At 41.4% G+C, this 72089-nt stretch overlaps 3 protein-coding genes and 1 pseudogene across 3 annotated transcripts in view; 2 read left to right on the top strand and 2 right to left on the bottom strand.

The window, feature by feature from the left end:
* The window catches only part of LOC106612801 (carbonic anhydrase 4), a 17008-nt gene extending 7063 nt beyond the window's left edge, over positions 1-9945 (top strand). The window contains exons 2-8 of the mRNA XM_014214317.2: positions 4443-4487; positions 4582-4746; positions 7249-7394; positions 7959-8051; positions 8167-8233; positions 8587-8750; positions 8947-9945. Coding sequence (XP_014069792.1) covers positions 4443-4487; positions 4582-4746; positions 7249-7394; positions 7959-8051; positions 8167-8233; positions 8587-8750; positions 8947-9126 — 860 coding nt within the window. The 3' untranslated portion in view covers positions 9127-9945. The remainder of the gene's footprint in view (positions 1-4442; positions 4488-4581; positions 4747-7248; positions 7395-7958; positions 8052-8166; positions 8234-8586; positions 8751-8946) is intronic.
* Positions 9946-19565: 9620 nt separating this feature from the next.
* LOC106612802 (14-3-3 protein gamma-2) lies at positions 19566-29689 on the top strand. The gene is made up of 2 exons (XM_014214318.2): positions 19566-19840; positions 25404-29689. Exons 1-2 carry the CDS (start codon positions 19754-19756, stop codon positions 26061-26063), a joined length of 747 nt encoding a protein of 248 aa, XP_014069793.1. The 5' UTR covers positions 19566-19753; the 3' UTR covers positions 26064-29689.
* Positions 29690-34873: 5184 nt separating this feature from the next.
* Positions 34874-35615, bottom strand: LOC123724094 (heat shock protein beta-1-like; annotated as a pseudogene).
* A 3462-nt stretch (positions 35616-39077) lies between these two features.
* Positions 39078-62135, bottom strand: LOC106612916 (calcium/calmodulin-dependent protein kinase kinase 1). The gene is made up of 17 exons (XM_014214578.2): positions 62002-62135; positions 61093-61376; positions 60797-60844; positions 60619-60672; positions 60430-60481; positions 60205-60338; positions 60067-60103; positions 59857-59878; positions 59343-59431; positions 58741-58940; positions 58504-58557; positions 57948-58021; positions 57625-57712; positions 57351-57479; positions 56882-56985; positions 48368-48412; positions 39078-39624 (listed from the first exon to the last, which is right to left on the bottom strand). The coding sequence occupies exons 2-17, from the start codon at positions 61354-61356 to the stop codon at positions 39531-39533; spliced, it is 1488 nt and encodes a 495-aa protein (XP_014070053.1). The 5' UTR covers positions 61357-61376; positions 62002-62135; the 3' UTR covers positions 39078-39530.
* Positions 62136-72089: the final 9954 nt, after the last annotated feature.

The following is a 72089-nucleotide window of genomic DNA, read 5'->3' as shown; positions in this document are numbered from 1 at the left end:
TCTGGAACCAACTCATAAGCCCTAAGGATAGCTGCTTTAACAGTGTCATAATCTGAACTCTGATCAAGAGATAAAGCAGCATACAGATTCTGAGCTTTTCTCACAAGAACACTTCGGAGGAGCAGTGACCAGATACTGTGCGGCCACGTTAGGGATGTGGCAATCTTCTCAAACAGAGTAAAATATACAGTACCAGTCAAAAGTTTGGACACACCTACTCATTCAAGGGGTTTTCTTTATTTGTACTATTTTCTACATTGTAGAAAAATAGTGAACACATCAAAACCATGAAATAACACATATGGAATCATGTAGTAAGCAAAAAAGTGTTGGCATTCTCTCAACCAGCTTCACCTGGAATAATTTTCCAATAGTCTTGAAGGAGTTCCCACATATGCTGAGCACTTGTTGGCTGCTTTTCCTTCACTCTGTGGTCCCACTAATCCCAAACCATCTCAATTGGGTTGAGGTCGGGTGATTGTGGAGGCCAGGTCATCTGATGCAGCACTCCATCACTCTCCTTCTTGGACAAATAGCCCTTACACAGTCTGGAGGTGTGTTGGGTCATTGTCTTGTTGAAAAACAAATGATAGTCCCACTAAGCACAGACCAGATGGGATGGCATATCGCTGCAGAATGCTGTGGTAGCCATGCTGGTTAAGTGTGCCTTGAATTCAAAATAAATCACTGACTGTGTTATCAGCAAAGCACCCCCATACTATCACACCTCCTCCTCCATGCTTCAAGGTTGAAACCACACATGCAGAGAATCTGTTCAACTACTCTGCATCTCACAACGACACGGTGGTTGGAACCATAAATCTCAAATTTGGACTCTTCTGAACAAAGGACAGATTTCCACTGTTTTAATGTCCACTGCTTTTGTTTATTGGCCAAAGCAAGTCTCTTCTTCTTATTGGTGTCCTCTAGTGGTGTTTTTTTGCAGCAATTCGACCATGAAGGACTGATGCACACATAAAGGCATAAATCAAGCGACACGTCAACAAACCTTTTGCCTCTTCAATGCATTTTCATGACAAATTGGACAAAATTATTGTATATTGCCATGCATAATGTCAGAATTGCCTCATCAAATCAAGCATTTTTGCCAAGCTGGATAACCAGAGCTAGTGCAGACCAGATTTAGCCAGTTGCTAGCTATGCCCTGGACTAGAGCTAGTTAGTGCAGACCAGAGCTAGACCAGAGCTAACGCAGACCAGGGATAGCTAGCTAGCTACTAGCTATGCCATGGACCAGAGCTGTACCAGAGCAAGTACGGACCAGAGCTGGCTAGCTAGCTACTAGCTACGCCCTGGACCAGAGCTGAACCAGAGCTAGCAACTAGGAACGCCCTGGACAATAGCTAGTTGGTGTGGGCTAGACAAATGCTAGTGTGGACCAGATCTAACTAGCTACTAGCTACACTCTGGACCAAAGCTAGTTAGTGCGGATCAGAGCTAGACCACAGCTAGTGCAGACCAGAGCTAGCTAGCTACTATCAACACCCTGGAACAGAGCTAGTTAGAGCACACCAAAGCTAGACCGAGCTAGTGCGGACCAGAGATTGCTAGCCACGTCCAGGATCAGAGCTGAAATAGAGCTAGTGCGGTGGTCAGTAGTTGTGGTCAGTAGTTGTGTGGTTGTGGTCTGTAGTTGTGCTCAGTAGTTGTGTGGTTGTGGTCTGTAGTTGTGGTAAGTAGTTGTTGGGGTCAGTAGTTGTGTGGTTGTTGTCAATATTTCTGGTCAGTGCTTGTGTGGTTGTGTTGCAGGCTTTTGGGCCCTACAGTATGCACATTGTCAGTAGTTGTGGTTGTTGTTGTTGTAGTAGTGTGAAACATATAAGAGTATCAAAACTTTTTACAAGCAACCTGTGGACAGGTCAGCCTGCACTTTTTAAAGTTGTTTTGGACTTGGTAACTTTTACAGTTTTGGCCCTACAGGTGGCAGCGGAAGGCAAACAATAATAATAATAAGAAAAAGTAGAAGGATACTACAGTAAGCAGTGCTTAATTTGAGCCGGTACCTCTCGCAGCCTGATTTATGAATTGTTTCACTGTTCGCACTGTAAACATTCTAATAAAAGCGGAGAGCGTTAAATCAAGTTGTCTCCTTGTTCTTTCTCCCGCCCCCAGAAAGACCATCATGTAAAAGCGCAATCATCCTTCTGTGTAATCATCCTATCCTTCCACACTGATTCCAGACCTATCTTATTTGTACATAGAAGTTATGGGGCGGGCCGGTGGGGTAAGTAACTGATCTTGACACAGGTCTTGGTAGTGGTGGTTAGCTAGTGAAGAGGTCCCTACGTACATTACTATAGCTTAGGCTACATCACGTAGCCTAAGCTGGTCATCTCCCAACTGAATTTGAATCGTGGGAAAGCCAAATAAAAAATGGATAAGAAAAGGCAATTGAGTTTGATGACATTTTTTAAGTAAAGAAATTCAGAGAAAATGGTGAATCGAACCCAGAACAAGCCAGAGAACTGTCAGTGCTGGAGGAGAGGAGTGAGGGGCAAACTGTTCCTGATAGCGATGCCTTAGCTAGCAGCGTTGCTATTAATCCCACCAGTTCAGCATCATCACCGGCACATCCACTAGCTAGATGCCGTACTAGCGAGTCAGACTCAGCTGGAGAGGGAGACAGGGAGCTGGGGGCGAGGGGGGCAGTGCATCCACCAATGTGCTCGAAGTGCTTGGAGCAGGTGCAATTTGCAGTTTAAGAACAAGAAAATGTATAACCCCTGATTTATAACACATAATTCAAAGTTGGGCTGTAGAACATGCAAAAAGGTATGGAACTTGGGTCTAGAAACGACTGGAGGGATTACACTAGCAAAAGAGTGGGTAGAATGTGCATTAAGTTAACATCCCATGTCTCAGATGCATTTGGTGGCAGCAAGCCTTGTAGACATTGTTAAAGAGGACACCTAGGTTATAGTTAACACTCAAAATGAAAAAAAGTGCAGGCCAGGGGAAGCTCGGGCGGGTTGCTGGAAATCAGGTGCTGAGGCTGAAGCGAGAAGTGTGGGGATAGGGTAAGCAGGTCCAGAGGGGAATCCAAGGGAGCATAGAGTGGGGAATCCAGGACAGAGTAGCAGGACTGACGAGAAGTCGGACTGGAGAAAGGGACCAGAGTCAAAGTGGGCAGAACTGTAGCGGAGAGGAAAACAGCATCAGGCAAGGGAAAACAGGAACAAACGGCTAGAAACATAGACTGACTGGGCAGAGATTACAATCTGGCAGTGTGGAAGTGGCAGGACTGAGAATTTGTAGAGGTCTTGATTATGGAACAGGTTGCAGCTGGTGGGGATCTGCTCTGACTCCAGCACACCTGTCTCCACCCACACAATCACACACACACAAAGAGAGGGAGAGGGAGAGAGCACTGGGGGAGTGGCGGCAGGTCAAGGATACACCGGATGAGCACTAGAGGGTGTGGCAGGAGCAGATTTAAATGGAGCACCCTTGCCCGGAAATTCGTCACTCGTGCTGTAATCGTATGTTTTGTGTCCCCCACAACTACATACACGGGGGACACGCCTGACGCTACAACCCAGCAGGCCTGTCGTAGAGCAAGAGACAGTCCAGCAAGCAGCAACGACAACCAAATCTGCCATTGATGACCAAACCAGCCATCGACTAATGAACCCTGTTCGGGTAGAGCTGAACGAACGAACCCTGCTCGGAAAGAGCCAGACAAACAAACATTGGCCACTGCTCCATGAGTGAATCAACTGTTGTGTTAGTTTGCGCCGGTGCTCATAGCCCTAAGTCCTAGCCCTTTGTACGTTTCTAATCGGACCGTAGTGATACTGTGTATTGTCACTGTTGTAAAAGCTGGATTTATAATCAAGAACTTTTGATTGTACTTTGGCCTGCCTCTGTGGTTGTTTGCCTTGGGGTAATGGTCTCTGTCAAAAGCCACTAAAATTGTGTTCCTTTACAACAGTCTTTATCTGATTGACAAAGGGGACCATAACATAACAAATACACCATGACAGCGCAACACAAGGGGTGGAACAGTGGCAATGGTACCCTCAGGACAAACAGAATAATATTAGTCTGAGGAGAGATTCAATAGCATTAATACAACAAAAATTCAAACACTCCTTTTAAACACTCCTCTTATGTCATTTATTTTGAATTTAGGTAGTGAAATACTCAAACAGCATTTATTTATGCCATTGGATGATTCATGATGTCCCAACATGATATCATAGGAAAACGTCATCCTGTCACGTTTTTTCAAAAAGGAATACTTCACAATATATGACATTGTCAATACATTGCATTCAATGGGAAAAGGTGTGTCCCATTGACATTTTTGTTAATAGATTGCATTTAATGGGTAAAAATGTGCGTCACATGCTTGACATTTTTGTCAGTACATTGCATTCAATGGGAAAAAATGGTTAATGTCCAAAAACTCCCTTCTCCAGATTGGTGCTACCAGTCCCAGGTTACATGTGGTGGCAACTGCATAGGTAAACCATATACATTCAGTACATATGCTAAAATACCCATTGGAATCAAAGTTCTTAAACATAACCAATGTTCTGTCTCGTTACTCATGTGAAGGACCTGATGGTTGGACAACGGTTGCTGGGGCATGTGGCGGAAAAGCCCAGTCCCCCATTAACATTGTGACAAGAAGAACTCTACCAGATGGACGCCTTACACCATTCACATTCACTGGGTACCAAGAGGCCTTCCACAGTTTCATCACAAACAATGGTCGCACTGGTGAGTTTCTATGTAAATCGGCCTCCCGAGTGGCGTAGCGGTCTAAGGCACTGCAGTGCTTGAGGTATCACTACAGATCTGGGTTCGATCCTGGGCTGTGTCGCAGCCGGCCGCAACTGGGAGACCCATGAGGCGACGCACAATTGGCCCAGCGTCGTTAGGGGAGGCTTTGGCCGGCCGGGATGTCCTTGTCCCATCGCGCTCGAGCGACTCCTGTGGCGGGCCAGGAGCATGCACGCTGACACGGTTGCCAGTTGGACTGTGTTTCCACTGACACTGGCCAGGCACTGGTGTGCCTGGCTTCCGGGTTAATCGAGCAGTGTGTCAAGAAGCATGGCTCTCGACCTTCGCATCTCCCGAGTCTGTATGGGAGTTGCAGCGATGGGACAAGACTGTAACTACCAATTGGATACTACAAAATTGGGGAGAAAAATGGGTGAAAAAAACAATAATAATAATAATGTCTATATAAATCAGTGGTTCCCAAACAAGGGATCGCCTAATATGAAAATGCGGTCGCAGGAGAATTGACCAAATCCTGAAGAAAAATAAATATTATAATATCTTTGTATCTCAAAAGCTTTGTAATGTGGTTAACCTTAAATATCTACATGAGAATTATTCAAATATTAAAGACAAAATTCAACCAGAGAGCTATTGCACACTATTGCAGAGACTTTGGTATTACCGGCCGCAATTGATATGGTGTAAAAAACTGTGTGGACAGGCAGAAGCACATGAACTCATATCAATACCTTTGTCAGATAACACTGTTTAACAAAGAATTTATGCTATTGCTGGCAATCAACAGGAAACTCTGACTGAACGACTCAAACTCCCCAGCTTATGCTCTCCAAATGGATGTTAGCTGTCAGGGCCGAGATGCCCATGTATTGAATTTTGTTTGCTATACATATCCCGGGATGCTATTCACGAGGACATATCTCCCGAGCATGAAACGGCACAGGGGATGTTCAGTGTGCTATGTGGCTATATTCTTGAAAAACAGATTCCATGGGATCGAATGGTTGGCTTTTGCACAGATGGGACACCATCTATGGCAGGACAAAGGGAAGGCCTCTGCACTCTAGTTATGAATGTGTCTCCCTCTGCCATATGGACACATTGTATGATACACCGAGAGCAACTGGCGGCAAAAAAGTTGGGCACAGAACTCTGAGATATACTGCAGCAGGTAACTTCGATTGTAATCTGCATCAAACCACATCCATTGCGCGCATGCCTGTTCACAACACAATGTGGACATATAGGATCAGAGCAAGACAATGTTTTATTTCACACTAGGCTTGGTGGTTACCAAGGGGGAGTGTTGGAAAGATTTATTTTATTGAGATAGGAACTGTTGTCATTCACAATGGAGGTAAAACAAACAGACTTGGTTGACTTTCTGTTTAATGAAAAGAAAATGTGTCTCCTTGCCTATGTAACAGACATAGTTGGGATACTGAACACACACAAGCATGCAGGGGAAATGCAAAAACATTCTACAGATGAGTGAGTGACTGACTCAGTGGATTCAGAGGAAATAATTATTATTGTAGAGAGTCAAAAGCGAACCATGCCCCCTTCCCTTGGCTGTGCATGTTTCTAACAGACAACAGCATCAGTAAGTGTCCCACACGAGTGATGACTGCTCACCTCCAACGCTTGGAAGAGCACCTTGGGACCTACTTCCCAATCCATTTGACTGTGTGATCCTGTCTCTGTTGACATGTCGGTAACTGAAATTGAACAGCTGATCGAGATGTCATGTGACCGATTGCTGCAGACAACACACTCACGGGTCACTACGAAGGAATACCCTGTCGCCTCCCTCTGAGCATTAAAACTCATGGTACCCTTTGCCAGCTCATATGTGTGAAGCTGGATTTATTGCTCTCGTCTGCATTAAAACCAAATATCGATCCAGGTTGGATGTGACAGCAGAGATGAGGTGTGTACTGTCAACCACGCCCCCTGCACGACATGCATCAAGCCACACCCATCTCATTAGTGGTGGTGAGATAAGCAACATTATGTCAGACTAATTTGCAATTGACTGTCATAGCCCCACGTTAAAAGTATGGGATGGTAAGTTGAGAAGACAATCAAATACTGTTACAATGTTTTTCAATTGACTGCCATAGCCCCAAATAAAAAGTAAACATTGACTGTTATTTACATAATTTTTTTCACATGGTTAGGGTGGAGAGAATTTTCAGATTTCAAAATGGGGTCGTGGGCCCCTGATATAGATGCTGCATTTACATTTACAGTACAGAACCCCCTGCATATGTTACAGTATTATCAGCATGGTGTATTGTAGTTGTATTGAACACGAATAGCAAGGCTTATTCAGTCAATGCCTTGATATTTCACAGATCTGATCTAAGCTCAAAGCTCCATAACATTAGCTTAACAGTACAATGGTACAGTACATGCAACGTTTATGGACTCCAGATATTTCCTTTTACATGGACTAAAGCTTTCATCTCTCTGCAGTTCAGGTGGACCTGCCTGCCACAGCAAAAGTACAGGGTGGAGATCTGGCTGTGCCGTACAAGGCAGTACAGCTCCACCTGCACTTGGGCAAAGATGGAGGCCCTGGATCAGAACACACCATCGATGGAGAACGATATCCCATGGAGGTTTGATGACCAAAAGAAAGGAAACATTCCCATAATACACCATAATGTATTTTCAAACTCCTGATATTTATTTATGATTATCACATAGTTTTAGGTCTTTTAGATACAGTTCAATCGAGTACAGGCTTAACTGAATGGACAACAGAGACAGAATGCAATATTGAATTTTGAATAGTTTGGGGTATGGCCTTGTCTCGGAGGAATGTTCCCCATAGCCAGATGCTGATGACAGCAGCTGTCATCGAACCCCGCACGCGGCCTTAAGGTTATTATTATTCCACACATGGCTAATAGAAAAGAAAAGAAGAAGCAAGACGTTATGCTGATGATGATAAGTTTGTGTTCATTCGCACTATGCCTGTAGAATAGGAAACAAAGTGAATTGTGTACTACTTACTTGATGAATTTAAATGAGCATTCAGATCAGCCATTCTGATTTAACTTTTGTAAACTACGTTAAGTGTACAGTAATTATACATCAATCACATTAACGTACACTTTTGCAAATTCACATTTATTGCAATCTTTGACATATTTGTCAGTGATATCTCTTGACGTCCTCAGCTGCATATAGTAAACATAAAAGAGGAGTACAACTCTTTGGATGAAGCTCTGAAAGACCTTGCAGGGGTTGGAGTTCTAGGATTCTTTTATGAGGTATTATTTCAGCTTAATCTTATAAAATGTTCTACAACATGAAAAAATGGGGTTCATATGACATTTGATAGATGATACTCTCTGATAATCCTGATAATATCTCTTATATTTTCAGCAATCAGGAAGCTCCAACAAAAAATACGACTCCATCATAAATGCTCTGAACACAAGCAATATACCCAGTAAGTCAGCTTATAGACAACAACTATTGTTATGTATCTTTAATAGCATGGATCCAGGTACTAAATGATGCATGTTCCGGATCATACAGGGATAGGCCTATGTGATAGTGTGCTGACAGTTTAGATACAAAGTAATAAAACCCTTGTTTTTTAACCACAGTGTCTTCGATAAAGCTATTAGCAATCACTAGTAGTATGAACAGTAGCCTATTTTGTAGACCAGTTACAGCTCTCATCATAAACTGTATTGGGCAACACTTTACCTTAAATTATTACTGTGTAGTTCCATAGGGGCATCTTAAGATAGTTTTACCCTGTATTTGTTCCATTGTCTTTATTGTGTCCACCTCTAGACTCCAACACTACCCTGAGTGATGTGTCCCTGGACATGTTCATCCCCTCTCAGAGTAATATGACCAGCTACTTCCGCTACCAGGGCTCTCTCACCACACCTCCCTGTAAAGAAGCTGTAGTTTGGACCGTGTTCAGAAATACCATTCCTCTCAGCAGGCAACAGGTGTATACAGCTTGACATTACACCTCACCTTACCTAGGTCACTTTTATACCTGACATTATACCTATACCTGCTGTCAGTGAATGTATAGTAAATGCATTGCAAAATAAAGTCCATAAAGTTATTTGTATGTCTTTATTGAGTTGTATTTTTTTACTGTATGTCTAACATGTTTTTTCTTATCTTTGTGTCATACAGCTTGCTGCATTTTCTCGGCTTCAGTTTGCTGATGGAAAGCCTATGGTGGGAACCTATCGCCCAGTCCAGCCGTTGAATGGTCGCCTGGTGTATCGCTCTGGAAGTCAAGTTATCTTAGTCAGCACTCTGCTACTCATCACCTCTGTGATATCAGCCATTGTACTCCCACTGCCCAAATAAATACTAGCATCTTTGGATATGTGTATCAGTGAATTAGAGAGTGCCCAATATTATCATAATCTCAAATGCAACACTCTAAAAAATGCTGGGTTAAAAACAACTCAATTTGGGTTTTTTGGTTACCCAGCACTGGGTAAATATTGGACAGAACACAAGCTGGTTTATTTTGACCCAGCCAGTGGGGTTGCGTGAATAACCCAACATGTTGGGTGGTTGGGATTACCCAAACATGGTTTTATTTAACCTTCAGTTTGGTATTTTTTTACTTTCGTGCTGGGTTGACCTATCAGCTGGGTCTTTTTGAATGTAATCCTTAGGTTATTTTCAGGAGGCGTGGCCTATTAGGGGAATGGCTTTCAGATAGATCTTATTGGACACCCGTGAGAGTAAATGTCATTCTTGTTCATCATGTTAAGTTTACATACTGCACATTTAATCTTAATGTTTTGTATTTTACACATTCTTCTAGAATATTAATTTATTATTTATTAGATATAATAAGGTGGTATCCATCCCAAAATTGGGATTTGCAGAGGCTTTTAAGGAACTCATACACTTCTGTAAGCCTCAATGAAGCTACGCAAATGTGAATGTTCAACCTTAACATGTGATAACTACACAACAGAACAGATGAACAGGAAAGATATTTACTCTCACGGGTGTCTAAAAATAACTATCTGAAAGCCACTCTCTTACTAAACTATGCCTTCAGTCTCAATTACCCAGAACTAATAACCCAGCATCAACAACCCAAACAACACAGAATATGTTTGTGTATGACGGCAATGCAGTTGTTTTCAATAAAGTTCACTTCACTTTCCAAATTATAGTTGTTATAGTTTATTCAACAATTAAGGAGACAGCATTAATGATGCACATAGAGATTTCATTTTATCTTATTTTATGTATTCAAATAATACTTGAGGGCATTACATATTGTTATATAATAATTATAGTTGTTACCCTCTTATTAAACCTCCTAATCCTTAAAAAAATTGTTTAATTCACATCAACTTCCCATTGCTGTTATTGAACAATCTGTGTCATTATTTGACCTGTGCTTTTCCACAGAACCAACAACACAACTGGTGAGAATCAGTATCAAACGCTGGAACTCTGATCTATATTGTCCGGAAACAAAGCACATCCATGTCATTTTTATATTAGGTGTACCCAATCAGTTATAGCTGTAAACATATCGTTTTTACTTCACTTTATTCACACTAACTAAGCACAGGGCAGCACAAAGGCTATATGTGATTTAATCTTCTATGTAATTTCTTCTACAATCCAGCAAGTGTCAGTAATGGGGAACAGCACACACTCCGTTCCTTTCTTCATCCTTTTTGACCAACTTCACACTGCACAAAGCAGGGAAAATTTGGTCATATAACCACGTGTTTTGACTGAAAATATCATTTCCACTCTGTGGACTTTATACTTCCCATATCCAGGTCAGGTTACTCAGGATACCCCACGCCTAACAATTTCATACTTGTCTAATCATAATTCAATCAATCCCTTGTCAACAACCTGTGGATAATAGCCACTCATTTCATTTAGGTACAGGTAGGCTACACTATCCATTTCACCTTAAGTAGTCCCATGTTACACAGAAATAGCACCTCAGTGCGTTGAGCCACGGGAATAATCTCCTAGCTGCAAAGTCATGTTTGGCTATTGCTATAGGACTCCTCCAAGGAGGCTAAAGCCACACACAACGCCCTGAACCAGAGCTACTCAAGGACCATAACTTTACCATGTGTCTGTAATATCTATGCTATTACATGGTAGTTACATAGGCAAGTAAAGTGTAATTACAGTGTAGGGAGGTTGGAAAACTAGTAAAGATGCCCATTGAAATCATTCAATGTGAGAGAACTGGTAGGTCTTCAACTGTCTTCAACCAAACAAAGAAAAGGTAGAGTGTAGGTTTGGAACATAGTAGGTTCGTGTTGTCAACGTTTCACAAAAATATATTGCACAGTTGCACACACAGTTTCCACCCATCACCCACTTCCTCCTCTCTCACTTGACTTGACTCTGAGGTTTAGGTTGTCTTGACAACATAGTGCATATCTCACTTAAACGTCATCTCACGTGTTTCAGTTGTGCCTATTGCATATAGCACTTCTTCTGTTGCTGTAAACTGGGTAGAGGTATGGGTTCCTGTCTGTTAGCAAAGTGCATTAGAAGACAAGAGAACAAGCAACAATGTAACCTATCCTATCAAATCTTTTAATGCAATGAAAAGCTGATATCTGCACAAAACAGGTTGTGAATCAATTAGTTATAGCATGTCTGAGAAATCCTCATAAGACTGTTCTTTTACCTATACTTCACTCCTTTAATAGTGGATATATTCTATTATAAGCCTAAAACATTGATCTCTCCTCTAGACTATAGTCAACATGGACACCACGTAAGTACATTAAATCAATTTGAAAAGGGATCAATAAAATATGTGTCAATTTCACGATATTTAAGTAGCTCATTTTTAATAGTTGATGTTATCGTCTGTTTGCATGTCCTTAAAAGGGGGGACCACTGTCTCTGCCTGTATCCCAAATGGTACCCTATTCCCTATATAGTGACCTACTTTTGGCCAGAGCATGGTATCTGTTCAAAAGTATTGCACTATAAAGGGAAAAGGGTGACATTTGGGAGACATTCTCTGTCAGTAGTGAAGATGTCTGTCTATGTGGGCAGTATGGGCGTAGATTGGTTGGTGTATCTCAGAGACAGAAGGAGGTATCGCTGTAGAGAGACTGTTGAACCTCTTCCTGTGGTTTATACCACGTGACTAAGAGGCTTAATAAGAACACGACTGTTAGTTGACACTCTGTTTCTGCTGGGATAGAGGAGAGAAAGCTGGTAAGACCCTGTGATATACTGATTGATGTAGCTTAATAGATTCATTGAATATCATTTTGTATAAAACAGAGGATAGTTTTACTGTATGGTGGCAGTAAAGACAATGTATTACAAAAATATTGTAACATTTTACTGGTTCTACTGGTTGAGATGATTTTAGTACACTTTTATGAATTATTAGATCATTTTGTTACACATCCGCATTGTATTACAAAAAACATTACAGCTTTTGTGACGATTTAGTTAGTTCGTACCTTGAATTTGCTCTGCTGATTGGACTGAGGAGGGGTTCTGAGCAGCACCAAACATGAAGCTGCCACAGCAACAAGAAGATACTGATGTACAGTGCAGTCATCCATAAAGTAGAGAGTACTACTAAACTCCTCTGCACAGTGTAGTGTTTCCTACTTTATGGATGAGTGTACTGTTGGCTACGGAGGAAAACACTACAGGGACTCCAGTGACATCAATGAAAGATTCTGAAAAGCTTGGAGACCATGGTCTATGTTTAAGTTGTATTTCATTTTTGTACTAGAAATGCAGTCCTCCGAATAAATCTTCCCGTTACGTATTCAATCATGTTTCTCAAATAAAAGTAGATTTCATTGCAATATTGTACTTATGAAAATAAATAAATAGTGTTTCTTCATGGTTTGCTTTCCATGGTTTATGGTTATTTAACAATTGTAGATTTTTGTATAACAATCTCAGTGCAGTTGATAGTAAAAGTAGTTGTACAGTTACACTTGTTTCAGTGTTCAGCATCCGGTTGTGATGAAGATCCTGCCCTGTATAATTCTAAACCCGCTAACATGAGGTACATAGGAGCAAGGGAATGAAACAGATGTTCAGAAAATGAACAGTTTAATAGTACTGCTAAATTCTGCATACTGTAGATATCTTCATTCGATAACCATGATTTCATTATTTTGGCCAATCTTACTGCACCTTAAAATGTCCAACAAAAGGTTTGTAGTTCATAGGATTTTTTTGGACAGAGCTAAATCTGTCTACTGCGTTACTGTGCATGATGACCTGCAAACGGCAACAACAAAAAAACGATCCCATGATCATTACAAATTATGGAGGAGATTTCTGTGGTCACAAGTATTTATGCAGAAGAAAAAATATGACAAAATCTGAATATTTGACACAGTAAAACATAATATCCCTTCAGATATACTTGAAAAAGTTTCATTTTTTCATTGTATCTAATTCCGATTCTTGGCATAATCTCACGTATCCGATGTTCCTTGTTAATCCTATTCCCATGGTAGTGGTTCCAGGTAGTTGGATGGCACCAGACCTCTCAGCCCATGAAGGTCCCCCTGGATGGAGATTAGACATTGGCAAAGCAGTCGTCATTTAGATATACAACCAATGGCAAACAAGGTTTAATTTCTCCAAAGACTACTTAACCATGTTACTAGTCACGGCACCAGACAGACCACCAGACTCCCCGTGGTAGAAACCATCATCATCTTCATCTCCAAACACCTGGCAGAGACAGAGATAGGAGTCAGCCATTTTGTTTCACTGAGATTTGTTTGGTAATGATACAGCTCTACTGTGCATGTGTAAAAGAAAGGAACATGAGTGGAAAGTTATCAGTTCAACATCAACCAGTTGCAAAAGATGACAGGAAATGAGGAAACCACAGCTTTTGCACATCAAGTAGGCCTACGCATTAACAGAGAACAAACAGGAAACACCAGCATCTAGGACTGATAAAAAAAGAAAATCCAATATACTATATAACTGATTAGAATCTGCCTACCTCATATTAAACCAGCCATGTTCAAACTTGGTTTGATCATATCTACCCCTTTAAAATGGGAGGTAACGCTTTAGGTACTCAATCATCAAGTTTGCAGACGACACTACAGTGGTAGGCTTGATTACCAACAACGACGAGACGGCCTACAGGGAGGAGGTGAGGGCCCTCAGAGTGTGGTGTCAGGAAAATAACCTCACACTCAATGTCAACAAAACTAAGTAGATGATCGTGGACTTCAGGAAACAGCAGAGGGAGCAGCCCCCTATCCACATCGACGGGACAGTAGTGGAGAAGGTGGAACGTTTTAAGTTCCTCGGCGTAGACATCACGGACAAACTGAAATGGTCCACCCACACAGACAGCGTGGTGAAGAAGGCGCAGCAGCGCCTCTTCAAACTCCGGAGGCTGAAGAAATTCAGATTGTCACCAAAAACACTCACAAACTTTTACAGATGCACAATCGAGAGCATCCTGTCGGGCTGTATCACTGCCTGGTACGGCAACTGCTCTGCCCACAGCCGTAAGGCTCTCCAGAGGGTTGTGAGGTCTGCACAACGCATCACCGGGGGCAAACTACCTGCCCTCCAGGACACCTACAGCACCCAATGTCACAGGAAGGCCAAAAAGATCATCAAGGACATCAACCACCCGAGCCACTGCCTGTTCACCCCTCTATCATCCAGAAGGCGAGGTCAGTACAGGTGCATCAAAGCAGGGACCGAGAGACTGAAAAACAGCTTCTATCTCAAGGCCATCAGACTGTTAAACAGCCATCACTAACATTGAGTGGCTGCAGCCAACATACTGACTCATCTCTAGCCACTTTAATAATGAAAAATTGTTGTAAGTCGCTCTGGATAAGAGCGTCTGCTAAATGACTTAAATGTAAATGTAAATGTAAATGTAATAAATGTATCACTAGCCACTTTAAACAATGCCACTTTATATAATGTTTACATACCCTACATTACTCATCTCATATGTATATACTGTACTCTATACCATCTACTGCATCTTGCCTATGCCGTTCGGCCATCGCTCATTCATATATTTTTATGTACATATTCTTATTAATTCCTTTACACTTGTGTGTATAAGGTAGTTGTTGTGAAATTGTTAGGTTAGATTACTTGTTAGATATTACTCCATGGTCGGAACTAGAAGCACAAGCATTTCGCTACACTCGCATTAACATCTGCTAACCATGTGTATGTAACAAATAAAATTTGATTTGATTTGATTTAAAAATAAATACATTCTATTAGGATTTTCGTGGTAGCCTATTGGTTTTCGTGGTTGTAAATGGAACTGTACATATTGGAAATGTGTTAAAGGTAGGCTAGAATTGCTTAACTGGTTACGTTGGTGGAATTTAATCCACAGAAGTATATTGTGTCATATCACGTGTTGCTATACTCATGAGCAGTATGGTTTTCCATGTTTGAAGTGGGCCTATATGCCTATTTGTTGGGCAAGACAGCTGGTCATGGCTGTATCTCACTGCAATAGGCTGTAGGCTATGTTTTGGTTATTTGGATCTCCATTTGCCTTTTGTTTACTGCATTTGTTTACTGTTAGTGTAACTAGCCTAAATATAGATTGTTTCATATTGATCTGACATTTTGTTTACTAGGCCTACTTGGTACTGCTGTTTTGTTCTGTTTGCATTCATTAATTTACATTCACAGTGATGTTGGTATTCTACACTCTAAAAATAAAAGTTTCCTGGAGTATCCTTTAGTGGTTCTTCAAATTGAAACTGTGGGGGAACCCCTATAAGTTATTTGAAGAACCCATTAAAAGGTTTCTTCAAAGAACCCCTTTTAAAGGATCCTCGAGAACGTTTCGAATAACCTTTTGGGGTACATTTTTGAACTACCCCCCCTCCCCTGTTATTATTATTAATAATACTGACAATACACACAATATCACAATATTTTAGTTCTGTGTTTATGATTTTAGTGGCAAAGCAGAAGAAAAAAAAATCTAATATGAGGCAAACCCAGCAGAAACCCAAACCCAGCGGGTATATCCTCTGGCATGTTGATGTTAATGTGTTGATGTTCTCTGTATCCATAGCCAGAATGATTTAGCAGAGAATGGTGATCGAACAGGTTTCCTGTTATATTCATCAGAGGTGTAGTAATTATACAGATGATTAAGAAAACATCCAGAACAGTATTCATACCTTGTTTTCTGTGGTAAATGTGAATGAAAAAATCTATTTTGATAATGGTTTTCATACACATACCTTGTCCATAATGTAGAGGTCTATGGGATTTTCATTAAAGAGGTAAGGGAGGAGGATGGTAAATGTGATCTGCATAACATACCAAAACCAATTGACATACCTTTGTATGCCTCCTTGTCTGTATACCTGCAGACACAGACACAAAAGGGAACAGTTCAGTCATCTGCACCCAATACAGCTAGCCTTCAACATATTCTTATAGCCTACAGTACATATTCTTAACTCTTTGTTGATTGATTTCTATTGAATTGTGTCTATTTTCTGTTTTAGAAAGATTTGCATAAATATGTTAAGATTGATATTTCTTTATGATGATACTATCTATTTAGTTCATGGTGTTACGCGGAGCAGGTGAACCCAAGAGCAGACAGACGAGGAGATTGGGATAAGGTATTTATTGAAAAGCAGGGGAAAGATGGGCTGCAGGCCAGAGGAAGCTTGGGTGGGTTGCAGGAAGCTAGGTTCTGAGGCGAGGCTGGAGCGAGGGGAGTTGGGGCTGGGTAAGCAGGTCCGGAGCGGAATCCAAGGAAGCAGTGGAGTGGGGGTTCTGGGAAAGGTGGCAGGATTGACGAGATGTGGGACTGGAGACAGGGACCAGAGTCAGAGCGGACAGAACTGTAGTGGAGAGAAAATAGTGTCAGGCATGGGAAAACAGGCACAACTTGAAAACAGGATCTATGCATGAGCCAATGACTAAAACACAGACTGACTGATCAGAGGCTACGATCTGGCAGCGTGGAAGTGGCAGGGCTAAGTATTTGTAGATGTCTTGATTATGGAACAGGTTGCAGCCAGTTGGGGATCTGCTCTGACTCCAGCACACCTGTCTCCACTCACACAATCACTGGGGAGTGGCGGCAGGTCAAGGAGACACAAGATGAGCAGTAGGGGGCGTGGCAGGAGCAGATGTAACACATGGGGCTCCCAAGTGGGCTCCGAGTCGAGCAGCGGTCTAAGACACTGCATCTCAGTACAAGATGCGTCACTACAGCCCCTGGTTTGATTCCAGGCTGTATCATCATCCGGGTGTCACAGGGGTCGTTGAATGGAGACCAAGACGCAGCGTGTATAGTGCTCGTTCTGTTTCTTCTGTTTCTTTAATGAATACACTTAAACAAAATAACAAAATGACCAACAGTCCCGTCAGGTGCTCTGGACTAAACGGAAACAACCACCCACAAAACCCCATGAAAAACAGGCTGCCTAAGTATGGCTTCCAATCAGAGACAACGATAGACAGCTGCCTCTGATTGGAAACCATACCTGGCCACAACATAGAAAATGACAACATAGAATGAATCTCTAGACAACCCACATAGAAAACAGAATAGACAAAACACCCCCCTGTCACGCCCTGACCAATCTACTAGGGAAAAATGACCTCATACCAGGGTCAGGACGTGACACCGGGGTAGGCCGTCTTTTAACTAACTTGCCTAGTTAAATAAAGGTTAAGTAAAAAAATGTAACCATACAAGAGACAAACCTTATCTTAAATTGAGGAGATCTTTATTTCATTTTTCAGTTAAGTGCCTGCACCTGCTGTCCTTTCATATTCAAATCCAAATGTTTCAGTTGGGCAGTTAGGTTCCTGAAAGAACCCCCATCAACTAAGGAGGTTCCTCGATGAACCCCACCTCCTATGGGGTTCCTGGAAGAACCTTTTGGGGGGCATTGTCAGTGCCAAGAACCCTAAGGTTCTTCAAAGAACTTTGAGGATCTTAGAAGAACCGTTGTTGAACCCCTAATATTTACAGTGTAAGCCAAACTGCTTTTCAGTATTTGTTTGCGTGCATAAATAACTAGACTACTACTTTTAGCATTTGCATTATTTTGTTAAAACAGCTGTGTGTACGGGTGCATTCACATAGGCTGTTTGTAATAGGTGAATTACCCTATCTTGTAGCCTATATTCATTACCAAAACGGCCCCATGTCGCAAGGATTTGTACATAATTCCTGGAAGCTGAAAATGTCCCAGTTCTTCCATGGCTTGCATACTCACCAGACATGTCACCCATTGAGCATGTTTGGGATGCTCTGGTTTGACGTGTACGACAGCGTGTTCCAGTTCCTACAAAATCCAGAAACTTTTCACTGCCATTGAAGAGGAGTGGGACAACATTCCACAGGCCACAACCAACTGCCTGATCAACTCTATGCGAAGGAGAGGCATGAAGCAAATGGTGGTCACACCAGATACTGACTGGTTTTCTGATCCATGCTCCTACCTTTTTTTAAGGTATCTGTAACCAACAGATGCATATCTGTATTCCCAGTCATGTGAAATCCATGGATTAGGGCCTAATGAATTCCATTCAATTGACTGATATCCTTACATGAACTGTGACTCACTAAATCATTTAAATTGTTTCATGTTGCATTTATGTTTTTGTTGTTTGTATGTGATTTAGAATTTTAGGATCACTTTAAGTATAAAAAAATATATATACAAAAATTATCTGATGAAACATTGAATTTGGCTTTACTGCTATTAGCCCTTAGAAGGGAAAGAAAAGGGAAAGGGGATACCTTGGAGGGGTCATAGACACAGCCAATGCAAAAAACCCCAGATATTTCTATCTTAAACAGACATATTTTTATGGGGATTATTTTATTATGCTAATTCTGCAGAATGCATGTTCACCATTCTCCCCAATACAACAATACATGCAGGACTGCTTTCCAGCTAATATTGAGACTTGTGTGACTGACAAACATATACTACCTGCACCTACAGTACTCTGAAACTATGTCAATATGCCACTTAGGTTGAATTTTCACTTAGTCATGCATTAATGTCAATGGGAAGTTAGGATTCACCCCTAAGTGATTCGCAAATGTAATGAGTTAGCACAGGCCGTGATGATTCGTCCATCCTTTGCACTGAGTCATGATGTAATACCATGCTGTACCAGCAGAGGGGGTTCTGAATGACTCATTGGATTGGTGCTGCTGGACTAAATGTACAGAAAGCAGGAGGTCCCTTCTCCATCACTCCATCTCCCTGCATAAACTTGATTTTAATGCACTGACATTGTGTGTGATATAGTGCACTACTTGGTGTCCAAAACGGAGCACTATATAGGGAATAGGGTCCCATTTGGGACTTCCAATACCCATTGAATATTAATAAGGATATCTGACCTTTCAGAAATGTTTGGCAAGACTTCCGTTGCAAGGATAGTATCTGATTTTCTCAGAGGAAACAGGCAGCACAATCAAGTTGTGGCACTAGCATATGATAAATAGTTGTATTAAGCTTATCTTGCCAGGAGAGGTCAGCCTTTGCATTGGTAACTGTGATTGGTTAGTTCAGTGACAGCTGTCAGGTAGAGGTAAGGTTGAGCTGGGGTGTGGACATGAAGTTAAGGTTAGGTTTAGAGTCACTAAGGATACCTATTGGACTCAATTTCCCACACAGCCATTGCTTGCCTAGTGGGAATGAAACAGGAAATCTGATTCGCTCTCATCCCACATATGCAGGACCTCTGGATTCCCATGTAAGGACTGTTTCATCAGCAGCAAGACACCCACCTTTCTGAGTGATGACGCAGTCCGGGGAAAGTGTGAGGAACGAGAAAGGGTGGCCCGTCGGCACTAGCACAGACTGCACGGAACAGCTGCAGCCTAGGTTCACATAGAGTTTCACAGCATTGCGAGTAGTACACATATAATTTCATCCCAAAACCTATAGAATAACGTTCACACTAACCAAATATTAAAATGGTTGATCGCGAGCAGCTGGTGCAGAAAGCCAGGCTGGCTGAACAGGCTGAAAGGTATGATGATATGGCAGCTGCCATGAAGTCGGTAAGTCACTCCTCCAAAACCATTGCATGTGAATTGACTACTGTATGAATAAGGTATGTGATATGGTGTTCAATAAAACATTGAATTCTCTACAATGTAATTCTAATAAATATGAATTATCTCTATTTAGGTATTTGATTGCATTCCCGGGAGATTTTTCATGGATGTGATGTGTATAGAAATACACCAATACTAGCCTACACCATTCAGAATATCACGTCTGTTTCATAGGGCTCAATCTCTGTTTATTTATAACGAATAAAATAGCTAAAATGTGGAGCTCAAACGTTCAAGAAAGGCAATCAATATTTGCTATCGAATGCTCCTTGGGCAGTGCTTGGGCGGTGCCTGTCTCGTGCCTTTAAAAGAAATACAGTGGAGTAATATTACCACCAAATGTATTCTGAGGCACCAAAGAACATTGATTTCTCTGTCAAACGTGTCCCTCACATTACATTTGATAAATGTTCTATGCCACTGGGCACAGACGTCAATTCAACGTCTACTCCACGTTGGTTTTAACATAATTTCATAGAAATGACGTAGAAACAACTTTGATTCAACCAGTGTATGCCCAGTGGGATTTAATATCCCCATGTGATTTATTCAATTCAGATCGTTAAGAATTTGGTCTTTAGGGTAGTGCCATGTGAGGTTGCTCAAATATTACAGGAAGAATCAATCAATATCTAGATTTAATTAAATAATAACCTAGTAAAAATTGTCATATATTTTAAATACATTTTTGTAAGTTAAATGTGTCCTCTATTGATAATATATATATATATATATATATATACAGTACCAGTCAAAAGTTTGGACACACCTACTCATTCTAGGGTTTTTCTTTATTTTTATTATTTTCTACATGGAATGATGTAGTAACCAAAAAAGTGTTTAACAAATACATATATTTGAGATTATTCGAAGTAGCCACCCTTTGCCTTGATGACAGCTTTGTTCACTCTTGGCATTCTCTCAACCAGCTTCATGAGGTAGTCACCTGGAATGCATTTCAATTAACAGGTGTGCCTTGTTAAAAGGTAATTTGTGGAATTTCTTTCCTTCTTAATGCATTTGAACCAATGTGTTGTAACAAGGTAGGGGTGGAAGATTTGGTAAAAGACCAAGTCCATATTATGGCATAAACTACTCAAATAAGCAAAGAGAAATGACAGTCCATCATTACTTTAAGAAATGAAGATCAGTCAATCCGGAATATTTCAAGAGCTTTGAAGGTTTTTCAAGTGCAGTCTCAAAACCCATCAAGCGCTATGATGAAACTGGCTCTCATGAGGACCGCCACAGGAAAGGAAGACCCAGAATTACCTCTGCTGCAGAGGATAAGTTCATTACCGTTACCAGCCTCAGAAATTGTAGCCCAAATAAATGCTTCACAGAGTTCAAGTAACAGACACATCTCAACATCAACTGTTCAGAGGAGACTGTGTGAATCAGGCCTTCATGGTCGAATTGCTGCAAAGAAACCACTACTAAAGGAGACCACTATGAAGAAGAGAATTGCTTGGGCCAAGAAACATGAGCAATGTCCTTTGGTCTGATGAGTCCAAATTTGCGATTTTTGGTTCCAACCGCCGTGTCTTTGTGAGACGCAGAGTAGGTGAACGGATGATCTCTGCATGTGTGGTTCCAACAGTGAAGCATGGAGGAGCAGGTGTGGGGGTGCTTTGCTGGTGACATATTAAGAATTCAAGGCACACTTAACCAGCATGGCTACCACAGCATTCTGCAGCGATACGCCATCCCATCTGGTTTGCGCTTAGTGGGACGATCATTGGTTTTCCAACAGGACAATGACCCAACACACCTCCAGGCTGTGTAAGGGCTATTTTGACCAAGAAGGAGAGTGATGGAGTGCTGCATCAGATGACCTGGCCTCCATAATCACCTGACCTCAACCCAATTGAGATGGTTTGGGATGAGTTGGACCACAGAGTGAAGGAAAAACAGCCAACAAGTAGTAAAAATACAGAAAACCCCTTGAATAAGTAGGTGTGTCCAAACTTTTGACTGGTACTGTATATCTGTTCATATAGGCTACATATGTTCTCTGGATGAGGATCTATTCCTGCATAAATGGTTATTCAGTTTCCAGCTCTTTACACAAAACAAATGTAGGAGGCAGCATAATTCTCTCTAGAATGTTCTGTATTTTGTCATATTGCAGTGAGTCAATGATCAGATTGGATATTGATCATTTTGTGTTCAGTTGTTGAGCTACATTAAGTTACATTATCATTCTGCAATGCACCTGTATGTTGCATTGTGTGTCATTGTCAACGTGTGCAGTAGCGTCTAGACATGCTGTATGTCTGGATATGGTTGAGCTGTGTGTTCTTTAAAGCAATTTTAATGAAATATAGGTTATTGTTTGGTTTATTGATACAGGTCTCACACTGTGAAAAATGCATTGTCATTAGGCCCTAAACCTATATGCCCAGTCTCCTCCAATCATTATGTAGCCTAGCCTAGTGCTTTAGTATTAAAACTGTACTCAACAACTTTTTTTTCTAACTGTAATGAAATGAAATCTTAACCATTATTATTACTTCCTAGTAATACTTTGTCTCATCGCCTGCATAATTTAGATATCTTTCCCCTGCAGATTTCTTGTTGCAAGCAATGCCATTTTAGTGATGTGTGCCTGTAGGATTCCTTTCCCTTTAAGCAATCTGCTGTGTCAGTGCATGCAGTCAGTACTAGGCCTTTTGCAGTGTAGTGGTGTGTACTCGTACCCCTCTCCAATGGGAAATCCCTTGCCACTGCAGCCAGGCTTCTCTTGATGGCAGGAAAAAGCAATGAGAAGTATACTTTTATGTTCTGATCTCACCTTGTACAATATTATCCTGCATACATGTTTGCATTGGTTCCTTAATGCATCAATGCAGTAAGGTGCAACTATAAGCAGTGCTGCTTTGTCAGTGAATGCATTGAATGTCATTGAAGACATTTCTTTATTTTTATTATGTCATGTATTTACAGTAGCATAATGTGTTCAGGATAGTCGTGACAGATTTTTACCCAGCCCATCAATAATTGTTCAGCTTGGCAATTAGGTATTCAGATCAGTATGGTAGGCTGCCTCTCTTCAGTTATATTCACTGATATCAGCATTTTGGTACAATGATGATTCACTGACAAGAAATGCGTATGATGAGCTTTTCCAACATCGCTTGAGGTCTTTTGCACTCTGTCCATTAGGTTTCTCACGGATCCATTACAATCAGATGGAGTAACAATTAGATAGCATAACATTAGCTTAGTAATGCATTTGAGCTGTGAATTGTATGTTCTTGCATTTCAAGCTGGGAAGGAAAAAGGCCTGTTTAGAAATATTCTGTCATCCATGCACACGATGGCTGTGATGTCACCTATCAGCCGCATTCTTTCCGCTCCTCTATCAGGCTGGGAGGGTAATGTCACATCAGCTCACCAGAAAGGAGCAACGTTAGCTTCTCAATGAGGGAGAGCACTTTGCTAGAATGGGCCACCCATTAAGCTGTATTTCCTCTGTAGCCTTTTGCTGTCTGCATCTTCCCTCTCTATAGTTCTAATCTAGATAATCTAATTATTTTGCAGATATTGATTTAGGTGGATATAAATACATGTGTTTTATCAATGTAAGGTTATCTGGAAGTGGATTGGAAGTGATATTGATCGTCTCAGGTCTTTTCAGTTGCTCTTAATGTGATTCAACACAGATATGGGGGTTGTTCCATAAAATGTGTCTTTTGCATCCCTTTGATATTTTAATTATAAATGTTGCACCAATATTGCATTTTAAAAGCAAGTTATATTAAATGAAATGCCCTTTAATATAGACCACATGAATAATTCAATGAATTAGATTTTTAACATGAATAAAGATTCAGCATTTTGACATGTCCCTCTGTGCACTGTCTGTGACTTCCAGGAAGACTTTAACCTACTTAACCCCAGAATTTCAGCGTTATTGTAAAGCCCTAGTTATTTTGTTGTTTTGAAAAAATCCTTTCTGAATATTATTCTTTATTTCATGTGATTATTGATCCATTTTAAGGTAAAAACAACAAGATCCTGCCCTTCATTTTAAGGTCTACCCTATTCCTTTAAAGAAATGTGATCAAAAGAAACAAATCAAATATTGTTTGTCACATTCTTCGTAGGCAACATATGTAGACTAACAGTGAAATGCTTACTTACGGGTCCTTTTCCAATAATGCAGAGTTAAATAGATTATAAAAAATAAAATAAACATTGAACTTCTAATAGTCAAATCATAGTGTAAAAGCAGGTGAGCTGGTTCTACTCTTTTTGGCCATTTTCAGGTGTTTTGTGGTGGAAAACTGAGTGGGTCGAGCATAACACGTCAACAGTGTTACCCATAGACAGACTAGAAATGTTTTAACAATTTAGTTTTTTGAACCTTGCATTCAATTGCCCCTTCCAGTTGCACACAAACTTCCATTTCCCCCTGTCAAAAGGGAATTTATGGCTGATTTAAGATGTCAGCTGTGTTACGGTCAACCCTGTTACTTTATTTGACTTTTTTATTTAACCTCTTGAGATTTTAAAACATGTTTATTTTATTATGTTAAACATGTGATCTTTGACAATGTCAAAAGTAGGTGAAGTCTAACCTTTTTTTTTCACCAAGTTACACATCTCAAAAGGCACCGAATTGTTAGACTGACCCAGGTAAGATACTGTATATGTGACATTGGTGTGTGGGTTCGTTATAATAAGTCTTGAGAATATTTAATGTTACTTATTGTAATTTGCTACATAATGTCTTTAAGTCAGACACTAAATACCTTGTAGGTTAGTAGAACGAAGTGTAGCATTTAGACCAAGTCAGGATATACAACGTTAAAAGTTCAAAGGTTACTGATCAGTTGTGCTTTTTACTGTACACTCTTTGACATTCCCAGGATTAACACGTTACCTCCCACCTTGTACGTATAGAGTCAAGTAGTAGGTTCAAAGCATGTCCAGGGTGACAGCATTACATGGGGTTTTAGACAGGTGAAAAGGTCAGTTTTAAGCAGAGGAGAAGGTCAGGGAGACACGTGAACTGCCTGTGCGATGGACTGACCGTCTACACTTACACTGCAGCTGCCTCTGGATTCCTCGTGGGAACATAACTACCTCCAACCCTCTGCCCCCTCTCCAGTCCCAACCCCCACTCTCTCTCACTCTCTCACTATCTTCAATCTGGTTCTCCACAAGCGAGCATTAGCTGTCCACGTGGCAGTTTGATCTACTGGTGCACTAAGTGACCTGATTGCCATGGAAACTAACTGAATCTTGCTCATTCCCAATGCAGTGCTGTGTGTGCATCCAGTTTGTATTCTAACAGATCATACTGTACAGTAGATATGATAGGTGTGATACTGTATAGGGTTGTGACATGCTCTGATATGATTTCATGTAAAACCATACCTTCTGTACGTGATATTGTTGAAAAATAACTGTTTACATTCATGAATGCATAACCTAGGGGGTTATTGGCTGTCTTACACAGGATAGTGCATTTATGACCACTGCTCTGTCCCCTCCCCAGGTAACAGAGCTGAATGAGGCCCTATCTAACGAGGAGAGGAACCTCCTGTCTGTGGCCTATAAGAATGTGGTGGGGGCCCGCCGTTCCTCTTGGAGGGTGATCTCTAGCATCGAGCAGAAGACCTCTTCAGATGGAAATGAGAAAAAGATTGAAATGGTTCGGGCCTACAGAGAGAAGATTGAGAAGGAGCTGGAGGCTGTGTGTCAGGACGTGCTCAACCTGCTGGATAACTACCTGATCAAGAACTGCAACGAGACGCAGCACGAGAGCAAGGTGTTTTACCTGAAGATGAAGGGCGACTACTACCGCTACCTGGCCGAGGTGGCCACGGGTGAGAAGAGGGCCACCGTCATCGAGTCATCAGAGAAGGCTTACAACGAGGCCCATGAGATCAGCAAAGAGCACATGCAGCCCACCCACCCCATCCGCCTCGGCTTGGCCCTCAACTACTCTGTGTTTTACTACGAGATCCAGAATGCCCCTGAGCAGGCCTGTCATCTGGCCAAGACCGCCTTCGATGACGCTATTGCTGAGCTGGACACCCTGAACGAGGACTCCTACAAAGACTCAACTCTCATCATGCAGCTGCTCCGAGACAACTTAACACTGTGGACAAGTGACCAGCAGGATGATGAGGGAGGGGAGGGCAACAAAGATTAATAAACCACACTTAGAAAAAATATAGAATGAAGGGCCGGTGGGCTTTGGCAGGCGCTTTTGCTGATGATCGTACCACAGCAGCAGTTCTTTATTTTTCCATGTGTTAAAAGAAAGAAAGGTGAGAGGGGAGGTTACATAGGCTAATATATATGGTTGAAAGGGCCTGCTTCTTCTTGATTTTCTCTTTGACATTTGCCAAAACCACTGAAATGTCAGTCAATCCTGAAGTGGTTGTTTTTGGATTGGTTTGGCAGTCTCACACTGGCATAGGGACTGGTGTCGTACCAAGGGAAGCTGCTTAGTTAGGTTTATGCATGATAGAGATGCAGACACTTGAGGAAGGGGGGAAGTTTGCAAATAGTTTGCAATGGTTCCAGTACTAGCAACTCAGCCACTTTTCAACCTCATATTCATTATCTCAGCACCAAACCAGTGTCTACTTATGTGAAAATAGCGCATTTCTATGATCTGTGGTTAAAAAGATAAGAAGGATCCTAAAAAATGCTTCTGTGACATCACCGGGTAGGATTTCTAGCCAGAGATGGGCTCTTTTCTTGCTCCCCACGTCACCGCAAATCTTAGTGTTTGAAAATCAATTTTTTGTTGTTGTGAATTTGAACATGAATTATGCCCCTATTTAAGATTACTCTGTTTTTTGCACCCAATGATATATGAAAACTTGCTTAGTAGGTCTATGTCCTCATTGTGGTTTTACAGACGTCTTATTTACACACTTTATTAAAATATTTATGAAATGCATATTGTCATATTTGGTAGCACTTTTATTTGTTTTTCCTTCGCCTCCAACCCCTTTCGATTCGTGGAACGTATGTGGGTGGGGCTAGGTCTAAATAAGGGTGCACATTTTGTTTTAACTCACAAAAAGCTCTGACGAAGGCCGTGAGGCCGACACGTAAGCTTATTAAAGATCAGTTATACTATCAAGAGCAGTGTGCGGTTTCCTTTTTCATTCAAAAGATCATTCACTGTTTTTAAAATGTTGAAACTTTTGATGTCATCGGGTAGAACATTTTAATGCTATTTTATTTCTTCTACAAAACATACAAATGCGCCGCTTTCACATATGTAGACAACAATATCGTTTAGTGCTGGAGATAATGAATATGATGTTTGAAAAGTTGCGGAGTTGCCCTTTTAAGATATCACTCACTCTTGAAGGGAGTGCAGGACAGCCAAGAAAATGCAAATAGTATTCATCTGACCAAATCAACTAGAAAAAGTCAAATGCAGATGTTTTGTTAAAATGTTGGATGTTCATTGTGAAGTTAATACCAATCATGGCAATGAGGTAAGGATAAAATACCTATCAATTTACTCTTTCACATGACTTCTAGTTTTTTCGGAATATTGGGCATTATATCCATTGTGACTGTCCTCTGACTGCTCTCAGTATGATACTGGAACCAAAGCTTAACCTCCAATCGAGTCTATCTAAAGGCAGAGACAGTTTAAAACAGAGACGTTATGTTAAAGCAGCTGCAGAGTTTGTGGTTTACTTCTGTGTTTTATTAAATGCACTTGCCTACTATACTGTTTCTTCAGTGTAAGATGATTACTACAATAATATCGATTATTCAGTATTGTGCATGCTGGTGGAGTATTTAAACATACAGTAGCTTGACTTTATTAACTTATACTGTGGGTGTTAAGTATTCATATGATTGAGAAAACAGGCTTTGTCTGATTTATTTCTTATTTATAACTGATTCTTATTTTGTTATTATTTGCTATATCAAAATGTACATCGTAAAAATTGACATGTTATGAGCATTGCTATAGTGGCATGCAATATGTATTTAATTTGTTAATGGAAGAAAAAAAAAGTGGGGAAAAACATACCAGTGATTGCTTAATCTTACCAACTGATGTTTGTCATGTTAAATTATAATAATGGCTTTGTCACATTAAATTATAATAATGGCATTGTAAAACAAATACTTTGTTCTTTGAACTATTTGATTACTTATTTTGTCATGTTATTAACCAGTTTGAACAATGAAGTTTTCAGAATCAGTGTTTCTGTTATGAATTCACAACATGGACCACAATTTATTTCTGACAGTATACATTTTTTTATTTTTTTTTATACCTTTTTAGCTGTTTCTGAGTGACGAATATCTTGAATGTGAGTCATTATGTAGCAGTTGCACAAGAAACGAGAACTATGATGATAAAAAAATTATGACAATTATAAATTCACCATTTCCATGGCAGTCTAGTGTATTGTTGTGATGTCACTAAGTCAACGTTTGTGTTTTGTTGTAACCTCTTATGTGCTGCTAGTATGCTATTCTTGTGTGTGCCTCCTTTCCCACTTGAAATAGTTGATTCAGCATACTCCATAGGCATCCTCCATAACCATGTATGCAAAAAGAGAATTATAACGACACTTTAAAAACCCACTTATGCTTGTAGATCTACACAAACTTGCATGACTCCAGTGCAGTGAATGCACATTTCTGCTCATGCAATATAATGCAAAAGCTAGTCAAATAATAGCTGGCTATTAGGACTTCAGGTTGAAGCAAACAGGGAGAGTCATTTGTCATACACTGTTAAAGTTATTTACCACCGAGGGCTGAATGTCCCAACTGAATGATTCCCACGAGGACAAAAGAACAGATCTAAATGATTTAGGACTTTAACAGTGTCCCAAATGCCACCCTCTTCCCTATATAGTACACTACTTTTGACCAGAGCCCTATGGGTCTTGGTCAATAGTGCACTATAGGTAATAGGCTGCCATTTGGTGGCGTCAATAGGGTGCCATTTGGGACGCCACTTTTAGTCTTTAACCCATTGTACATCTCACATCCTCTGAGCTAACCATGTATCCAAATAGATATTGCTGAGGATGTTGTTTTCCGTCTTGCTGCTATGCTCTAGATTTTATTAGATTTATAATCTTGATCATAATTGGCTAAAACTCAGCTATTTTTTGTTGTTGTTGGTCTCAGACATTATCACTTGCCCTGGGAAACCCAAACACCTTGAGGTGTGTCAGATTTAGATATTTATATTCATAAACCTACGGTGTTACTTTATGCCATTCATCTAGTGCCATCAACAGAGAGACACTGTTATACCTTCCATTTTTACCATGCTACTCGAACAGTTAACACATGTAATTTAGTAAGTACAGTTAACATATGTAATTAAACCTGGTACTTCATTAATTGACATAGTCCCTTCTGGGACACAAGGCCACTTTGGAACACTGTGTTACTTTTTCCTCTATGTCAACATAGATTGCGAGAGTTAACAATTCAGATTGCTTTTCCTCTGAAAGAAACGTTCAACTCTATCATTTGTTTGGTGTAGATTTTTGGACACATCAGAAGGGATGGTTTATGCATTAAGTACATGTTTAGTTTGTGTTTATTTATTTCATTTTCAATTTGTTCACCCAGATCCTTGTGTCTGTAAGTTCAGGTAGAACACCACTGTAACATGTATGCTCTCTTTGCTCTGAAATTAAATTAAACTTCCATTGAATCAAGTAAAGGCTTGGCACCATGGCTATACAAAAGAAAACATGTAGACTGAAGGCACATAATCTTGTCAACAAATCGACTACCATTAAAATGGAGGATGTTTTTAAGAAACTTCGTTGCTATCTGTTGCTCATTCAAGTTAGTTGTTTGTCAGTATATAGATGTAATTTTTTTTTATTAGTGTCATGCTGAACTACCAGCTCCTTCACCATACTTCATCCTATGAATCCAGTGCTACAATGTTCCCTGTCCTTTCCAGTATTTTACTCAGTGCTACAATATTCCCTGTCCTTTCCAGTATTTTACTCAGTGCTACAATGTTCCCTGTCCTTTCCAGTATTTTACTCAGTGCTACAATATTCCCTGTCCTTTCCAGTATTTTACTCAGTGCTACAATGTTCCCTGTCCTTTCCAGTATTTTACTCAGTGCTACAATGTTCCCTGTCCCTTCCAGTATTTTACTCAGTGCTACAATGTTCCCTGTCCTTTCCAGTATTTTACTCAGTGCTACAATATTCCCTGTCCTTTCCAGTATTTTACTCAGTGCTACAATATTCCCTGTCCCCTCCAGTATTTTACTCAGTGCTACAATGTTCCCAGTCCCCTCCAGTATTTTACTCATAGACATTTAGAGAGTGTAGTGCACCATATACATTTTAAAAAGGAGTTTAGTGCACCATAGACATTTTAAAAAGGAGTGTAGTGCACCATAGACAGTGTGACAGAGAAACTAATTTGGGACACTGCTCTCATTTGAAACACTCGTGTGCTGTTCATGTGCTGGGTCAAAGATGCTGGGTCAGAGATTAAAGTTCAAACATGTTTGTAGGTATCTGTAGAAACTGTGTATGTGTGCATGTGTATGTGTATGTGTGTGTGAGAGAGAGATAAGGTGCTTTGCTCATCATCATCTACAACATTACAATATGGATCAAAGCATACTTCTAGGCTATAACAATAGAGACCACGTATACTGTACTCTTGCTATGGGTGAAATATAGGATTCTTTACTCAAAACCTAAATGTAATTTACATGACAAATCTCTGTCATGTGGATGCTATAAGCCAATACTATCTGCCATTCCCTGACAGTAGTTTCTCTCTCTCACACACACACACACACACACACACACACACACCCACCAATTATTCATGCACATCTGTTTATTCCAATACGGAAACAGCACCCCAAACTGACTGATAAGCTGAAGTGGCAAGCTGTTGGATCCCCCTACCCTAGACTGCAGTCTCTTGCTGCAGCCTGCTGTACTGAAGCTTTCATGAGATTCATTTCTGTGCTTGGAACTGTCTCCCTTGCCAGCCAATAGCTGATAGGCTCACCCTGCGCAGCCACCAATCCCGTTCCTGTTGCTAGGGCTATAATAAGCCTCCCGTTATTAGCCCCAGTTCCTTGCTGCACTGCTCAGACACCTATAGCATCCTGCAAAAAAAGATGAAAGCTCAAGCAGCAGAGGAAGCATTAGAATTCAGCAGCACCAACCTGTCCCCCACGCGGTGTTGTAGTGCACTACATTATCTGCACCAAGGATGACAAAACCAACATTCACACAGTGGCCAATAGATTGTGAAAGTATCCATGAAACAATATCAAAATAGTCAAGGAAACACATTGTTGCAAAATGATTTATCTGTTGATTATCTGATGATTTCCTGGATTGAGGCAACAGACTAGACAGCATAGTCAATTACAATACTAAAGTATAATCAAGTTAACCAGATAAGATCTCTATGTATAAATCACTGATAAATCATGTCAAACCAACACCTATTCTATGAGCTCTATTTACATGGTAACACTTTCAAGGGTTTATAAAGGGTTTATATTGCATTTACAAATGATTAAATAACCGATAACATGCCATGCTTCCTCCAAAACACGACCCCACCAAGCCGCACTGCTTCTTGACACACTGCACGCTTAACCTGGAAGCCAGCCGCACATCCAGGCCGGCGAAACTCTCCCCTAACCCGGACAACGCTGGGCCAATTGTGTGCCGCCTCATGGGTCTCCCAGTCACGGCCGGCTGCGACACAGCCTTGGATCAAACCAGGGTCTGTAGTGATGCCTCTGGCACTGCAATGCAGTGCATTAGACCGTGCGCCTCTCGGGAGGCCCAACAATGAACTTCTTGACCATCTAGTTTGGAGTTTACTTTCAAAAGGCAGCCCTGCTAAAGGTGTTGACAGATAATAAAAGAAGATAATGTATGATTCACTACCTGAAAAAATACAAAAGCTACAGTAATAACCAAGCTATATACAGTTGAAGTCGGAAGTTTATATACACTTAAGTTGGAGTCATTAAAACTAGTTTTTCAATACACTCCACAAATTTCTTGTTAAGAAACTATAGTTTTGGCAAGTCGGTTAGGACATCTACTTTGTGCATGACAAGTCATTTTTCCAACAATTGTTTACAGATTATTTCACTAATAATCAATAATTCATTGTATCGCAATTCCAGTGGGTCAGAAGTTTACATACATTAAGTTGACTGTGCCTTTAAACAGCTTGGAAAATTCCAGAAAATTATGTCATGGCTTTAGAAGCTTCTGATAGGCTAATTGACATCATTTGAGTAATGTCTTTGCTTGACATCATGGGAAAATCAAAAGAAATCAGCCAAGACCTCAGAAAACAATTGTAGACCACAAGTCTGGTTCATCCTTGGGACCAATTTCCAAACACCTGAAGGTACCACGTTCATCTGTACAAACAATAGAACGCAAGTATAAACACCATGGGACCACACAGTTGTCATACCGCTCTGGAAGGAGACGCATTCTGTCTCCTAGAGATGAACGTACTTTGGTGTGAAAGGTGCAAATCAATCCCAGAACAACAGCAAGGAAGAAGCCACTGCTCCAAAACCGCCATAAAAAAGCCAGACTACGGTTTGCAATTGCACATGGGGACAAAGATCGTACTTTTTGGAGAAATGTCCTCTGGTCTGATGAAACAAAAATAGAACTGTTTGGACATAATGACCATCGTTATGTTTGGAGGAAAAAGAGGGAGGGTGGTAGCATCATGTTGTGGGGGTGCTTTTCTGCAGGAGGGACTGGTGCACTTCACAAAATAGATGGCATCATGAGGCAGGAAAAAGATGTGGGTATATTGAAGCAACATCTCAAGACATCAGTCAGGAAGTTAAAGCTTGGTCGTAAATGTGTCTTCCAAATGGACAATGACCCCAAGCATACTTCCAAAGTTGTGGCAAAATGGCTTAAGGACAACAAAGTCAAGTTATTGGAGTGGCCATCACAAAGCCCTGACCTCAAACCTATAGAACATTTCTGGGCAGAACTGAAAAAGCGTGTGTGAGCAAGGAGACCTACAAACCTGACTCAGTTACACCAGCTCTGTCAGGAGTTTGACCCAAGTTAAACAATTTAAAGGCAATGCTACCAAATGCTAATTGAGTGTATGTAAACTTCTGACCCACTGGGAATGTGATGAAGGAAACAAAAGCTGAAATAAATTATTCTCTCTACTATTATTCGGACATTTCACATTCTTAAAAAAAAGTGGTGATCCTAACTGACCTAAGACAGGGAATTTTTACTAGGATTAAATGTCAGGAATTGTGAAAAACTGAGTTTAAATGTATTTGGCTAAGGTGTATGTAAACTTCCGACTTCAACTCTATAAACTTCATTCAAGACAATACATGTTTTGTGTTTTCATTCATTCCTGACAAAAGCTGTGTGTACAGTGTATAGAGGAAACCTCACGGGCACCATCTGAACCGTGCACTACATGTGTTAATAGTCTTTGACAGAATTAACTATGCTATTGTATTGTATTCTTACAGTAATGTTATTACATAATTTGCCTGCTACGTCCACTGTGGAATCTGAAGCTAGCCTGCTGTGCTACAAAGTATTTATTTACAGTGTAAATGACTATCATAACGTAGAGTGAGGTGGTGTGCTAAATTTGGCTCAGAGATTTTTGCTTGTTATACAAGAGTATGTTGGTCTCTGATGGACTGACTACACAGTAGCCTAGTCTCTGGGGTGGGCTGTCACATTGATGTACCCAGTCTTCTCAGTGTCTACTCACAGGCTGCAGGCGGAGAGTACTGTTATTAGAATTATCTGTGTACTCAGATTCTACAGTACTTCTAGCTTTTTAATAGGATGATATTTCTGGAGCTCCACTGCTATTCTCTTTTTCCCTTCACATTTTGGATTATTAATAACAAAATGCATGGTGATCTAATGCATCTGCTTGTCTTCTGGTATATTTTACATGCAGTAAATTACAAGTACCAAAGATACAAGTATTAGTAAGTTAGGAGTACCAAAACAAAGCATTTTCATAGTTCCATGTTGGGATACAGATAACCACAGCTTGCAGGGTTGGGAATGGCATACCTTATTGCTTGAGAAGTTTGAAACTGGTTAAATCTGGCATTCTATCAGACAATTGTCCCAATCTAATCCTTTATCAAACTTCAAGATTTGCTGACCTGTTTTGAGGATTAATTTCCTCTTACTCAGATTTGTCTGTTACCTTTGGCCATGAAATATATATACAGTTGAAGTCGGAAGTTTACATACACTGTCACAATCATCGTACGAACTGGAAGCATACTCGGACCAACGTGCAGCGTGATCTGGGTTCCACATATTTTATTTAAGTGAAATGCACAAAACAATAAACGATACATGACGCTCAAGCAGTGCTCATATGCAACTACACAGAAACAAGATCCCACAAACACAGGTGGAAAAATAGCTACTTAAATATGATCCCCAATTAGAGACAACGATTACCAGCTGCCTCTAATTGGGAATCATACAGAACACCAACATAGAAAAAGAAACTAGAACACAACATAGACATAGAAATACTAGATCACCCCCTAGTCACACCCTGACCTACTACACCATAGAGAAACAAAGGCTCTCTATGGTCAGGGCGTGACATACACCTTTGCCAAATACATTTAAACTCAGTTTTTCACAATTCCTGACATTTAATCCTAGTAAAAATTCCCTGTTTTAGGTCAGCTAGGATCACCACTTTATTTTAAGAATGTGAAATGTCAAAATAACTGTAGAGAATTACTTATTTTAGCTTCTATTTCTTTCATCACATTCCTAGTGGGTCAGAAGTTTACATACACTGAATTGGTATTTGGTAGCATTGCCTTTAAATTGTTTACCCTGGGTCAAACTTTTCGGGTACCTTTCCACAAGCTTCCCCCAGTAAGTTGGGTGAATTTTGGCCCATTCCTCCTGACAGAGCTGGTGTAACTGAGTCGTTGGAAGCTTACTCATGGGGAGTTTACTTATTGCTGATGGCCATGGAGCGGCCTCCTTCCTGTATGGCTGGCAAGGGCAGTGGGGCCTCGACGCTGGGCACACCCTCTGGAGAGAGAGAGGAGGTCACCTTCTCAGAGTCCACACCGGGGAGAAGGCTGCAGCCAGGAGACAGAAAACGTTTCTATCAGAGGAGAGTACTCTCATGTGGCAGAAGTTATTATTGTCCATGTCGGCATTCCAAATTGCACCATATTCCTTCTATACTGTAGTGTGCTTCTTTTGACCAAGGCCTAAAGGGCTCTGGTCAAAAGTTGTGCACCATATAAGGAATAGTGTGCCATTTGGGACGTATCATTGCAATCATCACCCAAGACATGTTACTTTAGATTTACAGTTTGATAACTATCCAAATGATCTGCTTTGTACTCATGTGATTTTCCTGGTGAAGTGCCTTGGCACGTAGCCGTGTTCATCTCTTCTCTCCTAGTGCTTTCCTGTTGATATGACAGACACATTGGGGTTTGGAGTGTATCTTCAGTGTGTACAGTAGGTGTATGACTGTTAGTTCCCACATTGAGTTCGGTCTACAGTATATGCTTTAGAGTGCACCTGGCTGTAGTATATTGTATGTGTATTGGGCTGCTATTTTAAAAGGCTTGTCTCCCTCCTACAGCTGCTCTGGGATACCTTTACCAACAAAGATTTGGCATTGACCCTTAACTATAGGCTGCAGTACTGTACATGACTAAGAAATGTAGCATATCTTCTAGCTTTGTCTGTCCAGTAGTTTTATGGGCTTTCAAAAACCATACAGTGCAAATCCATCTCAATGGGCTACTTGCAGTCCTTAAAATACAATGCCTTGTGGTTAAAATATCAAAAAGAGAGAGGAATGCATTTCAGTGGTACAGTTGCTCCAAACAGCTAAGCTGTTAGCAAGCCATGAGCGATTTTCCAGAAACATGCATGTCAAGTGGAGCAACCAGTTGCTATATGTGCCAATGACTGTAGTAAATAAATAAATAAAAAGGAGGGACACATGTCTGGTCTGACATACAGGCCCGGCCAGAAGCACTTTAGTTGTTTATTTCCATACACCTTGACAACTGTCCACACTCAGAGAACATGAACAAGATTGTACAGATTTAAGCGCTTAATACACCACCACCATCCATCCAACCATTCATCCACAACAGTGGAGCCATATAAATAATCAAAGATAAGCTCATGTGTCCTAAGACATATATATGAGATATTCTGTACCCACCATGGAAAAAATGACGTGTAGCAGGACCATGGACATTAGAGGTAATCTCTCTATGCTGGGTGTGACATGCTGTGGGCCCACACAGCAGGAACGTAAATAATACACCGTACCTACTGCACAGACCTCATGGTACAAAAGCAACAACAAACACGCCCAAAGGATTACACTGCAAAACGCAGCGGTAGCAACAAAGGCTCGGCTTGAGCATTGCAAATAGTCATTTTATTTCCTGTTGTTGCACTTTTTGATCATGTAAATCATTACCTTTTTGATTGAAACGTGTAATTGTGTATTTCCTGTTTTGCTATCTATTGTTGGTTCTGGTTGGTTAGTATCCACACACTGAGGGAGAGACAGAGAGCAGACCCAACAGAGACAGTATACAGCAGTGGAGATTTGTCAAGACCTTGCAAATGAAAACAAATACTTTGTAATCTGCAGTTATTTGCATTGAGTTTCAAAAACAATTTGATGAAACGTTTTGTTATTAAGAATCATGAACTGAAGGACTGTGAAAACAGTCTACCAAGGAATATAGCCGAGAGATGAGCTCTCTGGCGCATTGGCAGGTCTGAAAGTGATTGTTTAATTTGTGTGTTTAGGACTTGACAGCATGTCAGCGACACCAGCATTGTCTTTGTGTGAAAATCAACTGGGACCTTAGTGTGTTTTGGCTGGGTTTTGCAAACCAGTCAGTTATATGAAGCTCAGAGAGAAAGAGACATGGGCAACATGACTGCTAGCATGATGGAGTCGTGAGGGACTTGGAACAGACTGACAGAGTTGGGGATGGGAAATGGACTCTGAGAAACCCAAGCCCATGATGGAGCTGACTGGGTTATAACAGCTGTAATGGGTTTAGCTGGGCCGGGGGAGTCCCACTTGGCCTCTGCATTGGCCTGGCTGGCTCAGCCTGTTGCTGAGGCTGTCATGGCAGATGTCACTGGCAAGGGAGCAGAGAATGATCAGCTATACACCATACAGTTCTCCCAAAGAAGACAGGCTGTGCTGGAGGGTTGGTGGTCTCCCGAGCACATAGGGAGGTGTGCTCTACCATACACAGGTATGTACTTCACACAGGCTTAGGGAGATCGTTTTTTTTATCAGTTACAATACAACACATTTTCTGTTTCCTGTGTAGTCTATTTTATGTAAGGAATCATAACAATCAATTACCAACTGAATTGTACCTCTATCAGTAGACCAATGGATTTTGATGTGTAATGTGGAGAAACAAGTCAGTTTTATGCATTCTATTTCTAAGGTGTGGTCCGATCAAAAACAGAGCACTATTGTGCTGTTGCCTGGCAACTGTTTCCACAGTAACCCTTGCTCAGAAACATTCCACTGTGGTTTTCGAGGAGTGCCATGTATAGCAATGGGAAAATAAACTGATCACAAAAATGCTAACTAATGTAAAGAATGATTAAATATGGTCCAAAGTGATGGGCATGCTTCAATACAATACATGAATGGACATATAATGAACATGCCTTTTTTATTTTGTTACAGCTCACATGGAGGCTGTGCATGCAGCATGTACCCCTGACACCTGTACAGGAAGTCAGACACTTCAGTATAGGGAAACTTAACCCCTGGAGTGTTTCTTTTAGATAAAGGGACTGTGTGTCATGCCAAATCCCCTGTCATAACACATATGACTAGGATGACAGCCCCTTGAGATAAATGGCTCTATAGTACTCAATCACAGGATAAACATACCTATTTTTACCTCTTCTTGCTGAGGAGTGCATGACAGAGACATAAGGACTTCATATGTACACCTCTTATCAAGAGTGGGCACACCTTTACATGCATTGTGTTCCCTGACTGTTGAAAGAAAAAAAGCATGGGACAAATGGCATGATGTTTCATTGTGGTCGTTGGCAAGTGGTATTAGATCATTCTACAGAAGGAAGTTGGTGTCAAATACATTGTGACATGTCTGTCTGAAGTAAGCCTAATGTAGCCTCTGTATGAAGAACAATGAAGAAGAAAAAACTGACCTGAGGCACAATAGATAATACAGTCAGACACAAGGATGCCATCTAGTGGTATATTTACAAAGAAACAGGGACTTTGAACATAAGGCCTATGACTATTTGTCTGTCAATTTTGAATAAACAAACACTGATAACCAAAGTAAACACAAACTTTACACACCACAAATATTTATTAAAAACAGCATTGTTCTCAAAATTGTTCTCAGACACAGTTTCCACCAACTTCAGGTACAAAATCTCTTACCTAAACAAGTCACAGGGGCGCTTTGATACGTTTGACCTGTCCCATCCTAATTAAGGTCACAGGGGAAACACTGACCAAAACTAAGGTTCCTACCCTGTCACAATAATACAAGTGTTATTCCAGTTAGTTTTTTACAAAAGCATGTGGATGGTGTCAGAGAGCCATACTTGACTAGCCCACTGGGCCGTGACATGAGGGAATATCAATATCAACTATTGAACAAATAGGTGGTCATATTTTGGAAAATGATGTGGTATACTTCAGCATTTCAGAAATACCAATTAAAAAATCTGACCGAAAACAAAAACAGATGGATTTTTTTTATTCAAGTGTTTACATTGTGATATTATATGACTTTCATGTCAGCTGAGATGATTCAGAATAAGCTGCACATTTTAGCTCCTCACAATGCAGACTTTGTGTCGACCTAACTTGTTTTCCCCTCTTAAATCCTAAAAGCTGGGTCAGGCTATTCTGACACATGTTCCAGAAGTCCATTTGACATCTAGATGTGATATCACTCACTTCAATTTGTAAAACAGTAAAAAATATATATATTCAAAATAAAGCCTTTACTTCTACTCTTTCTTTTGAAACGGCCCCAGATGAAAGATTGCTTGCTATAACACCTGCGTACAAGAGCCAGCACATCATGTTAGCGAGAGAGCCATACAGAGAACAAACAAGAATGTTCATTTGCTACCTTTAATTATCTTCAACATCAACTGTATGAAAGCATGCAAAAATTACTTCTTTAGAATGGTACATATTTACATTGTAACAACCACATTTCAGTTCAATCCATAGGTGTAATATTTGGAAAACACAGAGCTAATAGTACAAAAGGCATTGACTATTATGAGTAATATAGTACAGTGCATCATGAACAGACAATGAAACCCTATGTTAACAGCAGACACAAACATCACGCAGATGGAATAAGACAAAGGTTAAAAACCTAATACATGGTTTGTACTGTAGTTATCACAAATCTTTCTAAAAGACTGTAAGGGTGAGCTCTTTCATTTGGATCTCTCTTCAAATATATTACATTAATATTACATATTATATGAAGATACAGCAAAGAGTTTGCTTTGTACAGGTCTGTCCCCTAATTTAAACAGGTCTATCAGGAAAAAAAGGTTTACCAGCCCTCTGCAACTGCACCATCATCTTCAGTAAGGTCCTCCAACTCTCCTTCTCCGTTTCCATCCAACTCTCCTTCTCTGCTTGATTTCCTGCGGGCAACACATGTTTTATTGTCCCCCATGATGAAATCGGGGCAAGGGGGACGACTATGGATCAGTCTCAATACGTTTGTACATACGTTAGTCCCACACAACATCTTTTGGCGAAACTTGACTGAATGATGTGTCTTGCCATAAAGATTCACATTTACAAAATTACCCAGATTGGCCCAAGGGAGGCGCTATTGTAATCAACTCAAATTCCAAAATTGGAACAAGCATGTCTCCTGTACCGTTTGACCTCCAGTCATGACATTTTGTACATACAATGCCTTGCAAAAGTATTCAGACCCCTTTGGATTTCGTCACATTTTATGATGTTACAAAATGGGATAAAAAAGTATTTTTAAAGATGAATAGAAATTAAATAACTAAAATATAGTTGTTGCATAACTACTAAGCTTCCTGAGGCAATACATGTTAGAAACACCTTTGGTATCGATTACAGCTATGAGTCTTCTTCGGTGAGTCTATAAGAGCTTGGCACAGCTGGCTTGTGCAATATTTGCCCATAATTCTTTAAAAAATATATTTTTTATATTGCAGATAGATTTCCGCTTCCATCAATGTAAATGTCTGCATCATTTTCAATCCCCCATATATTTTGTTGTAAATATATATACAGTATATATATTTTTACTTTCAATATATTTTCCATTGTTATTTTCACCTAACCCTACCACCCCTCCCCAAATTGGAGTAAACTAATGGACAACAACACTTAGGCTTCTACTTCCAGCTTAAACATACTATATACATTTAACAGACACAATGTATTTTACAATAGTTAAGTTTTGTTTGTTTTTAATCCCATCCTTCAGTTACCCTCAACCCCTCCCATCTATCTCTGAAGACCATCCATTTCTATTAGCCATATATTTTTAACTGTGCTGCTTCACAAAAGTCTGCACCTATATACATTTTATGGATACAGTATATTTTACATTAGTTATCTTGTTGTTTTTAGTCCCACCCTTCACCTCAACCCCCTCCCATCTATCTCATTTTCTTTTTCTATTTGCCATATATTTTTCAACTGTGCTGTGATGTTTCACAAAAGTTCTGAACCTTTCTATTCTCCTAGTTTCTACAGAATGTAAATTAAATATAAAAATGTTTGCAAAAAGTATTTATTACAGTTGAAGTCGGAAGTTTACATACACCTTACCCAAATGCATTTAAACTCAGTTTTTCACAATTCCTGACATTTAATCCTAGTAAAAATTCCCTGTCTTAGGTCAGTTAGGATCACCACTTTATTTTAAGAATGTGAAATGTCAAAATAATAGCAGAGAGAAAGATTTATTTCAGCTTTTATTTCCTTCATCACATTCCCAGTGGGTCAGAAGTTTACATACACTCAATTGGTATTTGGTAGCATTGCCTTTAAATTGTTTAACTTGGGTACAACATTTCGGGTAGCCTTCCACAAGCTTCCCATAATAAGTTGGGGGAATTTTGGCCCATTTCTCCTGACAGAGCTGGTGTAACTGAGTCAGGTTTGTGGGCCTCCTTGCTCGCACACGCTTTTTTCGTTCTGCCCACAAATGTTCTATAGGGTGAGGTTCGAGCTTTGTAATGGCCACTCCAATACCTTGACTTTGTTGTCCTTAAGCCATTTTGCCACAACTTTGGAAATATGCTTGGGGTCATTGTCCATTTGGAAGACCCATTTGCGACCAAGCTTTAACTTCCTGACTGATGTCTTGAGATGTTTCTTCAATATATCCACATAATTTGGGATGGTGTTCTTCGGCTTGCAAGCGTCCCCCTTTTTCCTCCAAACATAACAATGGTCATTATGGCCAAACCGTTATATTTTTGTTTCATCAGACCAGAGGACATTTATCCAAAAAGTACGATCTGTGTCCCTATGTGCAGTTGCAAACCGTAGTCTGGCTTTTTTATGGCGGTTTTGGAGCAGTGACTTCTTCCTTGCTGGGTGGCCTTTCAGGTTATGTCGATATAGGACTCGTTTTACTGTGGATATAGACACTTTTGTACCTGTTTCCTCCAGCATCTTCACAAGGTCCTTTGCTGTTGTTCTGGGATTGATTTGCACTTTTCACACCAAAGTACCTTCATCTCTAGGAGACAGAACGCGTCTCCTTCCTGAGCGGTATGACAGCTGTGTGGTCCCATGGTGTTAATACGTGCATACTATTGTTTGTACAGATGAATGTGGTACCTTCAGGTGTTTGGAAATTGCTCCCAAGGATGAACCAGACTTGTGGAGGTCCACAATTATTTTTCTGAGTCTTGGCTGATTTCTTTTGATTTTCCCATGATGTCAAGCAAAGAGGCACTGAGTTTGAAGGTAGGCCTTGAAATACATCCACAGGTACACCTCCAATTGACTCAAATGATGTCAATTAGCCTATCAGAAGCTTCTAAAGCCATGACATAATTTTCTGGAATTGTCCAAGCTGTTGAAAGGCACAGTCAACTTAGTGTAAGTACACTTCTGACCCACTGGAATTGTGAATTATAAGTGAAATAATCTGTCTGTAAACAATTTTTTGAAAAATTACTTGTGTCATAAACAAAGTAGATGTCCTAACCGACTTGCCAAAACTATAGTTTGTTATCAAGACATTTGTGGAGTGGGTGAAAAACGAGTTTTAATGACTCCAACCTAAGTGTATGTAAACTTCCGACTTCAACTGTATGTTATCGATCGATTGACTATGACTTTTCAAATCATCTAGCAGTGCTATTTGCAGAATTAGCTCCTGGTAAATGCTACAATTCTTCAGCCATTCCTGGACCTGCTACCAAAAACAAGCTACATATGGACACTACCAAAACAAATGATCTAATGATTCTGTCTCTTCGCAGCAAAATCTGCAGAGCTGGGATGGTTGTATCCCCCATATACATAACATTCTTTTGGTTGCAAGAATTTTGTATAATAATTCAAAGTTTTGAATCCGGGAGGTGTTTTGCGTATCAGTTCATACACCATGTGCCATGGATTCGGTACATCAAAAATATCTATCGAACTATTTTGCAATCTATATGGCACAGCTGTCAATTTTTCGGGTCCTTAAATTAAATTGTTATACCTTTTTATTGATCACAATTTTCTTTAACCAATTTTAGTTATTAATGCAGGGCCGACAGTCAAGTTACTTACTTTTTCCTTCTTTCACTTGCGTCTTCCATTTTTGCGGTAATGCTGCAACTAGTTGGTTGTAATTTGGGTCAGAGCAGACATTTCCATATATTTTCTTTAGCTGCATGTGTGACGTAACTCCACCAGTCCTATTTGTGATCTAATTTCCAAAGATGATACCTTATTTTTATTAGTATATTTGAGTTTAACCATCATTTTTGTTGCATTATTTGTTCTGTCTTTTCTGGTGGATTAAACTGAAATTGCAACCAACTTTCTATGGCTTGTTTTAAAAATGTTATTTTGGAGATTATTTCATTTTCAAAAAACCAAAAGTGAGATGTTGTAATCTGGAAAAGGGGAAAAGAGACGTTCTTACTAATCTGCTAGAGAACCAGTTTGGATTTAAGTATAACTTTTGCATTACTGAATCCTTTATTGAGAGGTCTAATGGTTTAATGGTTACCCCTGTATATAGCCTTGTTATTGTTATTTTATTGTGTTACTTTTTTTACTTTAGTTTATTCAGTCAATATTTTCTTAACTCTGATTTCTTAAGTGCATTGTTGGTTAAGGGCTTGTAAGTAAGCATTTTACAGTAAGCTCTGTTGTATTCGTCGCATGTGTCACGTCCTGACCAGTAGAGGGTGTAGTTGGGTCAGGACGTGGCAGAAGGGAGTAAGTGTTTTATTGTTTCATTTAATTTTGGCCGTGTGACTTCCAATCAAGCACAGCTGTAGAGGGTTGTGGTTGATTGGGAGTCACACATAAGTTGCCTACGTTTCCGTTGTGTGGTGTGGGTAATTGTGCTTGTCACTGTTGTTGCACCTGACAGGACTGTGTTGGCTGTCAGTTTTGTTGTTTTTGTTAATTGCATAGTGTTCGTAACATTAAAAATGACGAACCCTAACTCCGCCGCATTTTGGTCCACTTCTTCCGTAGACAGCCGTTACAGAATTACCCACCAAACCAGGACCAAGCGGCGGAAGAGGAAGGAGCAGCAGGACTACTGCGTTATGGAAAAATGGACATGGGAACAGATCCTGGACGGAGAGGGACCATGGACTCAGGCTGGGGATTATCGCCTCCCGCAGTGGGAGATTGAAGCGGCGAGAGCGGAGAGGCGCGAGAGAGCGCGACCGCCGAGGCAGCCCCAATATTTTTTTGGGGGCACACGGGACAGTCGGTGGAGCTGAGGTCGGAACCAGAGCCAGTCGGGATGACATTGGAGGTGAGCGAGGGCTATGAGACAGAGACTGTGACGGGGTTAATGGGAAAATTAGGAGAGAGAGATGAGAGAGCTGCTAGTGTGGTGCATAAAGTACGGCATTCGCCTAATGAGCGTGTCGTGGGTATGATGTCACCTGAGGCAGCTCCCTCTCCATACTCGTCCTGAGGTGCGTGCTGGTTGTCTGGTAAAGACTGTGCCTGCGCCCAGAAACAGGCCTCCTCCATGTCTTCCCAGCCCTGCACATCCTGTACCTACGCCCAGAACCAAGCCTCCTGCATGTCTTCCTATCCTGGTCAAGCCCGTGCCTCCTCCACGGACCAGTACTCCAGTGGGTCTCTCTATCCTGGTCAAGCCCGTGTCTCCTCCACGGACCAGTCCTCCAGTGGATCTCCCTATCCTGGTCAAGCCCGTGTCTCCTCCACGGACCGGTCCTCCAGTGGGTCTCTCCACCCTGGTCTCTCCTGTGCCACCTCCTCAAGCCAGGCCTCCGTTATGTCTCCCCAGCCTGGTGAATCCTGAGTCGGAGCTGCCCGCCAGTCAACAGTCGTCAGGGCTGCCCGCCAGTCAACAGTCGTCAGAGCTGCCCGCCAGTCAACAGTCGTCAGAGCTGCCCGCCAGTCAACAGTCGTCAGAGCTGCCCGCCAGTCAACAGTCGTCAGAGCTGCCCGCCAGTCAACAGTCGTCAGAGCTGCCCGCCAGTCAACAGTCGCCAGAGAGGTCAGACTGCCCTGAACTGCCGGAGTGGCCAGACTGCCCTGAACTGCCGGAGTGGCCGGACTGCCCTGAACTGCCGGAGTGGCCGGACTGCCCTGAACTGCCGGAGTGGCCGGACTGCCCTGAACTGCCGGAGTGGCCGGACTGCCCTGTTCTGCCAGAGTGGCCGGACTGCCCTGTTCTGCCAGAGTGGCCGGACTGCCCTGTTCTGCCAGAGTGGCCGGACTGCCCTGTTCTGCCAGAGTGGCCGGACTGCCCTGTTCTGCCAGAGTGGCCGGACTGCCCTGTTCTGCCAGAGGTGGCCGGACTGCCCTGTTCTGCCAGAGGTGGCCGGACTGCCCTGTTCTGCCAGAGGTGGCCGGACTGCCCTGTTCTGCCAGAGGTGGCCGGACTGCCCTGTTCTGCCAGAGGTGGCCGGACTGCCCTGTTCTGCCAGAGGTGGCCGGACTGCCCGGTTCTGCCAGAGGTGGCCGGACTGCCCGGTTCTGCCAGAGGTGCCCGCCTGCCCTGATCTGCCAGGGTGCCCGGCCTGTCAGGATCAGCCCGAGTGGTCCTCCTGCCCTCCGGTCCAGCCCGAGTGGTCCTCCTGCCCTCCGGTCCAGCCCGAGTGGTCCTCCTGCCCTCCGGTCCAGCCCGAGTGGTCCTCCTGCCCTCCGGCCCAGCCCGAGTGGCCCGCATGCCCTCCGGCCCAGCCCGAGTGGCCCGCATGCCCTCCGGCCCAGCCCGAGTGGCCCGCATGCCCTCCGGCCCAGCCCGAGTGGCCCGCATGCCCTCCGGCCCAGCCCGAGTGGCCCGCATGCCCTCCGGCCCAGCCCGAGTGGCCCGCATGCCTTCCGGCCCAGCCCGAGTGGTCCGTCTGCCAGGGTCAGCCCGAGTGGCCCGTCTGCCCGGCGCAGCGATCGGCGCCAACAGAGTGGGCGACGCCGAAGGTGGAGCGAGGTCCACGTCCTGCACCTGAGCCACCTCCAGGATAGGTGGGTTGGGGAGGGAGGGTGTAGCACAGTGCCGTCGGTGACGGCAGCCACCCTCCCTTCCCTCCCTTATTGTTTAGGTGTTCCTTTTTGTTGGGGATTTTTTTGTGTTTTCCTTTTTTAGGTGCATCCCGGGGTCTGCACCTTGAGGGGTACTGTCACGTCCTGACCAGTAGAGGGTGTAGTTGGGTCAGGACGTGGCAGAAGGGAGTAAGTGTTTTATTGTTTCATTTAATTTTGGCCGTGTGACTTCCAATCAAGCACAGCTGTAGAGGGTTGTGGTTGATTGGGAGTCACACATAAGTTGCCTACGTTTCCGTTGTGTGGTGTGGGTAATTGTGCTTGTCACTGTTGTTGCACCTGACAGGACTGTGTTGGCTGTCAGTTTTGTTGTTTTTGTTAATTGCATAGTGTTCGTAACATTAAAAATGACGAACCCTAACTCCGCCGCATTTTGGTCCACTTCTTCCGTAGACAGCCGTTACAGCATGTGACAAATAAAAATGGATTTGATTTTAGTTTATTTGATTTGCCCTTTATTCTTTTCAAAATTCTTCAAGCTCTGCCAAGATGTTGGGGATCATGGCTAGACAGCAATTCAAGACTTACCATAGATTTTCAAGCAGATTTAAGTCAAAACTGTAACTTGGCCACTCAGGAACATTCACTGTCTTCTTGGTAACTCCAGTGTAGATTTGGCTTTGTGTAGTAGGTTATTGTCCTGCTGAAATGTGAATTCCTCTTCCAACCTCTGGTGTAAAGCAGACTGAAGCATGTTTTCCTCTAGGATTTGCCTGTGCTTAGCTCTATCCCGTTTCTTTTTGTCCTGAAAATCTCCCCAGCATTTGCTGATGTCATACCATGATGCAGCCACCACCATGCATAAACACAAGGCAGTTACTCAGTGATGTGTTGTGTTGGATTTGATTCCTTAATACCTTGTATTAACCAAGATGTATGTTTTTTTCATTTAGTTCATTATTGTTGAGTACTATAATGGTATTAAGCCATCCTCAGTTTTCTACCGTCACAGACATTGAACTCTGTAGCTGTTTTCAAACCACCAATGGCATCACCAATTTTTTATTTAAGTGGGCAAGTCAGTTAAGTACAAATTCTTATTTTCAATGACAGCCTAGGAACAGTGGGTTAACTGCCTTGTTCAAGGGCAGAGTGACAGATTTTCAACTTGTCAGCTCAGGGATTCAACCCACCAACCATTCGGTTACTGACCCAATGCTCTAACCACTAGGCTACCTGCCACTCGTACATCCCTGAGCAGTTTCATTCCTGTCCTAAAGCTCAGTTCAGATGGACGACTTTATCTTTGATGTGTCTGTGTGGTTTACTATATAATCCACAGCATAGTTATTAACTTGACCATAGTTAAAGAGATGTTCCATGTATGATGTGTTGTTGTTACCCATCTACCAATCACTGTCCTTCTTTATGAGGCTTTCGAAAAGCTCCCTGTTCTTTATAGTTTTATCTGTGCTTGAAACTCAATACTTAACTGAGGGACCTTACAGATGTTGTATATATGAGGGACAGAGGAAGGTTTAGTCATTCAAAAATCATGTCAACCCTTATTATTTCACACAGAATGAGTCTATGTAACTTATTATGTGATTTGTTAAGCAATATTTTACTCGAACTAATTTAGGCTTGCCTAAAAAGGGTCTGAATACTTATGCAAAGACTATATTTTAGCTATGTAATATATACAGAATATACAATTATTTGCCCACTCTGACATTACAGAGTAGTTTGTGTAGATTGTTGACCAAAAATTACTATTAAATCCATTTGAATCCCACTTTGTAACACAACATGTGAAGAACTCAAACGGGTCTGAATAGTTTTGCAACTTGCAAAGCATCTCCTCATGAGCAACACGTGTCCCATAAGGACCTATTATCTCGGCCTATTACAATTTCCAGAAACTATACATTTTGTCTCCCAGCAAATGTTTTACAAGCATATCTCCAGTGCCTTTTGAGCTACAGTCATGACATTTTGTACAGACAGTGCATTCAGAAAGTATTCAGACCCCTTGACTTTTTCCACATTTTTTTTACATTACAGCCTGATTTTAAAATGGATTAATAAAAAGAATAATTCTCATCAATCTACACAATACCCCATAATGACAAAGCGAGAGAAAAAAATGTATGCATCTCCTCATGATAAGTCCTGTTTTATATCAATGCATCTCCCTATCAGACAGTGGAGTCCGGTCTCTAACATCCCGTCCATTGTCAGCTATCAAGTTTTGATTTCCAGCAAGGGAAAAAATATGTTTTTTTATCTTTCTCATTAATCCACGCGACATACATTTGTATAATTGCCAATAATTGTCACTAATTGGCCCCCAAGGGGGGCTCTGCATCATTCGTGGGGGACAACATGTTTACTGTTGCCTTGCTACTGTGTGTTGTTAAAGGCAACTAGAAGGGGGAAGGGTCATGACAAGAACACTGCATTAAATGCCATGCATGTCAGGAACAGCATTACCAATCAGGTCCAATACGCAGCGCATAAATAGACAGTACTGAGACCATAGAAATAGAATCACATAGAGTAGAATGATAGTGATCAAACCCCAGAAGAAAACCTGTTAGCACAAGACTGGTGTTGCGTCCCAATTCCAAATTGCAAAATATTCCCTATAGAGTATGCACTACTTTTAACCAGGGCTCTTACCTCAATGAAGGATGAACCTCGGTTTCCAGTCGCCCCCAAGAGTCCCTGCAATGGGTAAGAGATAGACAAGAAAAGGACAATATCAGCAAATATGTGCTTGTTAAAGACTGCACGTCAATGGTAAATAAGCAATGTAATCATAAAGTTACATTACATGATGGAGATAGATACTGTAGAAAAAAAATCTGAACATCTATGATGGACTAATTAATATTAGCATATTTCGTTAAGGCACAATCTAATAAACCACTTAGCAATGTCATCAAAGCTGTTGTGTGCCCTGATGTAGTTGACTGAGCTGAACTGTAAGTGTGTGAGTCGTCATGCTCAGAGGGCACAGGGGCATGTGCCCCCTCAGATTTGTCATTTTTTTCAATAATAATAATCATAATTTAAATGTTTTGCTTTATGTTTTGTTGTTTCTCTGTAATACTACTAGCCACTTTGAAATGTTATGAAGTTGGCATTAGCTAACCCAGATAGGTTCCTAGTCTCCCAAACTCATAACTTGCTATCAAGAAGCCATTTCAGGCTATCAATCAAGTTAGTTGTATAACCATAGACGGTGCGTCCAGCTTCCACTAAAGTAAATTGAATTGCCAAAATGATATAGCCTAATTAGCCTATTCCTGTTGAGACAGAAATACATGAAGTCATTCAAAAGAGGCTACTACACCAGAAAGCGTGATTTGGACACATAGGATCATTAGCTTCTTACATTTTTTTTGTTGCTGTGGATTGTTTTAAATCACATTGCCTACAGTCGGAGTTTGGGCAGCGCACGCGGCAAATGCCAAATATATGAGTGTTGAGTTGCAACTGTCAATGAAAAGTAGGGCCCAGCCAGGTACAGTGCCTTCAGAAAGTATTCAGACCCCTTGACTTTTTCCACATTTTGTTACGTTGCAGCCTTATTTTAAAATGGATGAAAAAATATATATCCTCTGCAATCCACACACAATGCCCCATGACAACAAAGCAAAAACAGATTTTTCTATTTTTTTGAACATTTATTAAAAATAAAACAAAAAAACGTATTTACATAAATCTTCAGTCCCTTTTCTATGAGACTCGAAATTGCGCTCAGGTGTATCCTGTTTCTCTTGATCATCCTTGAGACGTTTCTACAACTTGATTGGAGTTCACCTTTGGTAAATTCAATTGATTGGACAAGATTTGGATAGGCACACACCTGTCTATATAAGGTCCCACAGTTGACAGTGCATTTAAGAGCCAAAATCGAGGGAATTGTCCGTAGAGCTCCAAGACAGGATCGTGTTGAGGCACAGATCTGGGGAAGGGTACCAAAAAATGTATGCAGCATTGAAAGTCCCCAAGAACACAGTGGCCTCCATAAGTCTTAAAAGGAAGATGTTTGGAACCACCAAGACACTTCCTATAGCTGGCCGCCCAGCCAAATTGAGCAATCGGGGGAGAACGGCCTTGGTCAGGGAGTTAACCAAGAACCTGATGGCCACTCTGACAGAGCTCCAGAGTTACTCTGTTGACATGGGAGAACCTTCCAGAAGGACAACCATCTCTGCAGCACTCCACCGATCAGGTCTTTATGGTACAGTGGCCAGACGGAAGCCACTCCTCAGTAAAAGGCACATGACAGCCTGCTTGGAGTTTGCCAAAAGACACCTAAAGACTGTCAGACCATGAGAAACAAGATTCTCTGGTCTGATGAAACCAAGATTGAACTCTTTGGTCTGAATGCCAAGCGGCACATCTGGAGGATGGTCCCGTGTGGCTCAGTTGGTAGAGCATGGTGTTTGCAATGCCAGCGTTGTGGGTTCAATTCCCACGGGGGACCAGTACGGAAACAAACATTTTGGAAAAAAATGTATGAAATGTATGCATTCACTACTGTAAGTCGCTCTGGGTAAGAGCGTCTGCTAAATGACTAAAATGTAAATAGAGGAAACCTGGAACCTTCCCTACGGTGAAGTATGGTGGTGGCAGCATCATGCTGTGGGGATGTTGTTCAGCGGCAGGGACTGGGAAACTAGTCAAGATCAAGGGAAAGTATAGAGAGATCCTTGATGAAAACATAAGTCTCTGAATGTCCTTGAGGGGCCCAGCCAGAGCCCGGACTTGAACCCCATCGAACGTCTCTGGAGAGACCTGAAAATAGCTGTGCAGCGACACTCCCCATCCAAGCTGACAGAGCTTGAGAGGATCTGCAGAGATGAATGGGAGAAACTCCCCAAATACAGGTGTGCCAAGCTTTGTAGTGCCATACCCAAGAAGACTTGAGGCTGTAATCGCTGCCAAAGGTGCTTCAACAAAGTACCGAGTAAAGGGTCTGAATACTTATGCAAATGTAATATTTCATAAAAAAAAAAAAAAAGTTTTTAATTTGTCATTATGGGGTATTTTGTGTAGATTGATGAGGAAAAATAAACATTTTAATCAATTTTAGAATAAGGCTGTAAGAAGGAAAAAAAGGAAACCGCACACTGCTCTTGATAGTATCACTGATATTTAATAAGCTTACATATCGGCCTCACGGCCTTCGTCAGAGCTTTTGTGAATTTTCTGAAAACAGCACCTCTATGTAGACCTAGCCCCACCCACATCCGTTCCACGTATGGAAAGGGGTTGGAGGCAAAGGAAAAATAAATAAGTGCTACCAAACATAACAATATGCATTTCACAAATATTACAAAAGTGTATAGACAAGACGCACCGAACACGTCAGAGAATTGTTACAAAAAAGACCAGCTAAAGCAAAAGAACACTCCGTTATGTTCACAACCACATATACTTTGAATTCGCGAAAAGTGGGAGGTGTGGTTAAGAAACATTGGCATATTTTATCATCGGACCCAGCTTTGCCGGCTGAATTCAAGAATCCACCACTCATTGTGTATAGGAGAGGTCGCAATTTGCGCGATAAATTGGTTCATGCCAACTGCCAGCCACGAAAGAAAATCAGCCAGGCTCTTTTACGCCCTCTACCAAATGGTAGCTATAAATGTAGAGGATGCGCACAGTGCAACAATATGATGAAGTGTGAATATTTCTGCCACACACACACAGGAAAACGGTTTCAAATTAACGATATCATCACGTGCACCACCACCCATGTTATTTACATTATTAAATGTCCATGTGGGCTCTGCTATGTCGGTAAAACCTCCCGCTCTCTCAAACAGAGAATTAGTGAACATAAAAGTTCAATCAGGAGAAACGACAGGGATTATCCGGTCGCAGTACATTTTAATGACCAAAAGCATGACATTTCTACCTTTAGATTTTGTGGCGTAGAGAAAGTCAAGATATCAGACAGGGGAGGTGATATTAATAATACTCTGAGCAAAAGAGAATGTTTTTGGATTTTCACCCTCCAGACATTATTTCCTAAAGGACTTAATGATGAATTGCCTATGTATGTTATGTTGTGAATTTAAAATATGTTTCTATTTAAGATTACTTTGTTTTTTCGTATGATGTACCCAATGATTAATGAAAACTTGCTATGTCCTCGTTGTGATTTTATGGACGTGTTCGGTGCGTCTTGTCTATACACTTTTGTAATATTTGTGAAATGCATATTGTTATGTTTGGTAGCACTTATTTATTTTTCCTTTGCCTCCAACCCCTTTCCATACGTGGAACGGATGTGGGTGGGGCTAGGTCTACATAGAGGTGCTGTTTTCAGAAAATTCACAAAAGCTCTGACGAAGGCCGTGAGGCCGATACGTAAGCTTATTAAATATCAGTGATACTATCAAGAACAGTGTGCGGTTTCCTTTTTTTCCTTCATCCTGTTTCAACTGTTGCCATGCACCTGTAACAAGATTGCTCAGATGTGCGAGTGCCTTTTGAACCCAGAATAAGGCTGTAACAAAATTTTGAAAAAGTCAAGGTGTCTGAATACTTTCCGAAGGCACTGTATATTGCAATATTTCAAAATACAATTGCAAGAAAACAGTTTGGAAAGCAAATGGCTAATGCTGTAAAGAGAAGACAAAGAAAATACTCTGTCTATTAGTTAGCAAAATTGTCAACTTAATTTAGCGAACAGTGTAGCCTATCTTATTGGAGAGAATGGAGAACATTGGCCATGTCCACAGTGAGTGTGTATATTCACTCTTTATCATTGTTGGATCAGTGCCATTTGAAAGTTTGTTTTTGGACAATAATTTCTTCCCCCAGGTTAGATGGACGTCATATTGTATTTGTGTCTCCTCTTCTCATAGCCATATTAGATGGATCAATGTCGTTTTTATTGATTTGTCAGTTTGTCAGTGTCAGCGGAGTAGGCTACCCTGCAATTATTGTTGTATTAAAAAAGATTCTGCTAATGTCTCCAGTCATATGAAGTGTAGAATTGCATGAAATGTGTTTATAAAAAAACAAATTTTTCCCATGCAAAGAAAGGAGAAGAAACGTATCTTATATAGCCTATGCCCTTTGTGCTGTTGTCTGTGCCCAATAATGTTTGTACCATGTTTTGTGCTGCTACCATGTTGTGTTGCTACCATGTTGTTGTTATGTTGTGTTGCTACCATGTTGTTGTTATGTTGTGTTGCTACCATGCTGTGTTGTCATGTGTTGCTGCCTTGCTATGTTGTTTTCCTAGGTCTCTCTTTATGTAGTGTTGTGTGTTTTCTCCTATATTTATATCGTATTTATTTATTTATTTATTTATTTATTTTAATCCCAGGCCCCTGTCCCCACAGGAGGCCTTTTGACTTTTGGTAGGCCGTCATTGTAAATAAGAATTTGTTACTAACTGACTTGCCTAGTTAAATAAAGGTTAAATAAAAAATATAAAAAATATAGCCTAGACCTACTGTAGGCACTACATGCTCAGCCAAGCACTGATCGGTCTTTTTGTGAACAGTGATTGAGTTATATTATTAGGCCATCCAATCTACTCATCACATTAGGAATAGTAGGCTCAATCAAGGTTCACCCGATATGGATAAAAATCAAATCAAAATCAAATCGAATCAAATTTTATTTGTCACACGCGCCGAATACAAGTGTAGACTTTACTGTGAAATGCTTACTTACAAGCCCTTAACCAACAGTGCAGTTCAAGAAGAGTTAAGAAAATATTTACCAAGTAGAATAAAATAAAAAGTAACACAATAAGAATAACAATAATGAGGCTATATGCAGGGGGCACCGGTACTGAGTCAGTGTGCGGGGGTACAGGTTAGTTGAGGTAATTTGTACATGTAGGTGGGGGTGAAGTGACTATGCATAGATAATAAACAACGAGTAGCAGCAGCGTTCAAAAGGGAGGGGGGGGGGGGTCAATATCTATTGTCCGGTGGAGATTTTATTAATTGTTCAGCAGTCTTATGGCTTGGGGGTAGAAGCTGATGAGGAGTCTTTTTGTCCTAGATTTGGCGCTCCGGTACCACTTGCTGTGCAGTAGCAGAGAAAACAGTCTATAACTGGTGACTGGAGTCTCTGACAATTTTATGGGCTTTCCTCTGACACCGCCTATTATATAGTTCCTGGATTGCAGGGAGCTTGGCCCCAGTGATGTACTGGGCCGTTTGCACTACCATCTGTAGCGCCTTACGGTCAGATGCCGTGCAGTTGCCATACCAGGTGGTAATGCAACCAGTCAGGATGCTGTCGATGGTGCAACTGTAGAACCTTTTGAGGATCTGGGGACCCATGCCAAATCTTTTCAATCTCCTGAGGGGAAAAGGTTTTGTTGTGCCCTCTTCACGACTGTCTTGGTATGTTTGGACCATGATAGTTTGTTGGTGATGTGGACACCAAGGAACTTGAAACTCTCGACCCGCTCCACTACAGCCCCATCGATGTTAATGGGGGTCTGTTCGGCCTGCCTTTTCCTGTAATCCACGGTCAGCTCCTTTGTCTTGCTCACATTGAGGGAGAGGTTGTTGTCCTGGCAACACACTGCCAGTTCTCTGGCCTTCTCCATATAGGCCGTCTCATCATTGTCGGTGATCAGGCCTACCACTGTTGTGTCGTCAGCAAACTTAATGATTGTGTTGGAGTCGTGTTTGGACACGCAGTCGTGGGTGAACAGGGAATACAGGAGGGAACTAAGTACACATGGCAGACATGTTGTTGCCTACTCTTACCACCTGGGGGCGGCCTTTCAGGAAGTCCAGGATCCAGTTGCAGATTGAGGTGTTTAGTCCCAGAGTTCTTAGCTCAGTGATGAGCATCGTGGGCACTATGGTGTTGAACGCTGAGCTGTAGTTAGTGAACAGCATTCTCACATAGGTGTTCCTTTTGTACAGGTGAGAAAGGGCAGTGTGGAGTGCGATTGAGATCGCATCATCTATGGATCTGTTGGGGCGGTATGTGAATTGGAGTGGGTCTAAGGTGTACGGGAGGATGCTGTTGATGTGAGCCATGACCAGCCTTTCAAAGCACTTCATGGCTACCGACGTGAGTGCCACGGGTGGTAATCATTTAGGCAGGTTACCTTTGCTTCTGTGGGCACAGGGACTATGGTGGTCTGCCTGAAACATGTAGGTACTACAGACTCTGTCAGGGAGAGGTTGAAAATGTCAGTGAAGACACTTGACAGTTGGTCCGCGCATGCTTTGAGTACACGCCCTGGTAATCCGTCTGGCCCAGTGGCTTTGTGAATGTTGACCTGTTTAAAGGTTTTGTTCCCATCGACTACCGAGAGCGTTATCACACAGTCATCCAGAACAGCTGGTGCTCTCGTGCATGCTTCAGCTAAATGCATAAAAGGCATTTAGCTCGTCTGGTAGGCTCACGTCACTGGGCAGCTCGCGTCTGGGTTTCCCTTTGTAGTCCGTAATAGTTTTCATGCCCTGCCACATCCGACGAGCGTCAGAGCCGGTGTAATAGGATTCAATCTTAGTCCTGTATTGACGCTTTGCTTGTTTGATGGTTCGTCTGAGGGCATAGCGGGATTTCTTATAAGCGACCGGATTAGTCTCCCGGTCCTTGAAAGCGTCAGCTCTAGCCTTTAGCTCGATGCGGATGTTGCCTGTAATCCATGCCTTCTGATTGGGACGACGTCGTCGATGCACTTATTGATGAAGCTGATGACTGAGGTGGTGTACTCCTCAATGCCATTGGATGAATCCCCGAACATATTCCAGTCTGTGCTAGCAAAACAGTCCTGTAGTGTAGCATCCGAGTCATCTCTGCCTATTTGTTATTGTAGTTTGGTCAGGACGTGGCAGAGGGTATTTGTTGTACATGTTTTTGGTTATGTGTTTATATAGAAGGTTATTTTTTGTAGAGTGTTTCTGGGTTTAGTGGTGTATCTATGTAGAAAGGGTATTTGATTTAAGTGGTTCGGGGTTTATTAGATATGTATTTATGTAAGATGGGGTGTTTGATTTAGGTGTTCCGGGTTGTTGGGTATGTTCTTGTATTGTATTTCTAGGGGGCTGGTCTAGTGTTGTATTTCTGTGTTGGCCTGGTGTGGCTCTCAATCAGGAACAGCTGTACATCGTTGTTGCTGATTGAGAGTCATACTTAGGTCGCCTGTTTTCACCTGTTAGTTTGTGGGAGATTGTTTCTTGTTTAGCTGTGTGGCTGATGAGACTGTCAAGTTCGTTTTGTTTTGTATACGTTTATGTGTTTTCCTTCTTCACCAAAAAAAAAAAAAAGATGAGTGTACATTTTCCCGTTGCGTCTTGGTCTCTACCCTACGACAACCGTGACAATCTGACCACTTCCGTATTGAGCGAGTCACTGGTACTTCCTGCTTTTTTTTGTTTATTTTTATTTTTAAATTATTTAAAATAAAATTAAAATATATTTTTTTTTAGGGGTGGATCAGCTTAATATTGCGGAAAGAATATTGCTTCCATCAATGTAATTATCTGCATCATTTCCAATCCCCCTTATATTTTCTTGGTAAATATATATATCCATACATGCATGCGTACATATACACATATATACAGACATACTTTTTTAAAGAATATACCTTTATTATGCTTTTGTTTTTGCTTTAAGCAGGAAGATAGAGTTATGGTCAGATTTGCCAAATGGGTCTGGGCCTGTTCCAGTGAAAGCAGGATATCCTTCTCGTCGGACTCGTTAAAGGAAAAAGTTTCTTCTAGTCCGCGGTAAAGTTATTTTCAGTCATAAGAGACGGTAGCAGCAACATTATGTACACAATAAGTTCAAAAATAAGTTACACAAAATGCAAAAAATAGAACAAAATACCCTCTAATTAAAGCTGACAGTCTGCACTTTAACCTCCTAGTCATTGTATCATTTCAAATCCAAAGTGCTGGAGTATAGAGTCAAAACAACAGAAAATGTGTCACTGTCCCAATACTTTTGGAGCTCACTGTATGTCATGTTTCTCATTGTAGCTTCAGTCTTCTGCCATACACCTGTCCTTACAGTATTCTGTATATGTACGCTTCTTTTGTGTTAATCCCATTTACAGTAGCCTATATATCTAACCGACTCTGTGTATTTCTGTCACTTTGTTTTGTTTTGTTTGTTTCCTAATCCCAAAATTGGCAGATAAAGAAAGCAGATAAGGAGGATTTATAGGGGACTTACGCAAGGAGACCTCCTGGAGCAGACATAGACCTCTCTGCCCTCCTGTTGTGACACTCAAAGGGGTTACTAAAGGACCTCTTCCTCAGCATGGACTTCACCAGGATCTAACGTGGGGAGAGTGAGTGTCAGCTGTGCGTCCCAAATGGCAACCTATTCTCTATAGTGGACTACTTTTGACCAGAGCCCTATAGACCCTCGTCAAAAGTAGTGCACTATATTGTGAAAAGCGTGCCGTTTGGGACACACATTCACTGTAGCAATCTGCCATATGACAAAAATGTTCCCTGACCATGTGTATTGACCTGGAAAAACTCTGGGCCCTGGTGTAGGTCCCAGACTTTTTCCCTTGTTAAGACACAAAAACTCCTGGCCCTATTTGTGATAGATGAGTAAGTTAGTAAGTAAGCCTTGTCCGAGCCAGAACAAGAGCTGTATATCCCCTGGACAGGACACTAGTGAACTGACTCACCACAGCAGACAGACTGGGGATGAGTTTGATGGAGTTCTGGACCTCCTCCTCAGTCACCTCCACCACAGTGCAGTGTTCTTCCTCCAGGGGTAGAAGGTCAGTGCCATCCTCCGTCACCCACGGGTGCTCCTGGCAACAAACAGGAGGGGGAACACAATCGTCCCACAACACTTTACCAGGACAGTAAAACATTCATTTAAAGTGTCATAGATGGTTTCATGAAGGATTTGTTTTTTATAGGCACTATTGAAGGTCTAGATCTGCCCCCTTTTACCTTGATTTCAGGAATGGTGATCCTTGTATCAGGATTTTTATCCAGCATCCTTATAATAAGCTCCTTCAACTCCTTGCATACTTCAGGCCTGTGGTACCAAAGAGTGACTGAGATGACCACCTACCAAATACAATAGACCCGTCTACAGTACAGTAACTACAGTAGCAGTGAATGGCTAGGAATGTTAAAACAATACTATTACTATGTTATTATCAAGTTATTACATGCTATAATGTGAAGTTCTACCCATATTTTAGAGTGGTGCATAGAGAGCAGACTAAATTGCTTTTGCATGGTAAATAGTGTCCCTTAGTGGAACTCACGTGTCTGGGAACTCCACAGGCCTATTCCTGATCTTATTGTGCAGGCCGATGATGTATTCATCGATGAAAGGGCACTGATATAGGAAGATAGTGAAGAAGAAAAGGCATTAAAATGCTGCTATAAAAGGATAGGCTACATGCATACGCATGCTGTCTGTTTCCCAAATAAACCATTAAATGTATTTATTTTAAAAGCATTATTATGGGGAGCGGAGTCAATCACCACCTTCCGGAGACACCTGAAACCCCACCTCTTTAAGGAATACCTGGGATAGGATAAAGTAATCCTTCTACCCCCCCCCTAAAAGATTTAGATGCACTATGGTAAAGTGGTTGTTCCACTGGATATTATAAGGTGAATGCACCAATTTGTAAGTCGCTCTGGATAAGAGCGTCTGCTAAATGACTTAAATGTAATGTAAATGTAATGTGAGATGCAACGGTTGATCAAACAATAGTTGTAGTCCTCAGCATAATGGACACAGCAAATCAGAAACTAGTGGGCCAAAATAATCCATGGCAGAATACTGTACATTATGATAATAACAGAACCTACCTTCCCATAGACAAAGCAGTACAGGGTGACTCCCATGGCCCACACATCCAAGGCCTAACAAACATGAACATTGACCATTACTTTACAAAGAGAGCTTGCTGTATATTTTACAGTACAGTAAAATGTTGACGTTTGATACCAAGTCAATGCAATACATTTTCATGGGGTAAATATTATTTCTAGGATACAATCAAAGATGAGTGACCTGATTAGATAAATTAGCAATTAGTGTCTAACCTTGCCAGTAAAGCTCTGTTCATGATCAGTCATCATCTCTGGGGCCATGAAGGCTGGAGTCCCTGCTGAGCTGGACAGGAGAGCATCACTCCCCTCAAACTGGTTACTGACACCAAAGTCTGCAATCTTCACATGCCCATTGTCTCCCAGTAACAGGTTGGAAGGCTTGATGTCTCTGTGGATGATCTTCTGGTAGTGCACTGAGAAGGAGGTGAGTGTGAGAATAGGACCAGGGAAAAAGGACAGGAAACACTGATTTAGTTCTCTTTTTAGATAAACTTTTATAAGTATACAAACAGCATTGCCCATTTGATTTAGGTCTTGACATTCAGCTGTCAAAGCACCAACTGATCCTGTCTTTTCAGAACGTATCTGACTAGTGACTTTCAAACCAATGTCTTGCTAAAACATCAGCAGGGTTAGCAGTATGCTGCAGGTCTCTGAGCAGAATGCTATTAGGCCATACGTCCCAAATGGCACTCATTTCCCTATTTAGTGCACTACTTTTGACCATGGCCCTTAGGGTTCAGGTCAAAAGTAGTGCACTACTGTATATAGGGAATACAGTGCCATTTGCGACGAAATCCAGGTGGAGGACTTACAGTATTCAATCCCCAGGATGATGTCTCTGAAGTAAAAGCGGGCTTGTTCCTCTGTGAAGGGAGTGTCTGAGGGCACCTCCATCACTGGGCTAGGGCCCAGGAAAAGCAACAGAGAAAGGTAAGTAAGCATCACCACCATAATCTTCCAAACAGTGGTCTTCCTACCACTAACAATGCCTGAACCTTGTCATTGGTATCTTATATCCCTTAAAAATGGACACCTTATATTCACCAAATTCCGTAACTGGAGGAGTTATATATAAATAACAAAATTCATAATTTAAGTGTTATGTACAGTGTAATAATATAATAATACGAATATAAGCCATTTAGCAGATGGTTTTATCCAAAGTGACTTACAGTCATGCGTAGTTACGTTTTACATATGGGTGGTCCCAAGAATCAAACCCACTACCCTGGCATTTCAAGCGCCATGCTCTACCAACTGAGCTACAAAGGACCAGTGTTATAATGTAATGTAATACAGTATATTTCAGAAAGGAGTAAAACGTACCCTTTTGGCATTAACTCAAAGGCTAGAAAATAAACAAACAGAGAATGAAATGACTAGTCATATTAGTTTCTATGTAATAATCAAACTGGATAGAGTATTATAATATACCAACTATGGACCTAGTACAAGGATATACAACAGAAAACATAGTTTACCATGTAACACCTTGTATCACCATTCAATGCACTGACATGATGAATGCATACTTACCCATGTGGAGATTGTCTTCAGCAGGATCATCGAGAACCTACAATTGGAAAGTGTAAATCTCTGAAATTAATAAAACTAAATGTAAATTAACCATATGAACCTTTTAAATCTTCCACTTATGTATGTCAATATGTTCACCTCCACCAGATGGACAATGTTAAGGTGATCTAGTTTCTTCAGGATGGCGATCTCCTGGTAGACTCTCTCCAGTGGCCCCAGGGGTTTGGGTGGCAGTCCCTGTTCTGTGCTGGCTCCTCGAGGAGGGGGGCGTCCTATAACCAACCGCCATTATATATAGTGGTGATCATCACCAGTTCATGTTCATACCAGTACTAAAGACTTAAAAGGAACATTTTCACCTACGAGGAAATCCACACATCTTCATCAGCTTCTTTTTTGAAAAAACTTTCATTGCCTACGCAAGGAAAGACATGATCAGTTTGCTCCTATGGTATAATAGTCAAAAAGGCCAAAACAGAGGGCTGAGGAACTGCACATTTCTCTGCTCCCACAAAGGAGATGATAAAGAACGAAATGTGCAGAGATTCTTACATAGTATTGTTCATCATCTTCATTGTAAGCTAATCTCACCACACCATATGAGCCCTAGAATAGAAAAAGAAGAAAGTCTGACAGAATCATTTTGACTTATTACACAAGAATTCTTTATGAAATAATGTTTTCTCTTGTCAGACAAATTCAGCATCTATTCTAACTTTTCCTTTCTTACCTTTCCAATCTCATCCTTCAACTTGTATTGGTTGAGCTGGATACAATCCTAGGGAGAGAAAAAGTGAAGGTGGTGGGATAATGCACATTGACTACACATTATTTAGGCTCATGCCTATTTCTTTTGAGACTTCATGGATGGGTCCTAAATGGCACCCTATCCCCCATATACTGCGTCCCGAATGGCACCCTATTCCCCTATGGGCCCTTGTCAAAAGTAGTACACTATATAAGGAATAGGGTGCCATTCGGGACAGAACCCTGATCTCCATTTGGGACACAGGCCTGACCTCTGACCTGGGAATCCGAAATGGACACCCGCTTGGACTCGATGGTGGGCTGTCGAGCCTCTCGCGGCTGGGTTGATCGCTCCTGCAATGATAGCTTCCTGTCTGACAATGAAAGCTTCCGGCGCGCTGGTGCAAGGGGCCTTCGATGGCCGTTGGGAGGGGTCATCCGGTTGGATGCCACGTTCATGGCGGCCACCATGTCAGCCAGCTCTGCATTGTGCTCAGAGTCCAGCTCTGCCAGCTCTGCCAGTCCATCAGTGTCTTCACTCATGGTTATCCCTGACCCTGTTCCTTTCCCGGTTCAATCACAGAGAAAGGTCAGAGATGTCATAGGGGCCAGCTAATTAGATAATTAACATTAAATCGTACATTTTAACCGACATTCACTAGTGTTCTGTACTTGTTCATCAAGCTGCTTCTCGCTACAGAAACAGGAGATTCTGCCCTAGAGATTCCTCAGTCAAGGCTTACTTACTTAACCAAGATTCAACTGTAACATCTCCCCGATGTGGGAGACTACACTCAACTGGCTTTCCAATTTTGAATATCGAAAATATTTTCCAAATGCGATTTTGTAGAATTAAGGCATGCACATTAACTAGAAATAGCTTATTATTTAACAGGGTAAGTAAGTAAAAATACAGTATGTCAATTGAATTAACTGTAATTGGCTTGTACATTTCTGCATGTACAATACAAAACCAAATGACTATGACTTTTCATGGAAATAATATGTCTAAATGCATCATAGATGACAACCACCTGAGCTCTGCTGCCTACCGATTCCTGTCAACACAAATAGCACTAACTGCAAATCCCTTCCAAATCCACCACTAAAACGTTCACATCCACACAAATCGGATTTTCTGCAAATGACATAAAGGAAGCATATTCATATTATGGCTGTTTTACTTACACACAGCTTGAGGATCCTACATTGCTTCTCAGTGTGTATAAGCTGCAGGGTCTGTCCTGCTGATGTTTAAGTGAGGAAAACCCCTTTGTGTCTCAGGTCAGGACTTTCACTGCTGAGCCAAGGACTACAGGATTACTCCAGCCTTAACGATAAACCCTGGCCGTATTTAGCCTCGTTAAGGTTATTCTGAGGGTGGCAGTCAGTGTATACATTGATCAACTCCACCCCTGGGCCAAAGTATCGGGACATTAGGTATTTGTCCCAAATGGCAATATTCCCTACATAGTGCAAATGGCACTATTCCCTACATAGTGCACTACTTTTGACCAAACACCTATGAGCTCTGGTTAAAAGTAGTGTACTATATAGGGAATATGGTCCCATTTTGGACACATACTGGGAGTTATGGCCAGGAAAAAGTTAAATCAGCCATAATGGAGACAGGAGATTGATGTTAGGAAAACCACTGGAAGGGAAGGATTGATGGTGGAACATCCTTCTAATCTATATGTGATTTCTAGCCGAGTTGATTGCACCAGGAAGTTCTTAAGCTTGCTGTTTACCTCAGAACAAATTGGCTCAAGTGTTACATAAAACCCCTGGAGAAAAGTTTCCAACACTGAACAGAGAATACCAATCAACCAACCAGAAATGATTGAAGATAGTGTTTGTTTGGATGACTTCTAATACAAAACAATAAAATTGTATCAAACGATTTGAAATACATGGTATGTATTAATTTGTGGATGTTCATCATCCATTTCATGTATTTTTGTATTTGTATTTATTATGGATCCCCATTAGCTGCTGCGAAAGCATCAGCTACTCTTCCTGGGGTCCAGCAAAATTAAGGTAATTTTAAAACATTACAATACATTCACAGATTTCACAACACACTGTGTGCCCTCAGGCCCCTACTCCACCACTACCACATATCTACATTACTAAATCCATGTGTATGTATAGTGTGTATGTTATCGTATGTGTGTGTGTGTCTGTGCCAATGTTTGTGATATGGTACGAATTACAATTGGTATGATACGTTACGAATTGCAGTTCGTACAATACGTTATAAATTGCACTCCGTACAATATGTTATGAATTTGCTAAATGTATGATATGTTATGAATTCCAATTTGTTGTGGCTAATGTTAGCTAGGTGGCTGGGTGGCTAAGGCTAATGTTAGCTACAGTAGATGGCTAATGTTAGCTAGGTTAGGGGTTAAGGTTAGGGTTACGGTTAGGAGTTAGGGGATGAGTTGGCTAACATACTAAATAGTTGCAAAGTAGCTAAAAAGTAGTAAGTAGTTGCAAAATTGCTAATTAGCTCAAATGCTAATGTTCTCCATGATGAGATTCAAACACGCAACTGTTGGGTTGTCAGACGTTCGTGTTATACGCATACCCTCCACCCCAACCAACCACCCTATTTTCGTTATTGCTTTAAGTAACGTGTCTTATGTAACCATACCAAACATAACATATCATAAAACTTTGAGTGTCTTGGATTTGTATTTACTATGTTACATCTAGTCTGAGACCAGGCTGCAAAAGACCCTTCCATTGCATTTGTCTCACAGTGGTACAGTACGTCATTAATCCAGAGACTGATGTGGATGCATTCTCCTGTAACCTCTTCTCTGATCGATACTGCCTGAGTGGTGAGGTTTGCGATAATCAGATTTAATAACTTGTTGTGACAGCAACATATCAAACTAGAATAGACATGATGTAAAGTTAATTTACAACTAGCCCAGTCACATTTTGCAGCAATTTAAGATATAGCTATTTACTTGTATTATTATTAGTTATCTTATCCTTAACTGGTTTAGGCAATACTGTGTACAGTTTCGCTGCAGTAGGTAGAATGACCTGTGTGAAGCTAGCCACAATAAGGATTAGCCACTATAGAGGAATTTGCAGTTCTCCTTAAAAATAAATGTCCCCCATTGAAAGTGATTCAAACGGATGCAACTAGTGTATTATGCCATATTTGGACTAGATAATGCTAAACAAGGTTTGAATGTTGTTATATAAATTCCACAAAAGACCATAATGTGTACAAATCAGTAGAAATTGCACTGTGGACGTATTAGACATTAGAATTGCATTGGGGGCATACTTATATGCACTGTACAGCCTTACCTATCGATCATGGGTCCATGAATTGGGGTATCAGCCTACTCAGTGATACCAACAGATTACAATTCTGAAGAGTTTACACAAATATTAGCATCTTAGCACTTATTGCAGAACTTTGAAACCAGTGTGAAATTAACAACATTAAGCACACCAGTCAACCTACTATACGTATATTATATCATATTGAGTAGGCTGATACCCCATTTCATGGACCCAAGATCCATAGGTAAGGCTGTACATTGCAATATGATTGTTCAATATACGTACGTATAATAGCTTAATGTGCAATATGAATGTCAGTACGCACAATAGGCTTTATTAGTGAGGTGATTTCCCACAGCTAAAGCTCCCTAATATGACCTGCTAGGCTAATATTTGTGTAAACTCTTCAGAATTGTAATCTGTGGGTGTCACTGAGTATGTTGATACCCCAATTCATGGACCCAAGATCCACAAGTAAGGCTGTACAGTGCATATACTGTACGTATGCCCCCAATGCAATTCTAATGACTTCCACCCTCAGCCACAGTGCTATTTCAACAGATTTTAACTTTTTTTGTGCCGAATTAACTAATTATTGTCTTTTGTTGAATTTATATAACAACATTCCAACTAATGTTCGCTCTAATTTTTTCAGGCACTGAGCAAATTTCAGGTCTGCTAAGCGCAAACATCTGTGCAAATTCCAGTGTGTGTTTACTGTGAACACTGAGGCTCTACCTGCTTTAAGTTACAGTTTTAACAGAGGTCATGTAGGCTACTGTGGCTATTTGATCGTAATGTAGGCCTACCAGAGTGGCCTACCATCAAAAACAATGGAGAAAATGCATACCATAACATTTTAACATGGAAATAGCTGTTCTGTCATTCAGCCTACAGTAGCAGCCAATGTGTGGTGTTCAATGTAGGCCTACATTCTATGAGACTTTTGAAACAAACATGCAGGGCTTGACTGTTTATCCACTTGTCCTTCAGACAAGGAGGTGACTGAAAATGTTGTGTTGTTTGATGCAAGAAACCACTTCACAAAATAAAATGCATTATTATTCTCATACCATTATTACCGAGAATCAGACAAATTATACTATCCTCTGCCTATTGGCTACTTAGCTTATTCAAGCCTGTCTCAAAATACAACACTGCCCCTTTAAGACAAAATAAAAGCTCTTTACCTGACTCGCTTTTCAAAGGTGTCTAGAAATGTACACATTTTGTGCTCTTGTAGGAAGCAATTACTCCCCTATTGCTGACTACAAATGATATATACCTGTGCTAATAATTCACTAACTAGCAAAGGATATGAACAAAATGTGCATGTGGCTACATGCAGCTCTCGCTTTGATCTTAAAACAAGCACATCTACTCATGACCGCTCATGCTGTAAACACAATTCAGTTGAAAGTAAATGGCACAAATCCATATATGACAATGGTTTATTTGCATATAGGCCTACTTCAGCTCTGATTGTTTATGCCACACCGGCCTGTGTAGAGTGCGGTCATGCGTGTCAATGTAATAGAATCCTACTCAGATGCGTTCGGCCTACAACAAAATATCTTGCATAGTTCATTTTGTTTCAGCATGTTGCATTGAAAGTAGCTAAAATTGCATTGATTCGATCACATTTGCCACAGTAAAGGGAAACGTTGATAGTGATAAGATCACTGAGTCAAGATCCCTTTCTGAGTCAAAATGCAACCCGAGAATCTACCACTAAAAAAAATGTAACATGACGTAAGCCTATGCAACATTAACCAATTAAAAACAGAACTGTAGAGATTGGTTTTCTGCAGTAAGCTATAGGCCCAATACATTATCACTGCATATTAGCTTTGCTTGAATTGCCCTGCCAATGCATTGTTGTTCGGGCCATTTTTTTACATTATATTTTGAAATTTGAGGTAAGCTATATGATCACACTGGTAATAGATCCGTTGTTGTATTACAGTACTTGTGAGGCACAGCTGAGTGAGCATACATTTCAATATTTTATTTTACTGGGCTGATGGTGCTTGCATCTGATGGTCAGTCTCAGCGGAGGGAGAGAGCAGCAGATTGAGGGTCTGCCTCTCAACATCCCTCCACACCCCTCTCCCTTTCCTCCATTGACACTGACCAAAAAGGGGAGCCATCTTCCAGCTGATGGCGAATCTCGAGTCGCACCACATTATTTCTGCCTCATCCACACATTCATGTTGTTACTCCTATGAACAGAAAAAGTGAAATATTCCTTGATATTAAAAAAGACCCAAGCTGCTAATAATAACAACAACAACGCAAGCCTATAGATACGCTTTCCTACTCATTCATTACTGCTGCAGTGCTTGTTGTAGCGCTGAGTGGTGTGACAGAAAAAATACGTATTTACCTGGTGGATATTTAACAACTATTTACTCAACATTTACATTTACATTTTAGTCATTTAGCAGACGCTCTTATCGAGAGCGACTTACAGTAGAGTGCATACATTTTATTACATTTTTTAAATACTATAATAATGTTATAATAATAATAACAAACAGTAAGATATTTATGTTCTGCTAATGCTGTGTTAAAGAGATGGTTTCCACGCTAGCTTCCTGCAGTTAGTCTGGGCGTCTGATTAAGGAAATGGGTTTTGCTAGGGATAGCTTGAGCTGACAGTGACTTGGTGATAAAACCTAAAAGCTGGCATTCTATAGACAAGATGTGATGTATGTGACCCGAGATAGAGAGAGCCTGGAAGAGTTTAGAACAATGCCTCATTGTCTCATCTTCCTGGCATCTGGGAAACTAAGCGGAGTTGGCAGTAAAACAACATCCCGTGCAGATAACCAGGAGATGGACCATGGTGGCTTATGGGAAGGGTAAAAATGACTGACTAAGTGTTTAGAGCCTATATAAGATCTCTGTTTTTTCATTATCAGTTAAGCTCTCGGCAACACAACTTAGAGTGTGCGGTCGACGGTTTCATTATTTCAATAATGAATCGATGTTGAATCGCGATCGACATGTTGGTGACCACTGCTCTAGACAGTTGAGCAAAATTCAATCTCGTCCTTCTCGCTGTAGGCTGATATTTCTGCGCTGCAGTGTCAAAATTGATTCCAACCTTGATTAGCGTTATCTAGTTCAAATATGGCACTATTCCACTATTTGTATCACTTTCAATGGGGGACTTTTATTTTAAAGGCAAACTGCAAATTCCACTACTGTGGCTAATCCTTATTGTGGCTAGCTTCACACAGCTACCCTAAACCCTAACCATTTACATTTTATTTTGGTAAATTGACTGAGAACACATTCCCCTTTACTGCAAAGACCTGGGGAATGAGCCAATTGGAAGCTGGGGATGATTACATGGCCAGATTGGGAATTTGGCCAGAACACCAGGGTTAACACCCCTACTCTTACGATAAATGCAATGGGATATTCGTGTCCACAGACGACACCCGTTCAGTGTCCCCTCTGAAAGACCCTACACAGAGCAATGTCCCCACTCACTGCCCTGGGGCGATGGGATATAAAAAAAAATACTGGAGGAAAAAGTGCATCCCACTGGCATTTTAACTCCACTTCCAGCAGCATCTGGTCTCCCATCCAGGGAAAGACCAGGACCCACCCTGTTGTGCTTCAGAAGTAAGCCAGCAGTGGGATGCAGGGTGGTACTAACTTCAATGAAGTAGTGATGTCCCAAGGACACGTGATAGCATGGACCGTATAGGAAACTGAGTGTTCTGATTGGCCCTGAAGTCTTCAGAGTGAGCCTGAACGCTCCCCCTAGAAATAGGCGGGGTTTATGACTTTGTGGCTGTGGTAACTAGTTACGACCCTCCCGCGATGTACTGGTGATATAGTACTCATTATCGTCTCAGAAACGCGTGTGCTTCTCAAAACCTACAGCAGAGGACGACACTTTACATCTTTATTTTAGAGCGTGTTCTATGTTGCTCTTCATTGGACGGGGAAACTTCAGTTTGATGGTGAAGATAATGTCACTCTCATGACATTACGGGTTACTGGGTTGATGCTCGTGCGTAATTAAGCACCTGGTGCGCATCATGGGGTCCAAATAAAGGAACATTTCCATATCAAAGGTCTGTTGCTTGGACATGATGCCTTGGCATTTCGACTCAAAGTCAGTATCTGACCAATTAAGGGTTTTGAGGACTGTTGAATTGCGGGAGCTTCTGCGGGATGAAGAAAAAATTAGCCAAATCATCAGATTCAGCCAAAAGGTATTTTCCCTTTATTTACTGAAAACTTACACACAGTTTGATGTTGTTACTGTGTGTGTATAAAGAGTGTTTTCTTTCTTGTTTTTTAGTGATGCAACTTTTTATTTACTTTAGAATGGGCATATTTTATAAGGTCAGCAAATATTGCAATATAGTTCTTCTCTCCTGTAAAATATGACCAAATACAGGGTATAATTAGTATCATTAGTAAGATATGACAAAATATACAGTGCATTCGGGAAAGTATTCTGACCCCTTGACATTTTCCAAATGTTTTTGTTACATTACAGCCTTATTGTAAAATGGATGAATTTCTTTTTTTTTTATACCCCTCATCAATGTTAACACAATACACCATAATGACAAGGCAAAAACAGGTTTGTAGAAATGTTACATTTCCATAAGTATTCAGACCCTTAACTCAGTACTTTGTTGAAGCACATTTGTCAGCGATTACAGCCTCAAGTCTTCTTGGGTATGATGCTACGAGCTAGGCACACCTGTATTTGGGTAGTTTCTCCCATTCGTCTCTGCAGATCCTCTCAAGCTCTGTCAGTTTGGTTGGGGAGTGTCGCTGCACAGCTATTTTCAGGTCTCTCCAGAGATGTTCGATCAGGTTCAAGTCCGGGCTCTGGCTGGACCCCTCAAGGACATTCAGAGACTCATCCCGAAGCCACTCCTGCATTGTTTTGGCTGTGTGCTTAGGGTCGTTGTCCTGTTGGAAGGTGAACCTTCACCCCAGTCTGAGGTCCTGAGCGCTCTGGAGCAGGTTTTCATCAAGGATCTCTCTATACTTTGCTCCGTTCATCTTTCCCTCGATCTTGACTAGTCTCCCAGTCCCTGCCGCTGAAAAACATCCCCACAGCATGATGCTGCCACCACCATGTTTCACCGTAGGGAAGGTGCCAGGTTTCCTCCAGACGTGCTGCTTGGCATTCAGGCCAAATTGTTCAATCTTGGTTTCATCAGACCAGAGAATCTTATTTCTCATGGTCTGAGAGTCCTTTAGGTGCCTTTTGGCAAACTCCAAGCGGGCTGTCATGTGCCTTTTACTGAGGAGTGGCTTCCGTCTGGCCACTACCATAAAGGCCTGATTGGTGGAGTGCTGCAGAAATGGTTGTACTTCTGGAAGGTTCTCCCATCTCCACAGAGGAACTCTGGAGCTCTGTCAGAGTGACCATCGGGTTCTTGGTCAACTCCCTGACCAAGGCCCTCCCCCAATCGCTCAGTTGGCCAGCTATAGGAAGAGTCTTGGTGGTTCGACTTCTTCCATTTAAGAATGATGGAGGCCACTGTTTTTGGGGACCTTCAATTACATTGACACAATCCTGTCTCAGAGCTCTACGGACAATTCCTTCAACCTCATGACTTGGTTTTTGCTCTGACATGCACTGTCAACTGTGGAACCTTATATAGACAGGTGTGTGCCTTTCCAGATCATGTCCAATCAATTTAATTTACCACAGGTGGACTCCAATCAAGTTGTAGAAACATCTCAAGGATGATCAATGGAAACAGGATGCACCTGAGCTCAATTTTGAGTCTCATAGCAAAGATCCAAATACTTATGTAAATAAGGTATTTCTGGTTTTTATTTTTTATAATTTTGCAAACAAATCTAAAAACCTGTTTTCGCTTTGTTATTATGGGGTATTGTGTGTAGATTGATGAGGAACATGTTGTAACTTAACAAAATGTGGAAAAGTGAAGGGGTCTGAATATTTTCCGAATGCGCTGTATGTTTTTTGAATGTCATTATCCTGTCCAGTTTCAGGGGCTTCGGGGAGCAAAGGAGACTGTGTTGGTCTCCAACAGTAGATTGGCAGAGACCAGTCTCTCTCATGAGCCAGAGCTCAATACTGGTAAGCTATGGTTAGCCAAGAAGTACCAGGAACTGGAGAAATTCACCAATATCATCCAAGCCAAACAGAACCAACTTGGTGAGTTTGAAATTCAAATTGTTTTGTATTATTTTTGGGAACATCAAAGTTTCAGAATACTTGCCATTTTCTCCAACTGCTTCTGCAATTTTGGCGGTTAGTCACAACCGTGTTTATGCCCCTTTCATTATACAAATCTACTGTTGCCTTTCTGGTAGTTTTACTAGAGAAACGTAGCCTTCGCATGGTCCAGTGGCTTCTCCTGAACAAGCTGGCCCACTCTGAAGAAGAATGTGATGTAAGGCTGGACTAATTGTGTAACACAAATGATCAATTAAGCAATCATATTAATATCCTATTTGAGTGTAATAGTAGACTATACCAAACATTGTTTCTTTCTATCTTATAGGCTCTCTCACAGAAATTCACAGATGGGAAAATATCCCTGGAGAATTTTGTAGAGTCATGTCAAAGATCTTGTAAGCTCTACCATATTCGTCTGGTTCAGGCAGAGAAAATCCAAGAGTTTATCAAGCCTGAACACAAACCCCAAAGGCCCACTGAGAATCACAATAGTAGGGAGCCATCAGTTGACTTCCCCCTGAGCCCCCATCCCAATATCTGCCATGTTTTCTATGGCCTCACCCCTGCTATTATTCTGCCTAACGTCTACCACTCTGTCAGCTCTGCTCCGGTCCACTTCCGGATGGGTCCATATCTACCGCCCCTGAGTGACCACATCATCAACAGTGCTCAACTTATGAGGCCTGTAGCCTCACCTTTTGACACTGGTCAACCTGTAGGCCTTAGAGTGTATGGAAAGGGACATGCTCCCAGGTGGCCAGCCAGGCCTGTACGTCTGCAGCGACTTAACAACATACAGTCCAGACATCATCAGCAGGACCCACCGCCGCATTGACACTGTTGGGTAAAAAAGGCATCAACTGTTACTCTCTGGACTATAATGAATTTGTGTACTTTATGATTGTGTCTGTAAAACAGCACCCCACATTTGAAACAAGTTAATTGAGAATTGATTGACAAAAGAAACAAGTTGATTAAGAACATTGAATAAACACATTGTGGGTTTTGTTTTATATCCAGGCTCCCCTCATGTCATTGGAACATCGTACTGTAGGCATCAATGCTTTCTTGGGGTAGGAAAACCCTGAACTCACTGTGCCTCAGTGCAGTGGGTCACAAGGTGAACTTGAACGATTCACCTAGCTACACTTGATAGCTCAGATCATCCTCTCTCCACAGAGACTCTTGCTAAGGTCAGCCAAGGACCACGTCTAGAACTGTCAAACTGCCAGTTTCTTCAAGTCTCAAAATTACACATGTTCACTATACTTTTTATTACATCCAAACCTAACGTTGATTCATTGTTCTGAAAATCCAGGTTAGTCGAGGTAATTTGTAAAGTGACTATGCATAGATAATAAACAGCGAGTAGCAGCGGTGTAAAAACAAAGGGGGGGGTCAATGTAAATAGTCCAGGTGGCCATTTGATTAGATGTTCAGCAGTCTTATGGCTTGGGGGTAGAAGCTGTTAAGGAGCCTTTTGGTCCTACACTTGGCGCTAGGACTGTGCGGTAGCAGAGAGAACAGTCTTTGACATTTTATGAACGCACAGTTGCCCGATTCCATTGAATGACTAACACTGCCTACAGTACTCAGTGGCTGTCATTTGTTCCCCCAGTTACGTGGATCACCAGACCAAGGATTCACCTGATCAGCCATAGGGTTAGCCAGACTGCCATCTAGCCTAATCAAGCTCACTGCACTAATTAGCTGTCAGAGAGAGGCCAGTGAGTTTACAGGGGCTGATTAGTGATGCGGAGGATGT

Source organism: Salmo salar, chromosome ssa09, assembly GCF_905237065.1.
Source record: "Salmo salar chromosome ssa09, Ssal_v3.1, whole genome shotgun sequence".
Classification (NCBI taxonomy): Eukaryota; Metazoa; Chordata; class Actinopteri; order Salmoniformes; family Salmonidae; genus Salmo; species Salmo salar.
Note: the sequence above shows the minus strand (reverse complement) of the source record. Positions and strands in the feature narration are given on the sequence as shown.

What these genes read in the sequence shown, in the direction of transcription:
- LOC106612802 (XM_014214318.2), top strand. Translation starts at nt 19,754, where the DNA reads ATGGTTGATCGCGAGCAGCTGGTGCAGAAAGCCAGGCTGGCTGAACAG. An exon ending in TGGCAGCTGCCATGAAGTCG is followed by an intron (nt 19,841 to 25,403) that starts GTAAGTCACTCC and finishes TCCCCTCCCCAG; the next exon opens with GTAACAGAGCTGAATGAGGC.
- LOC106612916 (XM_014214578.2), bottom strand. Translation starts at nt 61,356, where the DNA reads ATGAGTGAAGACACTGATGGACTGGCAGAGCTGGCAGAGCTGGACTCT. An exon ending in TGAAGGATGAGATTGGAAAG is followed by an intron (nt 60,673 to 60,796) that starts GTAAGAAAGGAA and finishes TTTCTATTCTAG; the next exon opens with GGCTCATATGGTGTGGTGAG. An exon ending in TCACCATTCCTGAAATCAAG is followed by an intron (nt 57,480 to 57,624) that starts GTAAAAGGGGGC and finishes GTTTGTTGCCAG; the next exon opens with GAGCACCCGTGGGTGACGGA.